This window comes from Poecilia formosa, unplaced genomic scaffold (assembly GCF_000485575.1).
Source record: "Poecilia formosa unplaced genomic scaffold, Poecilia_formosa-5.1.2 Scaffold42, whole genome shotgun sequence".
Taxonomy (NCBI): Eukaryota; Metazoa; Chordata; class Actinopteri; order Cyprinodontiformes; family Poeciliidae; genus Poecilia; species Poecilia formosa.
In genome coordinates this window covers 1,618,988-1,691,076 of record NW_006799981.1, presented here as the reverse complement: position 1 = coordinate 1,691,076, position 72,089 = coordinate 1,618,988, and the positions used below count along the sequence as shown (strand labels likewise).

Below are 72,089 nucleotides of genomic sequence, written 5' to 3'. Positions count from 1 at the left end.
TGATTTTTAAGGGTCATCTTGCTGCGATCAGTTTTTAAATGTAACCCTGTATAATAACTTCTGTTTTTTTCATTGTGGCCACTTTTAAATGGTGATATGTCTTTGCAAATAGAAATCACTCTGCTCAGTACTGGTTTTTTGAACTCAAAGAGAAATTTCCATATTAAAGAGGTAGATGCTGTTAATCCTAAAATGGTATACCGCGCTTCTTTGGCAATAATTTAATGTTCTATGGTCTCTGGAATATCAGCCGTTTCAAGAACCCCCTTGTTAAGTCACAATCAATGGGCGCTGAGCCGTCACCTAGCAACCCAACCGGAGCTCCAATATGATTGGTCAACTGTTTTTGTCACAGTATGTAGACTGTACAATGGCTGCTGGAAAAGACAAGTGTTTTGTTGCTGACTTACTGTACAGAAACCACTTGCTACATTCTTATTGGTTGTGCAGGAGATTTTACAAATGTTTTTCGAAGATGTAGAGTTGTATAATTGTGCATTTGTTTGTGGCTATTTTAAGTGTAAACGGTGACTTGAGCAGGGTGTGGCTAGTAGCAACTTATTTGGATTTAAAATGACAAGAGGCGCCAAAACATCTCATTCTGAAAGGAGCTCAAAACAGGCAGAACTGGCCAGACATTTCATTGTCTAAGATGACTGTGCAAAAATTGTGAACATATTTTGTGTAGCCCATAGATCTTTAAGGACTAGATGCAAATAAGATTTCTTTCACACTACACACTCATCCCACTGGATTGACTCCAAGTCAGTGATTCAACGTAGCCAGCTGGGTTTCCTTAGATATCAAACTTCTGTAGTGATTTGAACAATAAACTGAACATTACTGCGCTGTTTGATTGGATCTTTATGTTTGTCAGAAAACCTCAAATGCTGCTTCTTACTACAAATAATAGTAAAAATCATCAGTATTTAGTTTCTCAATCTTACTCCACTTCTGTTTCATCACAGGGCATTTTAAAAAGAAAATCACTGAATGTGGCAATGCTGTTTGTAAAATTCAACTTCACTATCCAAATGCCGTGTTTGGGAAGTGGACAGCACATCCCAAGAGGGAACGGGGCGGAAATGGCTCTTCTCTTCAGCGAGGGCGTGCATGCAAGACATCAAAAGGAATAAACATTGGTGTTGTAGCAGAGCAGTGATTAGAAAAAGCCGACCACTGCCAAAAATTGACTTTGACTGATTGGAGCCATTGTGACTCAGCTGGGGCTCTAAATGGACCTCATAATGTCATACATCCCAGCGGAACAAAATCACCTGGCAACATGTTGATTGATGGCAGCAGGCCACACTCCAGCGCATCAGCTCAGGCAGATTTATCCATCATTGGAATTTGGATTTGATAACCCGTGATATGAAAAAATACCATCAGAGTGGCAAGGGATGCACCTGGGTGGGCTGACAGAGGGGATGTGCAAATGAGAGATGACATGAAATGCTGAATAGGTTTATTAAGGGTGGCTGATATGGACAAATATCAAGTAGCAGAAAGACAAATACATGGGAATACAATGGAAGGGGCATTGTGTCTGTGGAGGCTTATGATGTATTGTCCACAATGTGCAGTCCATTCAGGAGATTTTCCCTTTGTCATACTTCTACAAACTCTGTCATATTCACCGGCTCTGCTGCAGCAGACGAGGACGAAGGAATCCTCACAGTGCAGAAATCTGCTGAGGTTTGCCTGCCTTCCAGGCTGTTTGCTGTGGAGGGTGACAACTTAAATGGCTGATATAAAACCTGACACAACTAATCTATCATACGTCCCCTGCCTGTCTGTTTGAAATTCCTCCATTTAAAGGATGGTTTATTGTAGAGCCATAAGTCACTGTGTACAATGTGCCAGGCTGTGGCCTTGTGTGATCGCAAGATTGTACGTGTCTTCTGGATTTAGAGCATGGATGTCTTTGATGCTTTTTTTATTTGGATTACCCAGCAGGAGATATAATAACCTTGGTGCATGTATTTATATATCGTTTCATAATGAAAATACCAAAGAAAATTGTGAAGGAAGACATGCTATTTTATTATTTAGCTCGTTTGACTTTTGGGACAAGCATTTATTATCAACAAATCCTTTAATTAGCAACAGAAATGACTGTGATACAGATCATACCTTTGTTTCTATTAAAGGAAAAAAAAACGTCGAACTTCTTAGCCAGAAAACAATTGAAGCTGTGTAGAAAATCAGTGCAGTTATTTAGAAGCTAAATTCTATTTGAGCAAAAAAAGCTTCTACACTAATCTGTATTTTGTGTAGTAAGATTCAAAAGCAATGCTACAACTGAAAGGAAATACTTTTTGTATATATCTCCCTTTGATTTAAGAAAACACAGTGCCTTAGGGGAATAACATTGTAGCATTACCCTGCTACACATTTACTTCAGTAGTTTACACAATTTTATGACCAGTCAGGCTGCCATGTTGGAAAATCTTTGCCATTTGATTATAGAGTGCTTTAGACATGTGCATTATTACTACACTATAATCTGACTCAGATATCACAGCAGTTAACCTTATTGCATAATACACAGATTTTCACTCATGTCGGCATGCTGAATGCTTGAAACTGAAAGTGAAACTGATGACATGACCTACCTTTTTGATTAATAATAATAATCACTTGGGGCCCTCTTAAAGGGCATTAAAATTATTTTTCTAGATATTAATTTTATTCCTAGATTGAATGAAAAATAAAAACGGATGGTATAATCACAGGACTGATACAGCAGAACAGTGAGAATTTCACACCCCTGATTCGAATTAATCATCGACCAGTAACCGGTTTAAAGGTAACTCATGATTATAAGAAGTAAAAGTTTCAAAACCATCTAAATCATTTATCATAACACTCTGATATTTTTCTGGAGACTAGAGTTAATTTTAGTGTTTGTCATAAAAAAAAATCATTGTTCTGAGAAATACAAAAATATTTCTCAACTCCTCTTTACATGTGTGATAAAAATCATTTAATGCAACAAACGGATTTTTGATTATGAACCAGATTTTGAGACCATTTAGTTCAAACCTTTGAAATAACTTGACATAGCTAATCTAAGCTCAAACAGCTTAGAATTCACTTTTCTAACAATATATCAATTAATCATGATAATTGTCACTCTAACTCTTTTAGAGATTTATTAAAGTATAAGTCACTGTCCATCACTGCAGCCCTTTTAGAGCAGCAGGCCCGACTTCAGGAAGTAACAGGAAATGAGGGCAATGCTCATTTAAAATGATTCTGGGTCATGTTCAAGCTGGGTATATTAAAAGCAACTTACTGATGGAGTTTCATAAAAGTAATTACTAAATCTTCGTGATCCATTTATTGACACTTATTTCATTGTATACTGCTGTTTTGATGTCATAGACGTAATTAATGGTTTGTTCATCAATGCAGTGTGATTCTCAGAGGAAATTATATCCAACAGGATCAACCTATACAACCAGATCTTCATAAAAATTTCACAAATTTTCATCACATTTCACATTTATGTATTTTAGATGCATTCACCCCAGTTGAGATTAAAAGTGCACATAAATGAAACACAAGGATGACTAACATATTAATTGCAGACTCTTATTTATGCATTTGAACCAGTCAAGAGTGAAATGAATGATAAAACTTACAACTCCAACTATTCTTAAAAAAGAACAAGCGTTTTAGAGAATTATAAATATAGACTCAAATATATACATACAGCTCCTATTCATTTTTGACTAATTATCTCTTGAGCTAGCATTTTACTACCCAGTAATAAGCGTCTGACTAAATTTGATGTGGATGTTTCACCACTGTTCTTGGCAGCATTGGTTGAGTCAATTTGAATTGGTCGATTTTCTGGCACAAACTCAGCCTTACAAAATAGTCCATAAATTTTTAACAAGACAAATATCTCAGTTTTGGAGAATATTTTCCACAAGCTTGATGGCAATCTGCTTTGTTCGTTATTTTTGTGTGTGTTTGAGATCATTGTCCTGTTTGAACATCCAACTGTGTTCCTGTTTCAACCATTGAAACAAAATTGTCCACTTGACATAAAAGGAAAAGTTATATTGTTGAGGGACAATCCAGGAATAACTAAGTCTTAAACGCAATACAAACTGGTAATCTGTTGAACACTGGTGTCACTGTTGTAAGTTTTACATTATTTATATTTGCAGCTGCCTACATTATGAGGTTACATTTCACATGGATATAGGTTTCATTGTCAGATAAGACAGAGATTGAGCTATTTGGTCACAGTGATGAAAAGAAAAGGCTTTCACACATTCAGGTCAGCCTACAAAACCCAAGAACATCATACCCAGTGTCAAGCATGTTGGTAACATCATCATGTTATGGGCTGTTTCACCAGCACTTGCAGTGCTGTACAACTAAAGTGGGAAATGTGATAAACACTAAAACCTCCCTACAAATGAACAAACTAACAGGTAGGTACCTGAAACTTGGGCAGGATTATTTGTTTCAAAAGGGCAATGATCCTAAACACACATTGGAAGATAAATAGCAGGCTAATGTTAAGATTCTGGAATGACCCCAACTTTCAACACAAATTCGAAATTTATAAACTAAGCTAGAAATCGATGCCCAGAGCCCAACACATTCAATAAATTCCTGAATTTCTGCCAAGAGCAAAATGCATCCAGCCACAATCATGCTACACGTTTGAATAAACCACTATATACAGTTTGTTGGATTTCCTCAGACAGAAAACGTTTTAACTATTTGCATAAGACACTGAATTTGACTGCATTGATTGATCAATTGGAATTGCTGCCATGAGATGATGTGTTGTGAACTGGCGCTATAAAAAAAAACTGAATCCAATTGGAGATGAACACATATGTATAACTTTGACCTTGTGTGAATTAAAAAAATAAATAAATAAATGCACCTTATTATTGTTTTGAACAACTGAAAAGTTTGTCGTTCAACCATTACAGAAAACCCCCCAAACAGTTCTTTAAAAGCACCAAATCAATGATATTCCAATGACACTTCTGTAAACTTCTGAGCTTATATGAAGCAAATATACAACTACAGTATTTACAAATCAGTGCTTCAAAATTCATCAAAGTAGACTTCAGGAAAGTCAATCCCGTCACTCCCCTCAATACCTCTGCTGCAATAATTTTAGTCTTTCATATACATAATGCCTCACCCACCTTCCTGTCAAGAACAAGTAACCTTGTCATGAAGTGTGTATTACCATGGCTACTGTGGTTTAATGTTGCTTGTGTACCTTCCGTCCTCATTTGAAAGGAAAAGCTCCTCTCTGGAAATAGTGATTAACATTTGAGATGTTCTTCTGATGCCTGGTAATGAGTTCATCATCACAGTCTGCAGGGCAAAGAGGATTGTTTTGGGCTTTGTGTTTTAGACCCCCAACATGTCATCATATCAGTTCCCTCTTTTTTCAATTTAACTACATGATGCAGTCTGAAATGGAAGAAGAAATAAAGACTTGCACATACATTTCCTGTTGCCAAAGCATATAGAAAGGTTTTAATCAGTCCTCCCCATTACACATTAAATAAAAGTGAACTTTCCAGAGTGAAGACTAATGATGTTTCCACAGCTACAGCGAACACAACACCATTCTTACAAAAGCATTTACCCCATTTACCATTCTTCCTATTTTGTTGCCTGACAACTTGGAACTGCACTGGATTTTTGCAGGGCTGTAACATTTGATTAATTGAAACCACACATCATTTTTTATTACTTTGAAGGTGCAAAAAATGTTTTATACACACACTTCTGTATTTCTATACTCATTAGAGTGTTGTATCGCCTGCCTCACGTATTTAAAAACTAGCTTTACAGATCACAATATATAACTGAATTTAACTCTTGATATCATTTTCTGTGGACATCGATGTGAGTTATCAAACTAATAATGTAGCAGTGTGAGACATATGTCTTTTGTACCCGAGCTTGAGGCTTGATACTTCAAAAAACAAGCTTTGGAGATGATTCACAAGCCTGGTTAAAGAATTTAGAGGTGGATTAATACCAAAAACAATCTCTGGTTTGATGTTTTTAGAAAACATTAGGAGCTTAGCACACATGTTGTGATTAAATGTTGCTGGCTTTTGTAATTATTCCGTGTAATAAATGCATTGAATTTCCACAACAGAATGACCCTAGAAGTACAGTTTAAGGTTTCCAAATCAATTTTTCTTGTAATTTGGTGGAAAATTAAATCCAATAATATAAATTAACTTGTTATATTATTATTATTATTATTATTATTATTATTATTATTATTATTATTACCAACAAAAATCTGATAGCAGATATTTTAAAAAATACATGAGTTGTCTTTTTTGCAAGACCACAAGATGCTACAAGTGGCTGTAAATGAAGTTATTTGTCTCAACCGAGGGTAAAAAATGGCCCTTTACATTATAAACGTTGCCTATTCCTGGATATAGACTGTTACGACTGGCTCAAGGTCATAACAAAAACGGGAGACCATGCAGGGGTTAAAGTGTAGAAAAATGAATATTTATTAACAAAAACAGCAATGGATTGTGGATATCAGTATCAGTGGTGTAATGCAAATGCTTGGATGTGTTGTATGAGTGCATATGGAAGTGTTGAGGTGCCAAAACAAAGACAAACTCAAAAGTGCAACAAGAAGGGAGCTGGGGCCTGGCAACAAAACACCACAAGCAGCAGAGTAGATGCTGAGAGTGACCCAGAAGACGGAGACATCCAGGTTCAAGTACTCTGCGCTCCCAATCAATGGATCAGAGACACCTGCAAAGGGGAGGAGCACAAAGACAGACAAAAGCAGCACCTGCAGCCCAGCCTACAAGGCCCAGGGCCGTAACATAGACCTTCTAGTTCAGATTCTCCAGTACAATTTGGAAATTTTCCAGGGACTAGGCTGTTTAAACTCATCTCCCAGATGTGTTAAATGTGTAACCTGATCTCAAATACACAGAAAAGCAGTGGATAGATGGCAGATAAATCTGTTGTGTCTAACAGCGTCTTTCGATTGGAGCTGCATGTGTTTTAAATGCACATGATGTGGTCCATAAACTTTGGGCTACACATGGTAAACCGCTAAATGTTCTGAAAGTCATACTTTCTGAAGTATTTCAGAAGTATTTACTGTTGGTGAACAAGCCAAATTTGAGCAGTAAAGAAAAAAGCTTAGCTAGGTGTATGAAGTACAGGTAGAAAAAGCAAGCATTACCATAGCAACATGATGGCTTAAAGGAAAGAATAATGTCAGAAAAACATTATGATTTAAAAAGAAAAAATACATTTATTGAAGGTGTTTATTTTATTTTATTAGACTACAAACAGCATTAACCTTTACTACAAACAGTACACCTTGTGTTTCATTTTCAATTAATCTGTTTGTGTGATTGAAATGCTGAACTGCAGAGTCTAAATCACATCTCATCCCATATGAACACGCAGCGAAGCGACGGGTAAAGAAAGTAATTATTGCAATGTTTGAACTGGTGAGTCTTACTCAAAATATATAATCATCTGCTGAAACAACCTTTAAAAAAATAACAGTAATTTTCATCGTCATGCCATCCACCTGTTGCCTTGTCCCAGTTTTATTTTTGAATGTGTTTCTGGCCCAAAATGAGGCCTCATCTAACAACATGACACATACTTTGTGTCTGAAATGAGATGAATAACAATTAAATGTAGGAAAAGTTTCATTGTTAATCATTTTAATCTTTGATTGTCTTCCTATGTACTTGGTTATGTAATATATTTTCCATAATTTCCAAACATATTTAGATTGTTGTCCTAGATAAAATTGAAATGATAAAAGAAAAAAGCAATAGCATAATACCTTTATTTATAAAGATGGGTTTTATCTCAGAATATGTAACAGTATATTGTTTTTCTCTAAGCGTATCGCGTTCGTCATTCTTTTTTTTTTTTTAAAGCATCAGTTTTGGCAGCTGGTGAAACACACAAGAGTACCAGCCTGTGATTTCTGCCTCACTCGGGTCGAATACATCTTATAGTTTCTCCTGCTATCTCCATCCTCCATATTTCTCAGAATCCCACATCTCTTCCATTTCTCCTGGTGACTGTTTCCTGGTACTTTTTCAATGTAGCTATTATGTTTTCTCGTCCTCGCAGGCTGTCAATCAAAGCAGGAGCCTTTGTGGCAAATGGAACCATTTCTATAGATACACAATTTTTTTTTTTTTCCATCTAGGTTTGTTTTGAGCCGGACGAAAATGCATGACTAAAATCTAAAAGTATTGTTTACAGTCAAGATAATAAAAAAAGCAAAGAGGACACAAAGTCACACACAGTTAGAATAAAGCAAGTAGGAAAGAAAAATTATACAGTTGTAGTCTAATTAACTAATACACGTTTGATTTTGGTTTGGTTTTCTCTTACTGGTGGATCAGCGGAGGACCCAAACACAGGACAGATGGATGTGAAGTGGATGAAAAAGAATAGTTTACTAATTCAAATAGAAATGTAAAGACAAAGTTCAAAATTCAGGCAAGGAGCAAGAACATAAATAAATCTAAAAACACACCATCAAACCTGAGCAGAGCAGAATTTAGTAGATAAATTATCAGTGAAAAAAGAACCAAAGGGCAGTACATAAAAAAAAGAGAACATTTCAGTGGAGCAAGAACCAGAAGAGACTATTATCAGAGTGAGAAACCAGAAAACAGAGATGGAGGGGATCAAATAGAACAAATGACAAAACAGAAGCAAAACACAGAGACATCAAAAAGTTAAGAACACAAGAATAGATTCAAAATCAACAGGAAGCAATAAGAAAACAAGAAGTTAAGAAAACACAGAACAGAAAAGGTGAGATAAGCAAAAAAACAAAAAAAGTCGGAAAGTTTTCTTCCTAAGAAAGTTTCCAAGTTTCTAAGGAACTTAGAAACTGAAGCAAAGGTGAAGGTGAGTGTAGAAGCATACAATATCGAAACAAAGTCCCAACAAAGACAGGAAAGTTTGCCTGTAAGTGCTTCTCTGCTGCCTGTTCACAAATTCATCAGTCATCAAGGCCGCCTGGAGAAAAGACATTGTTCAGGCCTTTTCTGCCAGTGTCCAAAGTTTATCTGTTAAAACAAGGAGGATGGATTTTTACTAAATGCCAATGAAGCACTGTTAAATAATGTCAAGGTTGACTCCAGATTGTTTCAGTTGCTGCATAATCTAAAGTAGATAATCTTTTCTGTTTATTTTTAATTATTTTTTTTATTCTTAACCACCTTTTTGCACATTGCAAACATCTTTTCCATGCTGTGAATAAAATGACTTTTCCATACTGAGGCGTTTTCTGCTCATCTAATAATTTAATGCCACATTTTGCCTTAATTCTTATGTTTCTATGTAATAATCAAGATGGTTCAACACATAAAAATACAACTTTTTGCACATTGTTTGGATAGATGGATGTCTTTTCTGTGCTTTCCGTACTAGATGACATAGGCGGTACTACTCATAAATTGTTAATAAATAAGATACCAATCACAGATGTGAAAGAATCTTGTGTGCAAATCTTGCACATATCTGCATTTCATGACTTTAGTTTTTACAGTGATCCTAGAACTGACATTTTAATTTAAGAATACACAAAATGTCTTTTATGAAAACGTCATCTTTCTTTTACAGTGTATCCTTCTTTTCATGTGGTCTACACTGTTGCAGCTGTCTCTCTGTGGGGGATCATAACATGGACAAAACTCCATGGGAGGCAGGTGTGGACCTGTTTTCCTCAGTGCCTTCACAGGAGAGTTTCTGCTTTGAACCAAAGGAGAATAACATTCAGCTCCCAAATCTGAAAAACACAGATTTTTTCAAACACTGATCTTTAACAGCAGGCTGACATTTTGAGGAATGACTCACTTTGTAAAGTTTCTTTAAAGAAGCAATAAATAGTGCATCGTAACATCAAACTAATAATAAAAAGGACCAGAAATGAGTAAAAATTACAGGGGTAACTCTGAATTTTTATAGCGTGCGATTGTATATTGCAAAACCTCAATATAATGCACTGACATAATGGTTTTTACTTGCTGGGTTTCACCTCAGTAATGTTACATGCTGGCACAACAGTCATACAAATAACATACAGATTCAGTGTGGCATTCATTAAGCACTCTTCAGAGATCACAAGCAAGGTGATGGACAGTTTTGTGATTCTTGCATAATTCAATTTTTTACTATGTTTTAAATTTAATTAATAACTCCTTTAGTTCATGTGTCATGTGTGGGCATGATGGGGTTAAACTGGACATATCATAAATCAGTCTAGTTGGTTATTATCCAAAAAGATAATGTTTGAAAAATACATCTGGTTCATGTCCACCTTCGTCCTCTTATGAATAAATATAAGAAACTAATCTGTGAAGGAGAAATGTTTTTAAAAAATTAATAATTAGTGTCTAGGAGTCTGCACACTAATAATTAATACTTTGCTGAAGCACCTTTGATTGTGTTTTCATAGTGATGGTAGAAAATAACAATCAGTTTTGATCCAAAATCTTCTGTTGAATGCCAGATAGCTAAAGATGGATTTTGTTTTTCAACATTAACGTGTTTTTCAAAGCGGTCATCAAAATCTCCAGAAGAATTGCTTCATAAGATGAAAGTAGTTTTTAACAAAGACTTAGCCAATGTTTAGATTTGCATCCTGGCTTCGTAAGGCAGCAGGTGTAACTCTACATCACAGATTTGAAAACATGGTAATCAAAGAATAGTTTTTTTTTTTTTATCTATATACAACATTTAATTGTTTAAAGACTGTCTGACAGTCAATAAATTTCTGAAAATTACAAACCTCTCATAAAATACCCTTACCATAGTTTTGCATAAAGCTGAAATTGTAAAACATGTAACAGTGTGGAGACGTTGTAGTTTTGTTCATTCAAAGTTGCCATTTACCGTTTACTACTGATGTATAAATCTGAAACTGTTTAATGCAAATCACCTAATTAAATCCCTGCCCACACGGCTTTAGCTCGTGCATATTTTTACACTACATTACCCTATCAAGTCATTAAAAAAGTTTTTCTAAAGTTTTTCTGGCCTAGAAGCAAATTTTGGGCACTTTAACTAAAATGACTAACCACTGCGCTACAGTTTGGCCTTAAGCATTTAGTAAGAATTAAGTGTGGGACATGTGAATGTAACATCTATGAAGATGGCTGAGGAAAGCTAATATTCTTTTCCATCCTAAAGATAGGCCAGTTTACTGTGTAACTAGTACAATTTAATAAGCTGTCCAGACATGATGTTGCACGTTGACTCCATTGCACTAAGATGTAATAAACCTGGAATGATCTGCAATCCACTTCTTCTTCAGCTATATCAACATTTCAGTAACCTATTTCATTTGCACTTTTTTATCACCGCAACTCGCAGCGATTTGTAGCCTCGGACACAAAAGAAAAGACAGGAACCTCCGAGGACATGCCCGGTTTTGTCGGAGACGGGTTGGGTTGTGCAGAGAGGAAGGCATGCAGGGAAGTGTGGGGTGGATTGCAGGGAGGTGGGGAGCAAAGCAACAGAAAGCCAAGCTAAATCTCCACCCTACTTTGTATGCATGTCTGCGCTCTCGGGCTACGCGTGGTGCAGGAGGAGGCAGAATTTGTCACCCAGCTGAAGATTTTCCATCAGAATTAGTCAAACATGTTAGATATATTTGGTTGTACGAGTCATTTACATTACGTACCTATATACAGGAAACAAAAAGACTGATATCAATTAAAAGAATGACACTTTCTTTTAAGACAGTGCTAAAGATCTGTGGCACAATCCCTGCTTATCATTACAATGTTATTTACTGTAGATTGATTCATTATTGTCTGTAAATGATCCAGGTACTTGATGTGCATTAAAATTGTACAATAGTAAATTACATAAATGCAATCCTATCAATAATGTGCAGCTACTGGTAATGAATATTTATAATAATATGTCTGCAAGCTGGTAATTGTAAATCTCCCCATAAATAAATAAATGAAAATGAACTAAGGAGCTAGTCAATACAGAGATGGTCAAAGGGATAACACAAGTGACGGGTTGTTAAAACACAAACTGGGTTTCATCCAAAGTTATATTATCTCTTTGTTTAATAAAGCATGTAGAGGCAAACTGCTTTTATTAAGTCCAGGTAAAAACATGTAGCACTTTACACAATTCAGCTACCATTTTATATAAATACGTGGTTCAGTTTGTAGTCTGACATTTTTTCAAGATTACCATGTATTTGTATACAACCCCATTTTACTTTGATACTCTACAAAAAAATAAAATAAAATAAAATCTGTTCAGTCCATCATCTGTAGACCCCTTAGTTGTGGACTCCACAAATCAGGTCATTGTGTAAAACTGACCAGAATTAAGTAGTTGGGAAAAGAAAACCACAAGAAGTCAAACATGTGAGAACACTCCGGTCAGATGAGATCAAAATGTAACTTTAGCACAATTTTGCAGATATTAATCACAGTGCATTACTCTAAACTCACCATTCCCACAATGAAACATGGTGGTGGCAGCATCATGCTGTGGAAATAAGTTTTCAGCAGGAACATGGAGGTTAGTCTAAAATCCTGGAAGAAAACCTGTTGGAGGCTGTGGTGGAGTTTCACCGAAGCAAAACCACAGACATAAAAATACAGCTAGAGCCACAATATAATGATTGAGATCAATTCATATTCATGTGTTATGATGACCTATTCAAAGTCCAAACTGACAACGAACAAATCTCAGAATCTGTGAAAAGACAAGTCTTGAAAATATATCTTTACTGATTATCTCCATTTGAACTGTTTCTAAGCTGCCAAACGTTTTAGTCAGTGGATGTGCAAAGCTGATGGAGGCTTACCTCAAAACACTTGCAGCTGTAAGTTTTCACTCACAATATCTTGATAAATATGAACACCATATTTGCTAGACTTGTAATTATAAATATAATGCTGTAAATTGTGTTTCTCAGGAACATAAAATCATATTACAACATAAACTGTAGTTGCAAAGTGATAAAAATGTGAAGAAGGCACTGTATTTTTTGTTGAATGCGTATGATTAATGTAAAAATGATCTAGTCTACTGGATATGCACTTCTGTAAGGAACTACTCTGCCCTCTATTCTTGCAAGATAAAAAACGCATTAATTTGAAGAGTGCAGACTGTTTTCCTCTAGTAATTTGCATGGTGGCTGGCAAACAACTGAACAGATGTGTCTTTAAAGATGTGTCTTTTTGTAACCTCGCCACCTATCGACTTGTCGAAATGCTTTCATGTTTTTTTGTTGTTGTTTTTTTTAGGAACAGCTCTTTCAACCCATTAATATTTGGAGGACGGGTTCTTCAGAACTCGAAAGATCGTTCAATCCCCACGGACAATGCAGACAAGAAAAGACAAAGCAATCAAAGAGGACTTTTTGCAGCAATTGGACAGATAATGGACAGCCAAGGCCGGCACCCGGGGAGAAAAAGCGCACACTTTGTTGTCTGTGAAGAGGTTATCTTAGGTTAGATTGATTCTGAGTGAAATAATCTGGAATATAATTTTTGTTCATTATCTTAGGCTCTTTTCTTCCCACTCTCATTAACACCTGTGGATGACAGAGGAGTGAGGATCCCCTCAGTTTGGTAAAGCTTTGTGCAGTTTGTGTTTGACAGAGGATTTTATCATTACAGTCTCTCTCACCGACATGCACATGCTTAGATATTACTCTGCTAAGTTGTCATCCAGTAGGGTATAAATGGTCACTAGAAGGAAGAGAGCAGTTAACTTAAACACTCCCTGATATACTGCTGTCTTAAAACCATATTTTAGTTCCACATTTTCACATTTCACTCTTTAAAGATATTCTAAAGCAACCAGTTTCTCACCAGATTAGAATAAAATTGAAAAATGTAACTTCAAGTAAAAGAACAAACAATTAATTGTGCAACAAAAATTAAGCAGAAATGCAGAAGGAGGTTCTGTGATTTTGGTGGTTTCGGGGATTTCAGCAGTGTGATAACAGCAACAGCCTCAGAGAAAAATGTGATGCTTTCAATCAGACTATGATTGATGTCAAGTCTGTCATTCTGCGGGGAGAATTATTTATAAGTGAAAACCACCCAGGACTGCTGTCGATCTTCCCTGTAGTAGAGGACACAACCGGTGCACCCTGCTTTTAGACCATGCAATGCTCAGAGAAACTGATAAAAATCCAAGAGATGTATCTTAGCCTCTCCAGGCCTCGGTGAGTATGTTGAAATATTAATGCCAAAGGCAGTACTACTAGAAAAATACTTAGGAATCTTTACTTTTTGAAAAATTGCCAACAGAAGAACATGACAGGAAGACTTAGAAAATTACATCTGAACAATGTCTTTTTTTGCTAAAGGGAAACACAAATTAGTGCTTAATTATGATGGAGAAGGAGCTACTATAGGCATCTGAAGAAATGCACCACTCTCGGTCAAAAACGACCAATCAGAGCCAGGAGGAGGGTCTTGGCGCTGTCAATCATCCTCATGTACTTGTTGCCGAATGCGCTAGTGTTGGGGAAACAGCTTATTGGTGATCATGCTAACTAGCCTTAGCGTTCGTGGCAGGATCCAGGGTGAGGGTGTGAGTAGCATGTACGCAAGTCTGATTGACAGCGCTAAGACCCACCTCCTGGCTTTGATTGTTTCTGACAGAGCAGTGTATTTCTGTAGATGACAGCAGAAACATAGAAGAAAACAGCGGGGCTCCATTTTTCCACAGATTATCTGTCTTATAGTTTTAAAAACAATGTAAAATACTTTTTTTTAAAAATAAAATTTACATACTGCAGCTTTAGGACTATAGTCTGGGTAATTAACCAGCTAATATCAGCTTGCTGTGTTGCTCTGCAAAGAGCAAAATGGAAAATAAATAGATGCCATTGATCCCCATTAGCCTTAGTGTAAGTTTTATGTTTTCCACTGCACTTCACTTTCTACCTCCTGTTCAGCATTTGGCTCAAACCACAAACCATGACAACAATAGCATCATGTACAATACGTTTATTGATCTAAAACTTCTACTAAATGGAGCAGGCGTTTACGTCGTATTTTACTTTAATCGTCCAGTGGAGCTCTGCTACAGTTGTATCTTGCTACGTTTACAGTTGCACCACATGGTTTCTTTTGTTTTGTTTTTTTGGTTTATGGACTGAACAAAGCTTGACGAGATGAGCAAAGCTTGAGAAGTTTGAAGTTTTATGACTTAACCCTGCTTTAATCTTCTTTGAAGCTTTATCCCTGACCCGTCTGCAGTGTTTCTTGGTTTTAATGATGTCGTTTGTTCACTAATGTTCTTTAAAAAAAAAACTCTGAGGCCTTCAGAAGGATTTATATTGAAATTATTCTGAGCACTGGGCTTTATTTACTAATTAGGGGACTTCTGAAAAAGACTTTCACTTCTTTACTCTGAAAAAAGAGCTTAAAAACCATGCATCTTTTTGTTTTTTCAGTTCACCTTCGTGTACCACTGTGTCGGTGCAATGTTTCACGAAGGGAAACATTGCACACGAAGGGAAGGGAAACATTGCAGTTTCCCTTCGTGAGCAGGGCAGACATCCATCCGTCCCAAACTGTAAAGCTTATTTGAATGACATCCTGCTGAAGGTTCTAACGGTTCACATGTATTCCCAATAAAATGCATCAGCGTTTAAGCTTTTAACTTATATGTGGAAAAGTTTAAGAGGTATGAATACTTTTGCAAGGATCTGTATAATACCATGGTGAAATATTCTTTTTCCCCAAGAAAAATAGAGAAATAAGGAGATTAATTTTACATTGAACAGTTTCCTCTTGTTTGTTTCGTTCATCAAACAAGAGAAATTATTTATCTTCATCTTCAGGCCCTATGTGAGGAGGATTTCTCGGATACATGTAGCTGCAGACAGGAAGTAGAAAACAGAGATCTGTTTCTAGTTAAGTTCCCGATTAGTTAATTTCCTTCAGCAAACAACAGATTGGAGTTTTATTCCTCTTTAGTCTTTAAGCTCAGTTCAACATTTCTGTCACATGTTCTTGTACAGTTGTACTATGTGTTGATAGAAACCATCTAGATAAACTACATTTCATGTTTTTGGACTATGCTAAATCAAATATCTAAATTTAAATTTGTGGCTCCATGCAATCTTCATTCTGAGGATCCCTTCGGCTGCATCACTTTGAGAAACTGTTTCCATGCTTTGTGGAGACAAACATCATTATAAGGCAAAGCATGAAAAGCTAAATAAATACTTGTGTCTTGCTTTTGTGTGTTTGGCACACCGCAACATGAATTTCCATTTTGCTGTTGCTTTCCAAAAAACAAGCCCAACGATATCTCATGCATTTTCTTAATGCTCGGTTTGGCTCCAAAGCCTCAGCTGTAATTATAGACAAAGCACTGACAAATGTGCAACTCTGCTCAGCTGAACTGACCAGTGTTTACTTTGGTCTGACTCCTAAAATATTTACAGCCAATGAATATGAAAGCAGGCAGACAGGTCCATTTTTTCTGCTCTGCCCCCGTGTTGAGAAGACTTGCAGTAGCGTAAAACCTTATCAGTGACAGGGAAAAAACACAGCGAGGTTATGGTCAAATGTAAAGTGGTGCAGGGTGCTTAATGTTGGGACATCGGTCTATGTCACAGCTCTCGCAAGAGAGGAATTGTGTGCATGGCTGTGCTATCTGGAGAGGATCCAGCGATGTCAGCAGGGTGAGAAGAGGTTCATTTACCTCAAGTCAGCGGCTGCCTGATTTCACAAGGCCTCACTTAAAGCTCTGCAAAAGCGTCACTCTGTTGGGTCTGACAGCCGACCAATTAGTAGGCAGGAGTTAGAATCGTGGATGTATCGAAGGATGGATGAACAGTAAATAAAAAATTTACAAAGCACTGCAGGAAAATAACTTCTTTATTTATTTATTTATTTGGTTGATTTAAATTCAACTTGAGTTCACCAGCAAAAATTTGCCTTTGTTGCATCACGCGCTCAAGACAGATAATACATGTTCTCAGATTTGAGAATTTATCCTCTTCACTCATGATGTTTTATTCATGTTGTGGCTGTCACTTGTCTGCCAAAGCTCACCCTCTTTCAAACAAATCTTTGCAACAGTGCTGGCGTCTCGCTCGAAGGGATTGCACTATTATCACGCAGAAATATGTCCTGTTGTCATGCAGATGTCATGATTTACACCCACTGCAAGGAGCAAGGTAATGTACGTCTGAGTTCGAGGCCAACTGATGCTGTGGCTTTTCATTTCACTCATAATTTTTCTTCGGCTTTTATTTTAATTTGGCTTTGGAAAGGATTCAGACAGACTTCAAACACGTATTTCATGTCGAAATTCAAAACTTTTCCAAGTTTCTAGAGTTCTCAAGCCTATTTTGAAACCATAAAAAGAAAAATCCCCTAAGAGGCAACATAAATTTGTCAAGTTTTGAGTGCAGAATCGTCATAAATCACTACTGCTGGAGGATGGGTGGACAAATGCATCTTTGAGAAAATCCATCAGAAAATATGAAAATACAAATATATTTGAATGCTGAATTCCAACACTTATTTTATTCAGATATTATAAAAAAATAAAAGAGCTTTGACTCTTCCAGATGATGCAGGAACCAAAAGTAAAATGTTTCTTCATTGTACAAAAAGTAACAGACGGAAAACCTGGAACTGTTTAAAATGCTTGAAATAAAATAGGTACTTTATGAACAAAATCCAATAGACTTTCAACCTTGATGTAAACAGTAATGCATTCATCCCTCGAAACATTTCAAAAGCCTGAATATAAGAAGTTTCCATCCATGCTATGATGGACTGTGAGTGCCTGTGCATTAAAATTTAACAACTCGCTGAACATAATTTTGTCAAATTTTACAGCCCGAGACCTTTCGTCATTGCGTTTGCTATCCAGGCTGCATCCTAATTACAATACGACATAAGCCACTAATTTGTCCGACATATTTTGTAAAATGGAAAAGACAGACTCAGTTATGGAGTCAAACAGAAATCCTTCCGCATTAGTATGTTTGTGCCGTACTCCGGTCCACCATTATTGTCCCGTTTGCTTTGCAGAGATGGCTACATGGAACAATCTATGAATTCTAATTTGCAGCCTAATTGTGTCTGTGCTGTGGGAAAGCTTTTCCCTGAGTAAGTAGTTCAGGAGCGCAGAAATGGGCTGGTCAATTATTACAATTCCTGTGTGATTATGGCAAGTTTGGTTTTAAGTGGCTGTAATCATAGTCTCTTTGTGGCTGGCAGTTTTATCTTCACCACCTCTTTGTGTTTATAGGATTTTCAAGTAAATAAAGCATTATATTGTTGCATATTACCAGAATTGTGCTTGTCTAAACAAAGTTACAGCCTGCTATTGAATGCTCTTGTTTTTTGTGTGGGCAACTAAATTAAGCATGACAGAGCTCCTGGGAAATTTCCCTTCCCTGTTTCCATTGGAACCATTTGGATGCAAGATAGACTTTTTTGTGAACCACAGACTCAAATGCAGTGAGCATCTGCATTTTAATAGTGCATTATTGCTCCTTACTGAACCGGGGAAGGGTTAAAGGCACCGGTGTATCACAAAGCGGCCATTCAGTGTTGACTCACTCAATTATAAATGATAAAATTACAAAAAAAAATATTTGTATCTGGTCTGGAACCATTTTTCTTCAGGCTTTTCTGAAGGTTTGCTCATTTTCTGTCCGGTTGCTTGCCTTTTTATTGTTTTATCTGTATTGACAATGTTCCTGCCTCAAAAGGATTAGGAAAAGCAATTTGCAGTAAGGGTGGTCTAGCCTAAATTTTTCACTCCATGTCTTCGAGTTTCATTAAAATTCGCATTTGTCGGGTTGTTATTGTGACATTTGCAATAGTTACACACATCAGTGTTCTATGTGTAATTTCATCACTTTTCAGCAGCTTTCATCTGACACATGCTCACTTTCTTTCTTTTATATATTTAGCATAAAAGAAAGAGACTTGTGTCTCCATTCATTCGGTTGCTGCTGCTTCACTTTACATCCATGTCCTCCAGCTAAGCGGTGATAGTCGTATCGAACTAAAAGACAGATGGAAACTTTCAGTTTCTGTGTCTCCTGGAAGCCTGAAGTAAGAAGAAACTGACTTCTTTTTATCAGAAATCACATCTTGTCATGATCCGTGTTTCTGTGTATTTATTTTTAGGGTTTTCTGTGTTCAGTTTCCTTCCTGTGAGTCTCTTTCTCTTCCCCGTTGATTGCTTCCCAGGTGTGTCTCATTCCTTGATTACCCTCCTTGTGTATTTAAGTCCACCTGTTGTCTTTGTCTCTTGTCAGATTGTTGTCGTCGCTCCCCAGTTTCACCGTTTAAAGTCCTGGTTAGCCTTAGCTCCTGTTTTCAGTCTCCTTATTAGTTGCTACTGGTTATTGGCTGTGTGCTATTGTTGCTGCCATGCTGCCTGACTGGACTGTTTTTGGGCTACACTCCTCATTAAATTCATCATCTTCATCTTCATTTGGGTCTCCTGCATTCATCCTCACCACCTCTCAACCACCACACGACACATCTTTTTGTTAAAACACCTGGTTAATGAACAATACATTCCATTTTTAACTGTGTTACTGTTACAAATGGAGCGGCAAACTTTGTCATAGTTCGTGTTCTTGATGAATTATTAAAGAACATGCCACATCATCGTCCTCCTATCGTCTTCGTTTTTCTGCCAGTAGTAACGTGTTGTTATTGATCACGACTCACGTGAGAAGAGTTTCCTTAGCGGGTTTGCAAAAAAATACTAATTTTGATGCAGCCGAAAAACCACCTAGTGCAAAAACAAATGTTTGATAGAGATTTCTTTCTATCAAACAAATTTATTTTTGTAATTCTAATTTGTGCATTTTTATGGTGAATGGCATGAAATTGAAGATTAGATTTGGATTTCCATTCAAAATTAAGTTAAAATGTAGATTTTAATCAAATTTTAGTGTTAAGTTTTAAATTAAGCAAAACATTAAGTTTTTTTTTTTTTCTTGGTCTGTAGCAGTTTGGATTGTGTCGTATGTGCTGCTGTAAAAAATAAACTTGCTAAAAAAAAAACTTTCTCAAGTTGAAGCGCCATATTCTCTGTAATTAAAATACGCTAAAAATCTGAACACATTAAATATGCTCTTTAGTGTTTGAATGCATTTCATGAACTTCAACAGCTTCAAACAGACAAACTTTTCTCTGTTATGAAGCTTTTCCATGAGTTTGGTTTTTGCTTTCTTTTTTAACGAGAAATTGGGGATTCCATATTTTGTACTGCTGTTTTAAAATATTCTACTTAATCATTCATGTTGTCAATTATGTGCAAAGCTACAGTCCATCCTCTTAATTCCAAGCAGGATTTTTTTTCCTCTCTTAAACAGGCAACTGATTTCTGCATAGCAGCTATAAAACCTAGAGCCTGAGCATAAATAAATAACAGACACAGTAAACGAGTGGCTGCTGGCTTAAAGGAGAGATGCATTTATCCCAGGAGCTGTTGGGGGGTGAACGGCTAACATGTCAGTAAATATTGACCTCATAAATTTTTTATGCTACAAAAATATATATCTTTATTTAGCATCTGAGTATCTACTTCTGTACAATAAGGGTTGGACTGTAGAGTGGTGCATTGAATAAAAAAAATGTTGGTAAAATGAAATGCATATTTATAGACAAACATGCAGGAAATTTCTGTTGTAATATGGCATCATTATTGATCCAATATTATAGCATCTGAGAAAAAAAAAAACGCAGTTTCAGAGTCAGGGGCAAAACGTGTTCTTGTGGTGCAGCGCTTGCTTGATACGTGATCCACTGACATGATCACAGGCGCAGCGTCTCAGCAGTTTTTCCAAAGGTCACTGTGCCGTCCTTGTGACTGGCACAGACTTTACTAAAGCTTATTGCTCTTAGGTTCTTGGGTATAGGCATGTTTGATCCCCTTTGGAACAAAAAGGCTCTTGGATTTTGTCCAGGTGGTTTTGTTTTAAATTATTCTTTTTTTTCCAGGCATGAAAACACAGCTACATTGCACATTCACTCAGTAATTGAATCTTTGCTGCTTCAGAGGATAACAACAGTAATGTTTGCAGTTAGAAGCTGCTACCTAATTGTCTTTTCCAGATTTAGAATCACTTCTCAAAATTTATGCACCGTCTCTGTGTATTTGAGTGTGTTATACCTTTGCATGTATAATTGCTCTGCCCACTTGTTCCTCTGAGACTGTGCTAATGCCATGTGTGGCTACGATGCAGTGATCTTTAAGGAGTGGATACCGACAAATCAAGTGAAACTTAAGTGCCCCTAAAGACAATAAAGAGAACAAGCAGAGAGCCATCTCAGAATCTCAACATGATTTGCAGAATAACTGTAACTCAATCTCCATCCCATCTAAATAAATCTATAACTGACCATTCATGAAAATAGGAAGCCTCTGTTACGGCCATTTGACAAAGTGGATGCTTGCCTGAATTCATTAATCCCAGAGGCTTTTCTTTAAGAATACAGATGAACTCTGACTCGACGTTTAGGCCTGGGAGTGTCCAAAGAAACTCACAGAAAGTTTTCATTTTTAGGATGATTAGCATTTAACTCCAACACTGCACTGAATGTTGAGTACAAAAAACTGTTTCTTTGTATGAGTTTTGTTCATAAATCAAATGCACCGCAACATCTTACAGTCTGAAAACCTAAATGGGTGAAACATGAAAACAATTAAACATAATCAGCATTAACATTTTCCCCCAAACCATACATGTAGTTTAAATAGTTTCTACAGATACGCTTCCCTAAATATCCTTATTACAAGGTAACAGTGTTCCCAACTGTGCCACTGTGCAACAAGTTTCTTATGTTCTTATTCAAAACATTACTCAATAAACCTTCACAAAAATAGAAGTTATATTTTTTTTTACAAAAGAGGCAGAATTTCTTTTTGGTAAGACCAAGATTTGTGACAATAAACCTGCTAGAAATAAAAACAAATTGTCATTTGAAAGACTAAATTTGTTATGGTGTGTTATTAAAACAAATGCTCTCTTTTATGAAAAGAAAAACGCAATACGAACTGAAGAAATACAGCGCGTAGCAAGACAACACTTACTGAGGGGGAAGAAAAACTCCAACACACCAGACAAAATGAAGGAAATAACCCTGCCAACCTGGACAATGTTACATTTCCCCAAACTCCAAATCAAATTAATAAATCTGTAAAATAGCTTTTCATAACACAGCAAACAACTGCAACCAATGACACTTGGATCATTTAGCCGTTTCAGTCTTGACTTAAAGAGATGGGCCAACCCAGTGCTGAAGTAAAAGGATACCTGTCAGTTCATGCTAACCTAATATTGCCAAAATAACTTATTAGTTATTCAGCAGTTTGAACATCAAGGCTGCAAATACATCATGGCAGTGAACATAAAGTTGAAAAAAAAAGTTTTATTTCACTGTGGGTTTTCCTCTTTGTGCCATCTGGAAGAACAAAATGTCTGCTGTTATGCAAACATATTTTTATTACCTTCCTTTAACTTGTTGCCTATAATAATTACCAACAGCAGTAGCTTATTTTTTTTAAATAGTTTTAGTATTTTAATGCATCTGTAACTAGATTAGTATTTGACTTCCCTCCCATCCACCATATTTGTAGCTTTAGCTTGAAGCAACTTTATAGAGCCAAATAACATGCTGTAGTGATAAAAACCAAAACATGATTATTATTATCCTTCATGTTTTGATTTTGTTGTGGGCCCAAATTCAGGGAGGGGACTGGAAGGAGCATGACGAAACAAGATTTACATTTTTAAAAAGAGTATTGACCTAGAAGAAAGGAATACAACCAAGGAACAAACAGCTGAACATCTGATAACTGAGTGGCTGAACAAAGGAGTTTGATTACTGAACAAACTCCTTTTTGCTAATAAACAGATGACAAACATCCAAGATGAGCACAAAATGCTAAACGGGAACCCTAAAATATGAATGTACTAAAAACAGAGAACAGAATGACAAATTTTAACTGAAAGTCCAACTGATTATGACATCATTAAAGAAGTGAGACTTACAGACAGGTCTCACTACAGAGGGCTTTTAAATCTGTAAGCAGGTTGCTGGTCTGTTAGGGGTTCAGCTCCCTCCGTGTCAACATTTCACCTTGCTGAACGCATCACCGCAAAAACCTTCACCTCAAGTTGGAGCTGAAGACTTTGCTTTGATTACATTGGTGTTTTCTTTTTTGTTTTTTTTAACACCACAGATGTTGTCTGTATGCAACATCTGCAGCTCTTCTGCTTTGCTTTTAGATATGTTTCTTGTTTTCTGACATGGAAATAAAAATGGCTGCAGAGAGCTACAAGCCTAAACATAATTGAAGAACAGTTGTAAAAGTGATCCATACCCTGTCGGCCCTTTGAAACAATCTCAACGTCCTTGTCACATGCAGAGACGCAAAAGATGTTCAAAATGGCACTGGTGTTATATTTAAAGCTAACTGTGTTGGTTTTAAGCACAGCTTGTGTGTCAGGGCTTTGGGCAAGCTAATTGCTTCCAAAACAAGTTTTACAGCTCTTTGAGAGCTGTCAGAAGTGTCTGTGGTCTTCACAGCCTGTTTCCTCGCCTGGTGCTCATGCTACTCCCTCCACAGGGCACTGAATTAATCTGTTGGTAGTGAATCACTGGGTTACCCACTTCCTGGCACAGGTTCACTCTAATATCTAGTTCAACATAGGTTGCCTGACGGCAAGAGATATGCTAATTCAACACCCTCTTTTTACACATCGTAAATAAGAGTACCCTCCAAACCTGGATTTATAGGATCATCACTGCCGGTCTGCAGGACGATTCCTGCAATTTTCCAAACATCCAGCATAGATATTGCTCCAACATTTCAACATAGGTCTGAAGGACTTTGTGTGACACGTTGCATGCATGAACTCATATGTGACTAACAAAGCAAAATCCCAACATCATCTGGAAGGAACAAACCATACTCTCCATGTCTTCCTTGATGTATCGCCGATTTCAGCTCATCTACTTAATAAATGAAAGCATAAGAAAGAGAGTTGCGGAGGATGATTATTTTTGGGGCTCCTTTATAGCTCTGCCCCTTCTGACTGCCTGCGCGGTGTGATTTGTAGAGAGATTGAAATGAGGCTGGCTGGTCGAGCAGAGACCGGCTCTTGATTTACACACACTGTTAAATCACACAGACAGCCGGCTGCCGACACTGCCCACCTCCCCGCCTCGGATGCACATCTATCTCCATGCAAGAGCTCCTCTCGATTCCCAGCCTTATGGCACGGATAACATACAACCCAGAGTCCCAGACGCAGACTGCTGTTGACAGTGTGGGAGGCTGAGGGGAACATCTGGCGGTAAACGATTCGCGTTCAACCCGAGGTTTCTCAAGAGGACGCCGCTGCAAACGTCAAAGACAAAATGTGTGGCGGAAAACCAGAGAAGTTAAAACGAAGCATTCTGCCTGTGGCGAAAGAGATGAATCCAAGAGTGGTTGTTTTTTTTAATATTGGAAAACTTTTTAATTTTTTTGTTTTGAAGCATAGAAATAAAAAGGTAATGAGAATAAAATTGAATGTAACTGATATTAAATATTGGACTATTTTTTCTTTGCTTATTGCGATTGAACTTAACTAAAGTATTAGGAAATAATATCACTATAGTAAATGAATGTAAAATTTAGCTAATTTGAAATCAGTATTGTCTCATTCTTTATTTTTTACACCCAGTTTTACATTAACTAAGATTTTTGTTTAAAAATGACTATAAAACACCTTTATATTTTTTCTAATAAAACAAAGATAGAAGTTACATTTGATGAGTAGATACTAAATATAACGTGCCCTATACATCATCCACAACAACAAATTACACCTGGGCAGGAATGTGGCTGAATTGAAGCAGCTTGGGAAATAATTTTTAAATTTCTGTCACCTTTCATGGGAAAAGATATACAAATGTACCATGCTATAATTTTAGCAGAAACCAGAGCAGATGACACACGGCGCTGCAGACATTCAATAAATTCACACAAAATGCTCCTAAATGATGATTTCTGTGCTTTTATTATGAAGGAAAAGTGGAAAAACCAACTTGTAATATTTCCTGTTCTTTTCTCTTCGATGTAATCATGTTTCGCAGCATCACCAACAGACATTTGACAATTAGTCTGCCACTAGAGAAAAAACATCAGAATAAAAAAAAATAAACAGAAAAATAAATATTTCCAGTTCTTCCACATAATGCATGTCTGCGAGATGAGGTGTGCTTCATCATTTCAGCACTTTTTTTTTTTTTTTGTGAATTATGTATGCACACTTTGGCTTGCACACATTTGCACATGAAAAAAACAGAGTAGCCCCTTGGTGAATCATTCTGAAACAGGTACACAGACAGACTTTCTGATTGCTCAGTAAACATTTTTGCTTCTGAATAAAGAATCAGTAGACTGCTGCAGATAATAACTGAGTCGTGAACAGCCACATGAATGCAATAATGGCTTGTACACACAAAACAGTAAGGATGACTCAACTTGTTAACTGCAGTTTGGCATTGACACACGACTTATTAAACTGTACTGTGCAAACAACGAAGGAGCACAAGACCAGCTCTTCAATTATTTCTGTGCTATTCAGTTTGGGAAACAAACAACAGCTCATCTTGTCAAGAAGCAACAAAGAGGAGGAAGACTGTTTGCTGGGCCAAATTTTAGACCGGATTATTATAACTATACATGCATTGTGAAGTTTGTATGGAAATGAAAAGGAGAAAAAACAAAACTTGCTCAGAACTATCAAGAATTACCAGGATTTCAGCACAAAACAGTAAAGCTGCAGAATAACATTGCATTTATATCTACTTAACAAATTAAATAGAATAATTTAAATTAAGTATTCTCTTTAACTCTGTTTTTAACATCTAAAATTGAAATGTAAAGAAATATAGGTCAAAATGGGTGGTGAATAAAATTAACACTTTTCTTATTCATTTGCTTGAGCTCACTGTATTCAGCTTTGTGCTACAAATGCTCTCTTAGTTTTGTCTGACTCAGTTTTGGGTGCATTTTCCAGACGCCTGAAGGTGGAACGTGTGTCAGTTCAAATTGTTAGTGGTGTGAAAAAGTGCTTGGCTTTCTATTTGTTTGCATGTTCGTCACACTTCATTGTTTGGGAAAGTCAAACCAATTCAAATATTTTTTCAAAAGAAATACAAGTAAACACAAAATGCAGTTTTTAAATTAAGATGTAAGAAAATATGTAAACCTACATGATCCTGTGTGGAAAAGTGATCGTTAAAAGATAACTGTGGTTTATCATGAGTTCACTGTCCGTAGCCATACGCAGGTCTGATTACTGCCAATCAATACATCACTTAAACTGAACCTGCCTGAGAAAGTCAAGAACACCAGAAGATCCTCAATAGCTAGACATCCAAAGAAATTAAGAAACAAATGAGAAATGAATCGAGATCTATCAGATGGGTTCTGTGTCCCAGAGATTTAGCTCCTTTGGTGCAAATGTAAGAATAATCCCAACAATAAAAGACAAAAATCTTGTGAAGAAGGCATAGCTTCAAAAATACAACAAATGGAAAAGTTTTTATATGCACTCGGGAGACAATGATCTTAATTTTTGTCCTCTGGCCTGAATAAATTAGAATTGAAGCCTTCAGTTAATATGACAATTTTTATTTTTTAAAGAAAACGAGGTAAAGTTGGACACTTAGGAACACCATGGTGAGATAAGGTCATTTATTTGTCTCCTATAGGAGAACTTTGTCTTAGAAGAGAGGATAAAACAATGCATCAAACACTCAGTAACAGTGAATACATAAAACTAGCACAAATACTTAAACATGCATCAAATTTTGTGGATAAAAGCACACTGGTAGGAAAAATTAATGTGCAAAATAAAACACAGGCTTCAGACAGGCTTTACATCCACTCAAACATACAATACCCACTCACAAACAATTCATTCCTGTCATATAATTCATAATTACTCCAATTACTCCTATTACTTTGTCCATTAATCAGACTGATGGAGAGTTGGGAAAACAAGTGTTTAAGACAGTTGTATTTACACATGCGAACCTGAACCTCCTCCCTGAGCTCATAAGAACATATTCTGATGGAAACACGTGTGATGAATCAAACCGAATGCTCTCAGCCTGACTGATGGTCGCCTGCTCAAATAAATGTTGTGGAGAGAGAAGGTCCAGGATGTTGATGATTTTACTTGCCGTCTCCACCAGACTCTGAATTTGGGTTTTTGATATATTGGTGAGGCTTCCAAGCCACTTTCTCAAAATGGACTCAATGGTTGCAACGTAAAATAATTTACATTATTGCTTTAGAAATGCCAAACAATTGGTGTCGCCTACAAAAATGAACACTATCCATGTGCACACCTATGTTTAAAGAATGTGATGGAACAGCTGCATTTTGCTACAGGACTTTGGTCACAGATTGATTTAGAGTCCACTGTGCAGACCTTAAAATGAAATGTTACTATTATTATGCATGGCTTATNATAAAATTTACATACTGCAGCTTTAGGACTATAGTCTGGGTAATTAACCAGCTAATATCAGCTTGCTGTGTTGCTCTGCAAAGAGCAAAATGGAAAATAAATAGATGCCATTGATCCCCATTAGCCTTAGTGTAAGTTTTATGTTTTCCACTGCACTTCACTTTCTACCTCCTGTTCAGCATTTGGCTCAAACCACAAACCATGACAACAATAGCATCATGTACAATACGTTTATTGATCTAAAACTTCTACTAAATGGAGCAGGCGTTTACGTCGTATTTTACTTTAATCGTCCAGTGGAGCTCTGCTACAGTTGTATCTTGCTACGTTTACAGTTGCACCACATGGTTTCTTTTGTTTTGTTTTTTTGGTTTATGGACTGAACAAAGCTTGACGAGATGAGCAAAGCTTGAGAAGTTTGAAGTTTTATGACTTAACCCTGCTTTAATCTTCTTTGAAGCTTTATCCCTGACCCGTCTGCAGTGTTTCTTGGTTTTAATGAAGTCGTTTGTTCACTAATGTTCTTTAAAAAAAAAACTCTGAGGCCTTCAGAAGGATTTATATTGAAATTATTCTGAGCACTGGGCTTTATTTACTAATTAGGGGACTTCTGAAAAAGACTTTCACTTCTTTACTCTGAAAAAAGAGCTTAAAAACCATGCATCTTTTTGTTTTTTCAGTTCACCTTCGTGTACCACTGTGTCGGTGCAATGTTTCACGAAGGGAAACATTGCACACGAAGGGAAGGGAAACATTGCAGTTTCCCTTCGTGAGCAGGGCAGACATCCATCCGTCCCAAACTGTAAAGCTTATTTGAATGACATCCTGCTGAAGGTTCTAACGGTTCACATGTATTCCCAATAAAATGCATCAGCGTTTAAGCTTTTAACTTATATGTGGAAAAGTTTAAGAGGTATGAATACTTTTGCAAGGATCTGTATAATACCATGGTGAAATATTCTTTTTCCCCAAGAAAAATAGAGAAATAAGGAGATTAATTTTACATTGAAGAGTTTCCTCTTGTTTGTTTTGTTCATCAAACAAGAGAAATTATTTATCTTCATCTTCAGGCCCTATGTGAGGAGGATTTCTCGGATACATGTAGCTGCAGACAGGAAGTAGAAAACAGAGATCTGTTTCTAGTTAAGTTCCCGATTAGTTAATTTCCTTCAGCAAACAACCGATTGGAGTTTTATTCCTCTTTAGTCTTTAAGCTCAGTTCAACATTTCTGTCACATGTTCTTGTGCAGTTGTACTATGTGTTGATAGAAACCATCTAGATAAACTACATTTCATGTTTTTGGACTATGCTAAATCAAATATCTAAATTTAAATGTGTGGCTCCGTGCAATTTTCATTCTGAGGATCCCTTCGGCTGCATCACTTTGAGAAACTGTTTCCATGCTTTGTGGAGACAAACATCATTATAAGGCAAAGCATGAAAAGCTAAATAAATACTTGTGTCTTGCTTTTGTGTGTTTGGCACACCGCAACATGAATTTCCATTTTGCTGTTGCTTTCCAAAAAACAAGCCCAACGATATCTCATGCATTTTCTTAATGCTCGGTTTGGCTCCAAAGCCTCAGCTGTAATTATAGACAAAGCACTGACAAATGTGCAACTCTGCTCAGCTGAACTGACCAGTGTTTACTTTGGTCTGACTCCTAAAATATTTACAGCCAATGAATATGAAAGCAGGCAGACAGGTCCATTTTTTCTGCTCTGCCCCCGTGTTGAGAAGACTTGCAGTAGCGTAAAACCTTATCAGTGACAGGGAAAAAACACAGCGAGGTTATGGTCAAATGTAAAGTGGTGCAGGGTGCTTAATGTTGGGACATCGGTCTATGTCACAGCTCTCGCAAGAGAGGAATTGTGTGCATGGCTGTGCTATCTGGAGAGGATCCAGCGATGTCAGCAGGGTGAGAAGAGGTTCATTTACCTCAAGTCAGCGGCTGCCTGATTTCACAAGGCCTCACTTAAAGCTCTGCAAAAGCGTCACTCTGTTGGGTCTGACAGCCGACCAATTAGTAGGCAGGAGTTAGAATCGTGGATGTATCGAAGGATGGATGAACAGTAAATAAAAAATTTACAAAGCACTGCAGGAAAATAACTTCTTTATTTATTTATTTATTTGGTTGATTTAAATTCAACTTGAGTTCACCAGCAAAAATTTGCCTTTGTTGCATCACGCGCTCAAGACAGATAATACATGTTCTCAGATTTGAGAATTTATCCTCTTCACTCATGATGTTTTATTCATGTTGTGGCTGTCACTTGTCTGCCAAAGCTCACCCTCTTTCAAACAAATCTTTGCAACAGTGCTGGCGTCTCGCTCGAAGGGATTGCACTATTATCACGCAGAAATATGTCCTGTTGTCATGCAGATGTCATGATTTACACCCACTGCAAGGAGCAAGGTAATGTACGTCTGAGTTCGAGGCCAACTGATGCTGTGGCTTTTCATTTCACTCATAATTTTTCTTCGGCTTTTATTTTAATTTGGCTTTGGAAAGGATTCAGACAGACTTCAAACACGTATTTCATGTCGAAATTCAAAACTTTTCCAAGTTTCTAGAGTTCTCAAGCCTATTTTGAAACCATAAAAAGAAAAATCCCCTAAGAGGCAACATAAATTTGTCAAGTTTTGAGTGCAGAATCGTCATAAATCACTACTGCTGGAGGATGGGTGGACAAATGCATCTTTGAGAAAATCCATCAGAAAATATGAAAATACAAATATATTTGAATGCTGAATTCCAACACTTATTTTATTCAGATATTATAAAAAAATAAAAGAGCTTTGACTCTTCCAGATGATGCAGGAACCAAAAGTAAAATGTTTCTTCATTGTACAAAAAGTAACAGACGGAAAACCTGGAACTGTTTAAAATGCTTGAAATAAAATAGGTACTTTATGAACAAAATCCAATAGACTTTCAACCTTGATGTAAACAGTAATGCATTCATCCCTCGAAACATTTCAAAAGCCTGAATATAAGAAGTTTCCATCCATGCTATGATGGACTGTGAGTGCCTGTGCATTAAAATTTAACAACTCGCTGAACATAATTTTGTCAAATTTTACAGCCCGAGACCTTTCGTCATTGCGTTTGCTATCCAGGCTGCATCCTAATTACAATACGACATAAGCCACTAATTTGTCCGACATATTTTGTAAAATGGAAAAGACAGACTCAGTTATGGAGTCAAACAGAAATCCTTCCGCATTAGTATGTTTGTGCCGTACTCCGGTCCACCATTATTGTCCCGTTTGCTTTGCAGAGATGGCTACATGGAACAATCTATGAATTCTAATTTGCAGCCTAATTGTGTCTGTGCTGTGGGAAAGCTTTTCCCTGAGTAAGTAGTTCAGGAGCGCAGAAATGGGCTGGTCAATTATTACAATTCCTGTGTGATTATGGCAAGTTTGGTTTTAAGTGGCTGTAATCATAGTCTCTTTGTGGCTGGCAGTTTTATCTTCACCACCTCTTTGTGTTTATAGGATTTTCAAGTAAATAAAGCATTATATTGTTGCATATTACCAGAATTGTGCTTGTCTAAACAAAGTTACAGCCTGCTATTGAATGCTCTTGTTTTTTGTGTGGGCAACTAAATTAAGCATGACAGAGCTCCTGGGAAATTTCCCTTCCCTGTTTCCATTGGAACCATTTGGATGCAAGATAGACTTTTTTGTGAACCACAGACTCAAATGCAGTGAGCATCTGCATTTTAATAGTGCATTATTGCTCCTTACTGAACCGGGGAAGGGTTAAAGGCACCGGTGTATCACAAAGCGGCCATTCAGTGTTGACTCACTCAATTATAAATGATAAAATTACAAAAAAAAATATTTGTATCTGGTCTGGAACCATTTTTCTTCAGGCTTTTCTGAAGGTTTGCTCATTTTCTGTCCGGTTGCTTGCCTTTTTATTGTTTTATCTGTATTGACAATGTTCCTGCCTCAAAAGGATTAGGAAAAGCAATTTGCAGTAAGGGTGGTCTAGCCTAAATTTTTCACTCCATGTCTTCGAGTTTCATTAAAATTCGCATTTGTCGGGTTGTTATTGTGACATTTGCAATAGTTACACACATCAGTGTTCTATGTGTAATTTCATCACTTTTCAGCAGCTTTCATCTGACACATGCTCACTTTCTTTCTTTTATATATTTAGCATAAAAGAAAGAGACTTGTGTCTCCATTCATTCGGTTGCTGCTGCTTCACTTTACATCCATGTCCTCCAGCTAAGCGGTGATAGTCGTATCGAACTAAAAGACAGATGGAAACTTTCAGTTTCTGTGTCTCCTGGAAGCCTGAAGTAAGAAGAAACTGACTTCTTTTTATCAGAAATCACATCTTGTCATGATCCGTGTTTCTGTGTATTTATTTTTAGGGTTTTCTGTGTTCAGTTTCCTTCCTGTGAGTCTCTTTCTCTTCCCCGTTGATTGCTTCCCAGGTGTGTCTCATTCCTTGATTACCCTCCTTGTGTATTTAAGTCCACCTGTTGTCTTTGTCTCTTGTCAGATTGTTGTCGTCGCTCCCCAGTTTCACCGTTTAAAGTCCTGGTTAGCCTTAGCTCCTGTTTTCAGTCTCCTTATTAGTTGCTACTGGTTATTGGCTGTGTGCTATTGTTGCTGCCATGCTGCCTGACTGGACTGTTTTTGGGCTACACTCCTCATTAAATTCATCATCTTCATCTTCATTTGGGTCTCCTGCATTCATCCTCACCACCTCTCAACCACCACACGACACATCTTTTTGTTAAAACACCTGGTTAATGAACAATACATTCCATTTTTAACTGTGTTACTGTTACAAATGGAGCGGCAAACTTTGTCATAGTTCGTGTTCTTGATGAATTATTAAAGAACATGCCACATCATCGTCCTCCTATCGTCTTCGTTTTTCTGCCAGTAGTAACGTGTTGTTATTGATCACGACTCACGTGAGAAGAGTTTCCTTAGCGGGTTTGCAAAAAAATACTAATTTTGATGCAGCCGAAAAACCACCTAGTGCAAAAACAAATGTTTGATAGAGATTTCTTTCTATCAAACAAATTTATTTTTGTAATTCTAATTTGTGCATTTTTATGGTGAATGGCATGAAATTGAAGATTAGATTTGGATTTCCATTCAAAATTAAGTTAAAATGTAGATTTTAATCAAATTTTAGTGTTAAGTTTTAAATTAAGCAAAACATTAAGTTTTTTTTTTTTTCTTGGTCTGTAGCAGTTTGGATTGTGTCGTATGTGCTGCTGTAAAAAATAAACTTGCTAAAAAAAAAACTTTCTCAAGTTGAAGCGCCATATTCTCTGTAATTAAAATACGCTAAAAATCTGAACACATTAAATATGCTCTTTAGTGTTTGAATGCATTTCATGAACTTCAACAGCTTCAAACAGACAAACTTTTCTCTGTTATGAAGCTTTTCCATGAGTTTGGTTTTTGCTTTCTTTTTTAACGAGAAATTGGGGATTCCATATTTTGTACTGCTGTTTTAAAATATTCTACTTAATCATTCATGTTGTCAATTATGTGCAAAGCTACAGTCCATCCTCTTAATTCCAAGCAGGATTTTTTTTCCTCTCTTAAACAGGCAACTGATTTCTGCATAGCAGCTATAAAACCTAGAGCCTGAGCATAAATAAATAACAGACACAGTAAACGAGTGGCTGCTGGCTTAAAGGAGAGATGCATTTATCCCAGGAGCTGTTGGGGGGTGAACGGCTAACATGTCAGTAAATATTGACCTCATAAATTTTTTATGCTACAAAAATATATATCTTTATTTAGCATCTGAGTATCTACTTCTGTACAATAAGGGTTGGACTGTAGAGTGGTGCATTGAATAAAAAAAATGTTGGTAAAATGAAATGCATATTTATAGACAAACATGCAGGAAATTTCTGTTGTAATATGGCATCATTATTGATCCAATATTATAGCATCTGAGAAAAAAAAAAACGCAGTTTCAGAGTCAGGGGCAAAACGTGTTCTTGTGGTGCAGCGCTTGCTTGATACGTGATCCACTGACATGATCACAGGCGCAGCGTCTCAGCAGTTTTTCCAAAGGTCACTGTGCCGTCCTTGTGACTGGCACAGACTTTACTAAAGCTTATTGCTCTTAGGTTCTTGGGTATAGGCATGTTTGATCCCCTTTGGAACAAAAAGGCTCTTGGATTTTGTCCAGGTGGTTTTGTTTTAAATTATTCTTTTTTTTCCAGGCATGAAAACACAGCTACATTGCACATTCACTCAGTAATTGAATCTTTGCTGCTTCAGAGGATAACAACAGTAATGTTTGCAGTTAGAAGCTGCTACCTAATTGTCTTTTCCAGATTTAGAATCACTTCTCAAAATTTATGCACCGTCTCTGTGTATTTGAGTGTGTTATACCTTTGCATGTATAATTGCTCTGCCCACTTGTTCCTCTGAGACTGTGCTAATGCCATGTGTGGCTACGATGCAGTGATCTTTAAGGAGTGGATACCGACAAATCAAGTGAAACTTAAGTGCCCCTAAAGACAATAAAGAGAACAAGCAGAGAGCCATCTCAGAATCTCAACATGATTTGCAGAATAACTGTAACTCAATCTCCATCCCATCTAAATAAATCTATAACTGACCATTCATGAAAATAGGAAGCCTCTGTTACGGCCATTTGACAAAGTGGATGCTTGCCTGAATTCATTAATCCCAGAGGCTTTTCTTTAAGAATACAGATGAACTCTGACTCGACGTTTAGGCCTGGGAGTGTCCAAAGAAACTCACAGAAAGTTTTCATTTTTAGGATGATTAGCATTTAACTCCAACACTGCACTGAATGTTGAGTACAAAAAACTGTTTCTTTGTATGAGTTTTGTTCATAAATCAAATGCACCGCAACATCTTACAGTCTGAAAACCTAAATGGGTGAAACATGAAAACAATTAAACATAATCAGCATTAACATTTTCCCCCAAACCATACATGTAGTTTAAATAGTTTCTACAGATACGCTTCCCTAAATATCCTTATTACAAGGTAACAGTGTTCCCAACTGTGCCACTGTGCAACAAGTTTCTTATGTTCTTATTCAAAACATTACTCAATAAACCTTCACAAAAATAGAAGTTATATTTTTTTTTACAAAAGAGGCAGAATTTCTTTTTGGTAAGACCAAGATTTGTGACAATAAACCTGCTAGAAATAAAAACAAATTGTCATTTGAAAGACTAAATTTGTTATGGTGTGTTATTAAAACAAATGCTCTCTTTTATGAAAAGAAAAACGCAATACGAACTGAAGAAATACAGCGCGTAGCAAGACAACACTTACTGAGGGGGAAGAAAAACTCCAACACACCAGACAAAATGAAGGAAATAACCCTGCCAACCTGGACAATGTTACATTTCCCCAAACTCCAAATCAAATTAATAAATCTGTAAAATAGCTTTTCATAACACAGCAAACAACTGCAACCAATGACACTTGGATCATTTAGCCGTTTCAGTCTTGACTTAAAGAGATGGGCCAACCCAGTGCTGAAGTAAAAGGATACCTGTCAGTTCATGCTAACCTAATATTGCCAAAATAACTTATTAGTTATTCAGCAGTTTGAACATCAAGGCTGCAAATACATCATGGCAGTGAACATAAAGTTGAAAAAAAAAGTTTTATTTCACTGTGGGTTTTCCTCTTTGTGCCATCTGGAAGAACAAAATGTCTGCTGTTATGCAAACATATTTTTATTACCTTCCTTTAACTTGTTGCCTATAATAATTACCAACAGCAGTAGCTTATTTTTTTTAAATAGTTTTAGTATTTTAATGCATCTGTAACTAGATTAGTATTTGACTTCCCTCCCATCCACCATATTTGTAGCTTTAGCTTGAAGCAACTTTATAGAGCCAAATAACATGCTGTAGTGATAAAAACCAAAACATGATTATTATTATCCTTCATGTTTTGATTTTGTTGTGGGCCCAAATTCAGGGAGGGGACTGGAAGGAGCATGACGAAACAAGATTTACATTTTTAAAAAGAGTATTGACCTAGAAGAAAGGAATACAACCAAGGAACAAACAGCTGAACATCTGATAACTGAGTGGCTGAACAAAGGAGTTTGATTACTGAACAAACTCCTTTTTGCTAATAAACAGATGACAAACATCCAAGATGAGCACAAAATGCTAAACGGGAACCCTAAAATATGAATGTACTAAAAACAGAGAACAGAATGACAAATTTTAACTGAAAGTCCAACTGATTATGACATCATTAAAGAAGTGAGACTTACAGACAGGTCTCACTACAGAGGGCTTTTAAATCTGTAAGCAGGTTGCTGGTCTGTTAGGGGTTCAGCTCCCTCCGTGTCAACATTTCACCTTGCTGAACGCATCACCGCAAAAACCTTCACCTCAAGTTGGAGCTGAAGACTTTGCTTTGATTACATTGGTGTTTTCTTTTTTGTTTTTTTTAACACCACAGATGTTGTCTGTATGCAACATCTGCAGCTCTTCTGCTTTGCTTTTAGATATGTTTCTTGTTTTCTGACATGGAAATAAAAATGGCTGCAGAGAGCTACAAGCCTAAACATAATTGAAGAACAGTTGTAAAAGTGATCCATACCCTGTCGGCCCTTTGAAACAATCTCAACGTCCTTGTCACATGCAGAGACGCAAAAGATGTTCAAAATGGCACTGGTGTTATATTTAAAGCTAACTGTGTTGGTTTTAAGCACAGCTTGTGTGTCAGGGCTTTGGGCAAGCTAATTGCTTCCAAAACAAGTTTTACAGCTCTTTGAGAGCTGTCAGAAGTGTCTGTGGTCTTCACAGCCTGTTTCCTCGCCTGGTGCTCATGCTACTCCCTCCACAGGGCACTGAATTAATCTGTTGGTAGTGAATCACTGGGTTACCCACTTCCTGGCACAGGTTCACTCTAATATCTAGTTCAACATAGGTTGCCTGACGGCAAGAGATATGCTAATTCAACACCCTCTTTTTACACATCGTAAATAAGAGTACCCTCCAAACCTGGATTTATAGGATCATCACTGCCGGTCTGCAGGACGATTCCTGCAATTTTCCAAACATCCAGCATAGATATTGCTCCAACATTTCAACATAGGTCTGAAGGACTTTGTGTGACACGTTGCATGCATGAACTCATATGTGACTAACAAAGCAAAATCCCAACATCATCTGGAAGGAACAAACCATACTCTCCATGTCTTCCTTGATGTATCGCCGATTTCAGCTCATCTACTTAATAAATGAAAGCATAAGAAAGAGAGTTGCGGAGGATGATTATTTTTGGGGCTCCTTTATAGCTCTGCCCCTTCTGACTGCCTGCGCGGTGTGATTTGTAGAGAGATTGAAATGAGGCTGGCTGGTCGAGCAGAGACCGGCTCTTGATTTACACACACTGTTAAATCACACAGACAGCCGGCTGCCGACACTGCCCACCTCCCCGCCTCGGATGCACATCTATCTCCATGCAAGAGCTCCTCTCGATTCCCAGCCTTATGGCACGGATAACATACAACCCAGAGTCCCAGACGCAGACTGCTGTTGACAGTGTGGGAGGCTGAGGGGAACATCTGGCGGTAAACGATTCGCGTTCAACCCGAGGTTTCTCAAGAGGACGCCGCTGCAAACGTCAAAGACAAAATGTGTGGCGGAAAACCAGAGAAGTTAAAACGAAGCATTCTGCCTGTGGCGAAAGAGATGAATCCAAGAGTGGTTGTTTTTTTTAATATTGGAAAACTTTTTAATTTTTTTGTTTTGAAGCATAGAAATAAAAAGGTAATGAGAATAAAATTGAATGTAACTGATATTAAATATTGGACTATTTTTTCTTTGCTTATTGCGATTGAACTTAACTAAAGTATTAGGAAATAATATCACTATAGTAAATGAATGTAAAATTTAGCTAATTTGAAATCAGTATTGTCTCATTCTTTATTTTTTACACCCAGTTTTACATTAACTAAGATTTTTGTTTAAAAATGACTATAAAACACCTTTATATTTTTTCTAATAAAACAAAGATAGAAGTTACATTTGATGAGTAGATACTAAATATAACGTGCCCTATACATCATCCACAACAACAAATTACACCTGGGCAGGAATGTGGCTGAATTGAAGCAGCTTGGGAAATAATTTTTAAATTTCTGTCACCTTTCATGGGAAAAGATATACAAATGTACCATGCTATAATTTTAGCAGAAACCAGAGCAGATGACACACGGCGCTGCAGACATTCAATAAATTCACACAAAATGCTCCTAAATGATGATTTCTGTGCTTTTATTATGAAGGAAAAGTGGAAAAACCAACTTGTAATATTTCCTGTTCTTTTCTCTTCGATGTAATCATGTTTCGCAGCATCACCAACAGACATTTGACAATTAGTCTGCCACTAGAGAAAAAACATCAGAATAAAAAAAAATAAACAGAAAAATAAATATTTCCAGTTCTTCCACATAATGCATGTCTGCGAGATGAGGTGTGCTTCATCATTTCAGCACTTTTTTTTTTTTTTTGTGAATTATGTATGCACACTTTGGCTTGCACACATTTGCACATGAAAAAAACAGAGTAGCCCCTTGGTGAATCATTCTGAAACAGGTACACAGACAGACTTTCTGATTGCTCAGTAAACATTTTTGCTTCTGAATAAAGAATCAGTAGACTGCTGCAGATAATAACTGAGTCGTGAACAGCCACATGAATGCAATAATGGCTTGTACACACAAAACAGTAAGGATGACTCAACTTGTTAACTGCAGTTTGGCATTGACACACGACTTATTAAACTGTACTGTGCAAACAACGAAGGAGCACAAGACCAGCTCTTCAATTATTTCTGTGCTATTCAGTTTGGGAAACAAACAACAGCTCATCTTGTCAAGAAGCAACAAAGAGGAGGAAGACTGTTTGCTGGGCCAAATTTTAGACCAGATTATTATAACTATACATGCATTGTGAAGTTTGTATGGAAATGAAAAGGAGAAAAAACAAAACTTGCTCAGAACTATCAAGAATTACCAGGATTTCAGCACAAAACAGTAAAGCTGCAGAATAACATTGCATTTATATCTACTTAACAAATTAAATAGAATCATTTAAATTAAGTATTCTCTTTAACTCTGTTTTTAACATCTAAAATTGAAATGTAAAGAAATATAGGTCAAAATGGGTGGTGAATAAAATTAACACTTTTCTTATTCATTTGCCTGAGCTCACTGTATTCAGCTTTGTGCTACAAATGCTCTCTTAGTTTTGTCTGACTCAGTTTTGGGTGCATTTTCCAGACGCCTGAAGGTGGAACGTGTGTCAGTTCAAATTGTTAGTGGTGTGAAAAAGTGCTTGGCTTTCTATTTGTTTGCATGTTCGTCACACTTCATTGTTTGGGAAAGTCAAACCAATTCAAATATTTTTTCAAAGAGAATACAAGTAAACACAAAATGCAGTTTTTAAATTAAGATGTAAGAAAATATGTAAACCTACATGATCCTGTGTGGAAAAGTGATCGTTAAAAGATAACTGTGGTTTATCATGAGTTCACTGTCCGTAGCCATACGCAGGTCTGATTACTGCCAATCAATACATCACTTAAACTGAACCTGCCTGAGAAAGTCAAGAACACCAGAAGATCCTCAATAGCTAGACATCCAAAGAAATTAAGAAACAAATGAGAAATGAATCGAGATCTATCAGATGGGTTCTGTGTCCCAGAGATTTAGCTCCTTTGGTGCAAATGTAAGAATAATCCCAACAATAAAAGACAAAAATCTTGTGAAGAAGGCATAGCTTCAAAAATACAACAAATGGAAAAGTTTTTATATGCACTCGGGAGACAATGATCTTAATTTTTGTCCTCTGGCCTGAATAAATTAGAATTGAAGCCTTCAGTTAATATGACGATTTTTATTTTTTAAAGAAAACGAGGTAAAGTTGGACACTTAGGAACACCATGGTGAGATAAGGTCATTTATTTGTCTCCTATAGGAGAACTTTGTCTTAGAAGAGAGGATAAAACAATGCATCAAACACTCAGTAACAGTGAATACATAAAACTAGCACAAATACTTAAACATGCATCAAATTTTGTGGATAAAAGCACACTGGTAGGAAAAATTAATGTGCAAAATAAAACACAGGCTTCAGACAGGCTTTACATCCACTCAAACATACAATACCCACTCACAAACAATTCATTCCTGTCATATAATTCATAATTACTCCAATTACTCCTATTACTTTGTCCATTAATCAGACTGATGGAGAGTCGGGAAAACAAGTGTTTAAGACAGTTGTATTTACACATGCGAACCTGAACCTCCTCCCTGAGCTCATAAGAACATATTCTGATGGAAACACGTGTGATGAATCAAACCGAATGCTCTCAGCCTGACTGATGGTCGCCTGCTCAAATAAATGTTGTGGAGAGAGAAGGTCCAGGATGTTAATGATTTTACTTGCCGTCTCCACCAGACTCTGAATTTGGGTTTTTGATATATTGGTGAGGCTTCCAAGCCACTTTCTCAAAATGGACTCAATGGTTGCAACGTAAAATAATTTACATTATTGCTTTAGAAATGCCAAACAATTGGTGTCGCCTACAAAAATGAACACTAACCATGTGCACACCTATGTTTAAAGAATGTGATGGAACAGCTGCATTTTGCTACAGGACTTTGGTCACAGATTGATTTAGAGTCCACTGTGCAGACCTTAAAATGAAATGTTACTATTATTATGCATGGCTTATTTTAATCCTAGAGGGAGGATGGGAAAAAGCGCCATAGTGATTTTCTGTGGGCTTTCCATGCCATCATTTTGAATTTATTTAGCAAGGTTTGTAAACTTCAGCCTGTATTTGTTGAGTATTGCTAACAGGTCTGTTGTTTAATGAGTCAGTGGTTTAAAAGTTTGGTAATCACTGCCCTGTTCAGTCATCTATAATGAGCAACAGAAAAACAGCTCAACCTCGATTTGAAATTCCCAGCTGTGACACCACTTTGTTTTCTTGCCAGTGTTTGCTTCTCTTTGTCACATCTGAAGCAACAAATCCTCCCTCTTGCATCACAAAGCTGTGAAAATGACCTCATTTAGCTGAAGCCATATGCTAGATTAAAAGTTTGGAGTATGTTTGCCTTTGATATAGAGGTATATTCTATAAAGGTTTCAGTCTGAGATGTGATCTGGTATGTTGAGGCAATTTCTTTACAAAATGTTGGAGCCATGCTCCTTTTTTAACTGCAGGCTTAGTGTCGTTGTAGCTTATTACCTTGTACCATGGCTGGCAAGAAGTACTTACTGGCAGATGAACTGAGGCTGCTACTGGAGATTTTTCTCTCCATAATCGTATTATTGCCCAAAAAATGAATAAATAAAATACGATTTTCTTCAGGCAGATATATGTTTCCTAAATAATTGTGTCAACCTTGGGTGTCAGTGTAATATTAAATAGATTTTTCTTATAGTGACAGGTAACTGTGTTAAAAAAAAAAAAGCAAGCTACTCTCTCTGGGAATTTATGTTTACTCAAACCTCAGGGTAAATGCCAAGTGCAGGTTCAGTAAAGGTACATTTTTTTACTGATTTACTTTGGTAGGTTATTAAATGGTGGATAAAAGTTTTCAGAAATTTGGTTAGAAGCTGTCTGGCAGAGACACGTGAGAGATGATATCTTTGCTTTACAAATTGCCTCTGAAGAGCCTCAAAGAAATTAAATCTTCTGTTGTAGGGACATAAATTCACACAGAAAAAAAGTATCCTTTACTAAGTCAATCTGCTTTGAGTGTTGTTCATCGGCTTTTCCATCTGTACATGTTACTCAAAAATATTTCCTCTCTTTATTTTTATTTATTTATTTATTTATTTTGGGGAAAATTTTCTCCAAACTACACAGGTGGTTGTGGGTGAAAACCTGATAAGATCATCAGTTTCTGAAATATCCAGGCCAACAGCCAGGCCATGTTCACATTCTGATGCTTTAATTTTTTTAACCAGTTAAATAAAATAATCAGAAAACAAGCATAATTCCCCAACTCTGCCTCTAAAGTGAGGTGAGTAAACTTTAATCTGTGCAGACAGTCTCTGAATAGCATATCACAAGATTACATCATGTTACTATGAGGTTATTGACGTGACATTTGAGAAGAACGTACATAATTGTCTTGGCAGCGTCGCCGCTGTACGACGTATAGTCCTGCAAAGCTGGAAATCAAACCGTTTACTCCAGAGTGTCCAGTTGTTTGCATGTGTTGCTTCTTTAAAACCATATTTTTGCACACCAAAGTAGTCAGGATATAAAAATTCCTGAATCTTTGAATATTTTTCAGTGTAAACTGTTATGAATTAATTGATGAAAAAGTTAAGCAATATTTAATTAGTAACGAATGAGTTCCTAGTTCTCTGTGGTAGAAAAATGATCATTTTGCCCTTAACCAAACTTAAAAGTGGCAAAGACAAGAGAAAATGCTTGTTAAATAAGACAGATGTGTGTTGATTGTCATGCATCTACAATTAAAATATTGACTAAAATGTTTAAGTTAGATAAAACAGAATATATAAGCCTAGATGAGGACCCATATATTGTTATCACATACAGTGGAGCCAGATGGCAAAATAGATCTCAAAGAGTTTTCTGCCAAAGGACAACTGCAATTAGTGTGACATTGTACTTATTAAAAAAGATTGGTTTATTTTAAGAGTTTTTACACATCCTTATTCGGGTTGCTGTTAATAGCAGCTGGAGTTGTAAACATAAAATAGTCAAATTAGTAAAGTAAGAGGCAGCTCTGTAGCAATGAAACTAAATTAATCAACATATTTCACCCAAGTAATTTGTGCAGAGAGCAAAGATTAGAAATAACACGTTGGCGTATTTCTTAGCTCAAAAAATAGGTATGTTCATTTAGGCGCTGTTGGTTACTTGGCAACTGCTTGATATGCTAATACTCAAGCACATGAAGAGTTTTACACTTTGTTTTATGTATCAGGTAAATAATATATAATTTGTTAATTAGTGAGACTTAGTGGTGCTGGTGGGTGGATGTGGTCACACAGCAAGGCTTTTTTTGTTCCTTTTGTTCTGACTTTTTTCTTTGGAAAGTTGAGGTAAGTTGATGACGACTGAAGCCTTTTATTTAGAGAATAGATGTAGGAAAGAAAATGTCCCTATTCATAAAACCTCTGGCAGAAGACAAATAGCGTTGACCATGCACAAGGTGAGTTTGAGAGTTAAAGCCTGTGAAATACTTTTTTACTTGACAAATAAACTCAAATTAAATAGAACCTATTAACAAACTTTTAAATTCACCTGCGCCTGCCAGCTCTGACGTCCTTACCGTGTTTCTGTCGCATTGGGTGCTTCTCCCCCCAGCCTCATCCTTCATCTTGTTACCTTTCCGTCTCTAATTAAAGTCCATGTGTCAAATTGTGGAGGAGTTTTCAAACAGAGCGATTAAAACCCTACAAGGTTATCTGGGTGTCAGTGCTTAAAAGTGGCTGCGTTTCTGAAGAAACCTCTCTTACGTGTTTGATGTAAAGACCTCACCTACACAGCCTTCTGTGATTTGGAAAATATACGGCTCATCAAGGCATGAGGTGGCTGATTGCCTCCTTTATCTTCACTATTTTATCAGCTCGGCAACTTGGCAGCTTAATAGATTCCTCCTACTCATTGTCTAACACGGTTTCAGAATTTATGGTTTAATAAGCTTATAAATAATCCTGCTTGTGTCCACAGACACAGAGAAGGTGAGAAAATGTCACCACATGGCAGTCGATACCGAGGAAGGCTGTGTGATGGCGGGCAAATGCCCCTGCCCGTCCGGTAGCTTGGCTAAGCATTTTCCCGGAAAGCATTTTTAAAGAGGGGCCATTTAAGTTCAGGGAGCTTGTGATTCATCCTCCCTCTGTTCTCACCTGAGTCAGGCTAAGCTGGCTGCTTATGTGGGGGAAAAAAAGTTATTTGTTGTGGCTTCTGTAAACACCAGAAGCTGCAATTTTCTCCCTTTATATCACACTACACTGCAAACTATCTCTGCGGAGGAGACCTTGGCAGTCTGGAAGTATATATCACCACCATTTAAAACCAGCTGATGCACCTTTGACCTTTTCACCTACCATCAATATAGTTGCTATGGTGATCAGCAGCTTCCCAATACATCTCTATGATGAGGGTCAAACTGAGTATCATCAAACGCTCCCAACTTAGTATAAAATGTAAGGATATTTGTTTATTAATGAATATTTCTCGCTTGTCTTGTGACAATGCTTCTTTGCATTTAAAAATGTGTTTATTTCTTTTTAAAATTTGCCACATTTGTAAGGAAAATCCATCTGTGGGTTTAACAGCAGAGTGCAGTTTATGTGTTGCGCCCATTAAAAACTTGCCCACTCCTTTCTGCTAATATCAAAGAGCTTATTCTGCTATCGATTCTTTTTTGATGTTTATTGGATTGGATAATTTATTCTATTAACAAACAGGGGAATCAGCAGTGTGTGGGAGTTCTGTACACAACCACACCAGCGTGGCACCTCCTATTTTAAAGGCATACAGTGCCAATTTATAGCAAAATCAAGTAACTATGTTGCCTTCAGTTGTTATAAAAATGCAGTACATATCAAACATGATTTGAAAGAAATTTGACTTGCCAAATTGATGCCTTGAAATTAGGCCTCTGTCTCTTTAAGAAGCTCCTATGTCTTAATGCAGGAGCTTGGTTTGTTAGAGCAAACGTTTAAGCACCCTGAAAGACTGTCACAGGAGATTAAATAATTCCACAAACATGCAAAAAAGAATCAAAGCAACACAGGGAATAACATTATAACATGATGTAAAGCTCAAAAAAGTAGATTTTTCATTATACATCCCTTTAAAGAGGTGGAGTTTGATCTATAATTTATATGAGTGCAGCTGGTTGGAGAATCTCACCATCTCATTGGTAGAGAGGGACCATCTAAGGGGAACTAAACAAGTGTAACCTAAATAAAGTTTAATTTGTTATTCATTACTAAATCAGCTGGGACTTTGTTACACTGTAAAAGGTTTTCATTCAGCCTTGAAATGTTTATACATATATATGCAGACATGAACTCTTCACATATGTTTAGGTTTCTGGAGGAACGAACAAAGTTAGAAAAATACTTTCTATAGCTGCAGTGGAAAAGTAGGTCACTCCAATGTGAAATAGAGAAAATCCAACCTCTGCATCTTTATCTCCTACCAACTTTAACATGATGCATTTACTTGGCTCGAAATCGAGAAATCAAAAGTTCATTCTTGCCAAGTTTGCTTTTCTTCAGAGCACATACTCTGTATATATATTTATCTACAGAATAAAGAGACCCGATAATGTTGTGAACCAGACAATGCTGAATTCTCAAGTTGGTCAACTGAGTTAGATGAGATTTTATTTATTTATTCTTTTTACTTTCACATTACAATTTAAATCTTCCAGATAAGGCACGGCTGGAAAGTGTAGAAATATCCAATAAATGCAAGATTGCAAAGTCAATACAGTGTGGCTCAATTGTTCTATGAAAACCCTCATAGGAGAACATTTTAGTCAAAACATGAAGAGGTTTTAAAGTATTGCAAGACTCGCACAACAATTTGTCACACTCATGGTTTTTGTTTGTGTGAATATCATTTAATTTCTCTGTGTTTATTGTTTTTCTTTGCTAGATTTCTTGTGTATTTGCAGTTATTTCCTTCAGATCATCGTCAGGTTCTGTACTTTGATTCAGAATCCTTTACATCCTTTTTAACTCCTGTGTAAATTAGGCCCAAAACACACCGGATCCGTGATTTATGGAGCAATTAGAAATAATTAAAGTCAATGGAGCCTCACCGACTGCTAGCGATTCCCTGGAACTGCTTCTCCAATTGTCCGATCAAAATACATCCCAGGTCTATTTTCTTTGTAAATGTCATGAGTGAGACAGGAAGTACGACGTGGTAGCAAAATAAAACACATCTGCTTTGAGAGAAAATACAAACTAAAATATTGTATTTGCAAAAAAAAAAAAGTAGTGTACTTTTCCATGGTAGGACCTCAGACAAATGAAAAAAAAAAAAAAATTAATAAAACAGTGAAAAAGCGAAACTCTTCAAGCAGCAACTGCAGTTTGTGTTTGCACTGGCAGGATTTCCAGTACATATTCTGCCATGAATGTTTGGTGGTGCATTGAGTTGGAGCCTGGGTGTCAATGAAATATCAGATTGTGAAAAGTCTGATGTATGTTTTGGACCTTATGCTGCATTCCAGTTGTGCTCGGAATCGGGACGCCCTCCTAAAACAGATTTTCCACTGGGAAACGGATTGACTCTGACTACCCCCAGTTACGACTTGCAAAGCACACTTTACGTTTCAATATGGTTGCTTCTCACATCAACAGTAGTAAGCTGTGGTGTAACCATATTTATTTTACAAAATACAAAGTACATCTAAAATCAATTTTACATGTTGAGCCTCCAACTGCTTACAGAAAGTGAGCTTAACATGTTGTTTGTAAGAGGTACTGCAAACAATGTCTATGGGCATCGCCGTGTTGAAATGCCAACTTTTAACTAGAATGCTGTTACTTCAAACGTCAAAACGTCAAACGTTCCCTCGGAGTTATGACTTCCGAGGGAACGTGAACTCAGCATAAGTTCCCGCTCTTCCCGCTTTGCTTTCTTTGCCACAGCTGTACCGCATTTCCCCTGATTAGTTCCTCCTGTCACTTCGCTTCCCAGTTAGTTAAGTATTTCTTTTTTTTGTTGTTGTTTTACAATGACTGTTATGTTCTCTATTCCGTGTTAGAACACAGTTTTTATGTCAACTTTCCAGACTTTTTCCTGACTTAAATTTTGAATAATTTTCAATTTTCTCCCAATTTACAAACTATAAATGCAAAAGTTGGAAGCAGGATGGATGGTAGATATAATTTCATACATTCTTTCAGTCTTTCTTTTTAAGCTGTGTTTTAAATTGGTCGACAGTGAAGACTGATGTTTATGAAATAATTTTTATTAGCGTTGATTAACTCTAGTAACTCTGTTAACATCTAGTTATACTTTTAACATTTCTGAATGCATCATTCTTCATAACTCCTGTTTTTATTTGTATAAAGAATTTCAATCTAGTTTTGTGCTTGTTACCTTGACATAAAAACTTGATTTGCACAGAAGGAAAGTTGCTCCTTCTCACAGCTCACCATGTTGTATGTCTCTCCATTCAGTTGTTGGCAACCTGCCACTTAGCAGCTAGTTTTAAAATATTTCCACCGGTTTTCAGGGAGAATCTGCTTATAAAATAAAGGTCAAGAGACTCATTCTCTTCTGAACTTTTTAATATCCTAAACAAATGTTTTCTCTGTTCACATTTGGCTTTTTATATGTAAAAATAAATCAACATGGTGATCAGGCAGCAGAAGTCACTACTCTTGCATAGACATGGATATGTATTTATGGGATTACTTCAGAGGGATTATTAAAGACTGATTGTGTCCTCATGCAGAGGGATTTTTTTTTTTTTTAAAGGAGTAGCTGGTTCAGGACTATTGTGCAGTCCTTGAGAAATCTCAAAGGGTGGCTGTTGTAGTGTGCTATGTAGAAATAGTGGAATAAGCAGGCATCACACGTAGCTCAGCTTCAGTACTCTCTTTACTTTCTTCCTTCTTCTTCTTTCCGCATATCTTATCTTGTACATAGTCAGAGCTCCCCCTGCTGTCCTTTACATGCAATAACAAGACATAACAGTGGCTTACTCTGCAGAAATAAGCTGCTCCAGTGTGAGATTTAAATCAGCAGCAATATGCTTTGCTGTTTTTATTCGGCTTTGCATTTCCTCCCAATGTTTACATGAAGGATAATGATTGACAAGTGAGAAAATAGATTTTTTTTTTTAACTGTAAACCTGTTGGGCCTATAAGTTATAAATACTATGCATCTCTTTTTAATCGCTGGAACATTTCTGTCAGCACAATAATTTTGTTTTTGTGCAGCCAACACTGTTTCTTTTTGGGGAGGGCAAAGAACCCTATTCTGGAGTTAGAGAATATTAGAGAAGAGTATAAAAATTTAATGCAGGTCTTCAGGGACTATCATGTTTTATCCAACGTATTGCCAGAGAGATGGCTCCATTGTTACCATAATATAAAATATTTTTTGTTGTCACTGGTTTTGACTTCTGTCCTACTTCAGCTTTATTTTTCATTGAAGGCTCTTGTGATTACTTGAGTTCTTTTAATTTCCAGATCTGTTTTTCTCTGTTTCTCTGCAACAGTTTAATTCTTTTTCATGGGTTTTCTGTCTTCCCTGATTCATTTTTTCCTATTTATTTATTAAAGACTCTTGGAGATTAAAACATCTTTTTCAGGAGAGACATTAGCAAGAAGGCGTTGACATGTACAACAAACCTCACAACAAAAGAAATGCAACTGATATTTAGCACTAACAAGCAAACATTAAAACCCTGAGCAAAACAAAGAAACAGGAGCGTCAAAAACGGCTACCAAAATGGTAACTGTTTTGTTGTTCCTCTAAACTTCCCCAGAGACATTTTGAAGTCTTTTAAATTATTCAATTAGGGATGTTTAAAGACCTACTACTGTCCCTTAGCTGTTCCTTATCCAGTAATTACTTCCACCTGCTTCACATTACAGCCTCCACAGCATTGTTTACGCTGTCATTCTTTTGTCATATCGTCCTGTTGTTGTTTTTTTCTTCCAGTTGTTTCAGCAGTTTGCCTTCCTTCCTGTTTTCCATTGATCTGGTAAGTTCTGTTTTTGCTTCCTGTCGATTTTACCCCCTTACTGCCTTTATTTTCAATTACTTAGTTTTATGGTTATCAAACATGTAAACTAAGTAAAGATTTTTAATTTATAGTGTTAGTATGGCACATGACCACCTTCCTAAAGTAACATCCTGAGTTTGTTTTTTTGTTTTTTTGTCAAAAGTGACTTTGAAAGAGGTGATGGTACATTTTGTTTTTTATCCAAAATTAGTTGTGGCAAAAAATAACATGATCACTTGCATAGTAACACCAAGATTATGAAAAAGGGCTTCCAATATGATCTTTAGTATCTGCTGAATATGCCTCAACAGGCAGTTTGTGGAAATAGTGCAGTTACACTCTGAGGCATTCATGCATTCATTCATTCATTTATGAATTACTTTAAAAACCAAAGGCAACCAAATGGCTGTACAGGTCAATAAGAAAATACAAATTTCACAAACAAAAAATAACTAATAAAAGGTATAAAAGAAGCCAGGACTGAGATGGCTACCTCCAATTATTGTTTTACAATCACTGCATGTCTCACTAATATTCAGCTGATCAAAAACTACATCTATTGGGATGCTGCCAGAATTGTATTATTAAAGTCCTTTTTTTATTATTATTATTTTATTTTAAATCACAATCATTTGTAGGTAAACTAGAGTGGTTGCATTCTGCACTGATGGAGTCAAATGCAAGTTTGAAGTGTTAAAAGTGTAGAGCTTTCAAATAAAATCAAGCAAATCTCTAAAAAATTCCTTAAGTTTTTTTTTTTTTCTACCTCTGGACTTCTTGTAAAATATCTCCATCATCATTGACCTCCCTTAATTAGTTGTACATTTTAGTGGATATTGGCAACAACATTTTTAGATCCTGTCTCTCAAGTCATGTTAAGGGATTTCTTTTTCCTAAAAAAAACAACTGTTTATTGATAAAAGTTAGTGAGGTCTTCATTTTTTATCAGCCTGAATACATCAAAAACATGCCTCCTTTTTACATATATATAGTCTCTCTACACCAGGGTGCTCAACTCTCTGAGAGCTACCAACCTGCAACTTTTAGATGTATTTCTTCTCTTGTACACCTGGACCAAATAAGTAGCTTGTTAGCAGGTCTCTGAAGAGCTGCGTTACTGCTAGATTATTGTGAAGCAGAAAAAAAAACAACTAATTCCAGAAACGGATATGCTCAGCTCAAAAACACCAATTTTAGGTTACAAATTTAAAGAAGTCAAAAGAACACGAGGCAATGCTCCAATTGAAGTTTTCAGCGTGTTTACTTGGCTTTGTTACTTTTTGTAAGCAGTGGTGCAACTGCACATTATTCAGGTGGATGCAAAAACATAAATCGCCCCCCCCCCTCCCCCCACTCCCGAGGGAAGGAACGTCAGGGTGAAGGAGCGACGCTCACCCCCCCGAGGCGACGATACGTGAAGTGTAAAAATCGCTACATTTACCTCATTATGTGCAACAGGTGAAGGAGCGTGTAGCGCGCTGAAGTGTATGGAAAAACATAACCGGAGCGTTGCCCACTCCAGATGGGGTTTTGGCGCCACCTCTGGTGCTGCGCCCCTATGCGTTGCATACGCTGCATACCCACTTTTTGCGCCTCTGTTTGTAAGTATGTGGTTTTTATCTCCTCAAGCTGATTGACTACAGATTTCTTACCATGTAGCTAAACCCCAGACTGAAAGAGCTTAAAGAGTTTCCACATTTATTTAGTTATCAGAAAAATGTCATGAAGTTTTAATCCTCACTGAAATTTTCAGTCAGGGCAGCATGACAGGGAAAGTATTAGTATGCAGACCTTTCTCTAGATTTACCTCAACTTTTTAAATAAAATATGGATTAAAGATTTCTCTGGAGAAGGACATTGAGGTGGAAGCTCTAGCCTGATGGAAACTTTAGCCTCTTCAACCTTCACTGACTCTGTTAAGTTCAATATTAACTTAACAGAGAAAATAATAAAAGCTTTTTTTTTCTCTGTTGACTTTATTATGAAACAATTATTATAAAGCCTTGAAAAATGGTTTTCTACACCAATTATTTGGTTTCTTGATCCTGAATTTGTTTAGCAGGGGTTGTTAAGTATTGTTTTTAAAGACATTTTAGCCGACTTCATGTTGTCAGACGGGTTCTACTTAAACGCTTTGTTGGCTCAAAATGTCTGGAAGTAATTCAGATGAAATTTGACTTCTAAATGTGATTAATCAAAGTTTATTTTTTGTTTTAATGAAGGAGAAATTGCGTTTTGGAAAGATGTATTTCCCTTAACTGTAAGCATTACTGCTTTTTGGATTTACTCAGTTTATCTTATATAAAGATTTCTTTCCTATGAAGTAATTGAGTGTGATAAAAACTTACCACAAACACAACGGTCAAGAAGCAAATGCTTTTTTTCCCTACCACACCACAAGGCATAGAGCACAAACACAACAGCTAATATAACGGCTGTGGTCAAAATTGTTTGGGAAAAAAGCAGCACTTCATTAACAAAAAAATCCAAATCCACATAAAATCCAAGTATTTTCTGATGCAGGTATAATATGAAACGGCATGGTGTTTCTCCTCTACTCTTAACTAAGGCACAGCATGCTTTTTTGTGTGATTTTGTGCCAAACTTCCAACAGGCCACTTTATGAATTTGTATTTATCTCTGACATTGTGTTTTCTGCTGTGCACAGCTGCATTATTTTGGGCCACTCTGTTCACATTAAGCACAGCCACATTCATTTTCTCTTTTCCTGCAGAGATGAGAAAAATATCAATTGTCTTAAGGGGATTAAAAAAAGGGTAGTTTATGTTTAAAAATGCCTCATTCTTATATCCGTCTGCTATGAGTGTTCATGGGTTTTTCTTCTCATCAGCATAACGACTTTCCTTTTTATATCAGTTGTGCTTGATTTATAATACAGAAGGTTTCTGATTAGTATTTCTGTGAGCGTGCTGCTGAGTCACTCTTTTATTTGGGATCCCATGGGATCTCTGATGGCCGGTGGTTCGTCGTGGTCTACGGACATCACAGCTATTCATTATTCTGCTCTCCTGCAGTACCATTTGTGGTGGATTTTTAAAAACTTGATTAATAATTACCAAAATGCTTTTCTTTGACGGCCTCTGCCTCACCAGATGGAAGAGGGAAGGAGATTTTCTGGATTCCTCAGCATGCCAGCAGCACCCTGTGTGCTTCCTAATGGCCTTTTCTGTTTATATAAGTAATAACATCTGCTCTGGTGACAGCAAGCATTTTCTTTCCTACATACTGAGAACCAATAATGTGTACCAAGGCCTCGCCCCACGCCCTACAGCCGCGTAATAAACAGCACCCATTGCTCTTTGGATCTGGTCTTCCCCCTACATCTCTCTCTTCTCTGCCCCAGAAATCTGTCAGTGGTGCACTTTGATGTCCTTCCTCTTGTGTCTTTCCCTGCTGTGGATCTGTTTTTCAGGCTCAAGCTTTTATTTTTTCTTTTATTGTTGAGCTGTTAATCTGCCCCCATAGAGAGAGAAGCCTTTTTTTCTTTCCTGGAGTTGTGCCTGATACCTAGGAAAACATCTTAAAGCGCACAGAAGTGTTTTAAATGCACTTAAGCTTGTAACTTTGCCTGATCTCTGAGCAAATTTGTACATGGTGGTGGTGTCAAATGGAGGAGTCATTCTCACATATGGTCATTTGGTATTTAACAATTATTGGCCGTTTAAACTCTACTGTGGTAAATTCCCATCAAATTACATTTTGCTGTCAAAGTAATCCCAAACTGTATTTAATTTATCAAACTAAAAACACAAATCTGCATCTACTGCCTGTGCTACATTCAAAGTAGTAATATCTACTTAAATCATCTAGCAGACAACTCCAACCACTTTTTTTTCATGTTTATTAGGTAAATGTAAATAAAAATTCAGGTAGTATGGGGTTATCTTTTGAGTTTAACTTAATTTCATATTTACCAGTCTTTTGCAGACTAGATTTATAACCTCATCCCAAGAATTTCAACTAACATTTCTGAAAAAGTAGGACAAACTTCAATAATAGTTGCTGCTGTTTCTTCTTATTCTTCTAAGTCACTAGTGTGTGCAAACTGGACAAATGCACCAAACTCTTACTTTGTGAAGCCAAAAAGAGATGGGTCGTTTGACTCCACTGTTTCCAGCACTGGGATCTACAATCACAAACTGTTGTTTGGTGAGGCACTTTTATCTCAAAATTAGCTTGTTTTAGTATCATTATTGTGTTTTAAAATAAAGTTGCAAGAAGAGACATAACAGGAAACTTTAATTCCTGTGACATGTTGAAACTTTCAGCAGATGGGTTTGGCCTTTTAGAAATAAGTGGGTGTTATAAAAGTTCAATTTACAGACAGGTTTTTCTTCTTTGGCCTTTTACAGTTATCTTTCATGCATAATATTGTATGCATTGCACATCTTCCCTCTTAAAATTTGCTCAATTTGACAAAAAAAGTGACTCATGTTTTTTTTTTTTCTTCTTTTCCAGCAAGGTCAGATCAGTCTGCTTAATGTAAGAGTTTGCTAAATTTGAAAAACACACACATCTGGGATAATGAAAGGTCATATAACCCCTGTTAAGAGCTTAAATCGAGATGTTTATGGGGTTTCATTCAAATGCTGAGGTATTTTGTGGGGGACATTTGATTATTTTACACAATATTTTCCAGATATCCAAATTCAACAACAGCATTGTGTTTTGATAAATGTTTCTCTATACAAATGAAAATATTCAGATATTTCAGGTCAGATTCATGAACAGAGTTTTACTTTACAAATGCTTTGCCATAAAAACAAATAAAATCTGTTCCCTCAGAATCATTCAGTCTGTTTTGTGTTTTAGGTCAGTTAGGACTGAAAATATTTCATTGTGTGAAAAATCCTACAACGATGTCATAACTGTGAAAGCATCCATTAGGTTGAGTCACACCGTTTGAGCTAACCGGAGGCACACCATTACAAAACATAAAACACCTCAAACACTTTTTCCTGTTACTTTGTGAAAAAAAAAAGAAAGAAATCAGTCTAGATACATTAGTGAATGTGGACTTTAACAATCTAGATGGAAATTAATGTGCAGGCCCCAATTATTTGCACATACAAGCAGCCATCAATGCCATCATACTGTTTTAAAATTAAATGTGTTCTCTGTCCCAGAGATTAACATATTTTAGTAAGAAATAAGATGGAAACTTTGTAAAAGTGCTTGGTAAAGCTAATAACACAGTGTCATTATCCATTTATGATGAATAAATGACTCCTGAGCATCCTGTTGTAGTATAGGAACACAGTGACTTAAGGTTGTTTGGTCATCACCAAGCCTTGCACTCAGTCCCATAGAAAATTTTCAGTTTGAATGGTCGGAAAATTGCTCAGTTTTTACTTTAGGATTTAAAAAAGGACCTTCACTTGCAGTTACTTTAGTCAGCTATTCCAGCAATGTTGTTTTTTCTTTTTTTATAGGAGGAGGGAAAAGAATAAAAAGACTTTTAAAGGACCACTGACCTATTTGTTTGGCTGTTAAAAATCAGCAGCCTGTCATATGAATGAGTTACTCGACCTTTTAGAAGGAGCGATAATAATAATATAACATTTGGCGCACTGTGAGTTGGGTTCAAATTACTTTAATATTCGCAGAACAAGGCCACCCTGCTCTTTCTAAATCTCTTTCTTATTCATTTAGAGCACATTTCTTCTTTACTTGTATGTTGCTTTAAAAAAAGTTAAATGGCTCCACAGTTTTAAAATGAGGACAGGTCTTTTCATAGTTCACAAAGTTCAATGGAAATTAAGGCCACAGTGAAATTCCAATATTCACTGACCTTTTTACTTCTGATTTGGTTTTCACTGATTATATCAGGAACATTTTTACAGTCTCTTGAATGGTGGACTATTTCTACTGGTCTCCAGTTGGTTTCAGATGTTGTTTGAGACAAATAGCTTTTTGTATAAAGCATATTTTTGGGACCAGTTTGGTTCAAAAGGCCAAAACTCATTAAAAATGAAATCCATTTTATGACTGTGAAAATCTCCATCGGGCATCGTTTGCAGGCATTTCCATGTTAGACATCTGGATAATCACAGCTGCAGCCTCATTATGAGGTACTCTGTAAATGGCAAGTTTTCTGTATTACTACTTAACAGTCATAATCATTTATGTGTAAAGGTTTTGCATTAAATAATCTGTGAAAATCACTCTCTCTGCTGAGGAACCCCACTGAACGTTTTCACATTATAACCACAAACTTTTTAGTATTTAATTTTAATATTTTTGTTTGCACCTTTTTATTTCTTCTTTTTGTGGGAGGAGCTGCTGAGATCAATAACTCAGGTGGGAAAATGCCGAGTAAGGGCTGCATAAAGAAAGCTGTTGCTGAAAGTAGGAATGTTTGCAATTTGCCGCAAGCCGTGTAAAGCAGTGGGTCATCAATCCTTACTGACGAGACAAAGTCAAGAAAATATATATATATTTTTTTTTTATTAATTTACTTGAAAATAACCTTAAACACAAATTTTAGAGCCTCAAACTGTGAAGTTATGGTAGGAAAAAAAAGTCATGCTCAGTCTCAAAGCTTTAATTTCACCTGAATCAGAGCTGAGAAGCCACACTCACTTAGATGTGTTTCAGTGGAAGGACAATCGCTCATCACAGTGCCTCTGAATTTGTCATCACGACATAGCCCCTCTAGCTGAATCTGTTCCTTTATAGCATGGTGATTTCTGCGTTCACTCCAAAAGTGACACACATCCAGTTATCATCCCATTGTTTCTCAGGAAAACGATACTCAATTAGCAGAACTTTTGTATCCTCGTCTATGTTGTAAAATGATGAGTTTATGCAGATTTGATCATCCAAATGGCGTGCAAGTAAACACTTGTTCTGATCATGTTCTGATTGTGGCAAATTGACCTCAATGCGCAGCAAGTCAACGACCCAAAACATGCAGCCAGAGCAACAGTGAATGACTAAACAGGTTTTTAGAACTACACTGGGCCATTTTACCACACAAATATGCTTTATTTCAAATATTTGCAGTTACTGACCTTGAGGTGAAGAAGAATGAACATAAACCCTAGTCTGCATTTGTAAAACTGGTAGAAACGGATGTTTAAAAGCAAAAATGGATTCTTTATCAGTAGTCAGAACACTGGTTCAGTTTTTATGCCTGACTGATTCACAGATCAGAATTAACTTTAGAAAGACTAATGTGAAGCACTTCTCAAGAACTACAGGATGTTTTGTTCTTTCCTGTAGAAGGCTTCACTGTTCTTTCTTCAGTCCAGACTTATTTATAGTCCTTCCTCACATCCATTTCTTCTCCAGTGAGGAGACTGGTCTAAATGATGGTGTGTTACTATGTATATGATGGCATCCTTGACTTCAGCTGCACAGTGATTAAAATGTTTCAGATGATCCTGAAATTTGATTGTTTGCTCACATTCCTATGTTTGAGTTTTATAACTATAGCTATTGTCTGTAACTCTATTTAGTCATGGAGATCTTTATCCCCTTTTAGGACATCCTATATTTGTGAAATTATGAATAGGACTATATAACTCAACCAATAGACTAAATTCTACTGTAAATTTGATTCTACTTGATTTTAAATGGGTATCAAAAAATGCTTAAAAAACTTAGTAATTTTTGGTCTCTTTTATTGAAACCATTTTACATTGATTGCATTTAGAAATTTGGTTTTACTTCTGAATTTCTGTACACAAGTCAAAAAAATGTTCATACTGTATTTTTCATTCTTCTAGACAAGAGGAGTGACCTTGCTGTTAAAATTGCTCTGACTTTGTGAAAGCTGCAGTTTTGGTAATAATCTTTACATAAAGACAGCTTAAATAAACATCATTCTGTTTTGGAAATACTTTTCTTTTCATGGATTTTTTTTTTGACTCCTGCCTTACTAATGCTTGTAGCTTTGACCTTTGAGACCTTTTGATTTCTTTTGTGTTTTTATTTACAGTAAAGCTGTTGAATGAATCATGTCATTAAAATATATTTAAAGCAAACTGCCAAGTTACAGATCGGCGAAAATATTTATATATATATATACATGTACAAAGGATGAAAATGAATTTTTATATTTGTTTTGTAACTTACGATTGTGTACAACTGCTTGGTTTCCTCAAGGTTGGCATTTGGGTGTCATGCTATTTTTCTTTCTGCTGTCTAAAGTAATAGGAATGTATTGAGTGACGTTCATGAGCTTGGAAAAGAATGTATTAAAAGAGAAGTATTGAATATAAAAATATTTTTTAAGCATGACTCATCAGAAGTGGTGAATCCAGTTTGGGGTAAAAAATAAAAACGGCTCAGTAGTTTTTGTTGGAGCCACAGATGTTTGGAGCAACTAATAACTTTATTGCAAATTCCTTCTACATTGACTTTACTTGTGACAACAGGTAGTTGCCTCCATTTTCTTTCATATTCATGCCATTACAAACATAATGGCAATATATTTTCATCTCCTAAGCAAAATCTAATTTTTCACAATTGAATTTGAACAAAATCACCTATGGCACAGTTGTTGGTAGCCCCAATGGTTCATTTTTAAAATAACTTCAACTAAAGTTATTCAGACTTGAACACAATAATTAACTAGACACAAAATCTAACGTTAGTAGCCATTTCCATCCCTAGACTAATTATGCAGAAAATCTGTTGGATATGATGAATGGATGATTCAAATAGATAAAAGCTGAAGGGCCAACATTGTAATGGTTTACAGAAAACAAACAGCTGTCCTATCAATTTTATAAACTATGAAGATCACAGATCCAAATAATTTTGCGCTTGACGGTTTTGTTAAACACATTTTTTATTTATTTTTTTTCATTTGGAATATTGTCCCACTGAAAATGTCTCTTAAAAGTAAATGCTTTGGGGAATAGTGTAAGATTATAGTTTCAGATGCTTTCAAATGACAGCATGAGTTATTCAATGATTAATAAACTCGCTTTTAGTGTTTGTTCTTCCTTCTCGGCTGCAGCAGTGGCTCAGATGTTTGACGTGGAGTAAGCTCCTTTCCAAATAGTTATTTTGGATGCTGATAAATACCTTTTTCATGATGGTGTAATTGATTTTACTGTCTGTTCTCCATTGTAAGGCATTACTCAATGTACAGTAATTCTCCTCTGAGGAGGGATGATGAAAATTATGCAATCAATATTCATCTGTTATAAGAGAAGCAGGTTTCAAAACCAACCCTTTAAAATAAGTATCTGTCAAGGAACAGCACAATATATTGATGAATAAAGTATGTAAAAAGCGAGAAGACAATGATGCAAAGGCATTCATACCCATCAACATTTCCACTTCATATTACAACCACAATTTCTATTGTATTTTAGTCAATTCAATTCAGTTTATTTATGTAACACTTGATCATAACATGTCACAATCCTTCAAAAAGTTGTCTAGAGAAATCTGACAGATTTCATCAAGTCAATGACGAGCAGCGTTCGCTTCTCCTAGAAAAGGATTTATTGACTGTAGACCAGTTATTGACTACAGCTATCCTACATACTGTTCATGCATGACAGTGGAGAGGAAAAACTCCCCCTTAACATGAAGAAACCTCCAGCAGAACCAGAACCAGAACCTGGCTCAGTGCAAACGGCCATCTGCCACAACTCGGAGAGTTTAAGACAAAGCAGATACAAACAAGAAAAAGAAAGCACTCCTACATTTGTTCTTCTGTGTTAAAGAAAAGTAAAAACTTAATGGTAGGAGAGGGAGACTGTTAAGTGATTTGCAGCATTACCTCAGCTGATTCCCTTCTTCAGGAAAGTATTGTAGCAAAACAGAACACCAGACCGACCAGATGTAGCTTCTGTGGGGAGAGAAAACTAAAAGAAAACAAAGTTAACAGTTGAAACAACAGCAAATTGGAGAGTAGAAGAAAAGTAGCAGCAAGAGGAAAAGAGGTCAGTTTCTCCTCCAGCAGCCTAAGCCTAAAGCAGCATAACTAAAGGGATGGCTCAAGATTTATTTAAGTTTAGTTGATAGGGACAGACAAAATCACATTGACGAACTGAGTGAAACAGCAGTCCCACATCTGTATTATGGTGCTTATAGCATAATAACATAGGCATGTTTTTAGACTGTCTTTTATAAACAATAACTAAGAATTAAAAAGTGACACAAAAGAAAGAATGGGATGTAAAGTGAAAAATAACAAATTGCTTCACACATTTATTTCCCAACAAAACAGCGAACTGTGGTGTGTTTTCACAGCTTTTAATTCTCCACCCACCTGGAAGAGACACGTTAAAAATGAAGGAAGGTGTTCTGGTCAGATGAGTCCACATCTGAACTTTATTTTTAATTGTGAAAAATGTTTGCAACCACATATTATTTTCCCTCCACTTCACATTTAGGCAATACTTTGTTTTGCTATGTGGTATGAAATCACAATGGCTTCACATTGGATTAAACAGTCAAGATAACAGTTCTTAAAATAGGGCTTTTGCACATCAATACATTAAAAATATCTTTTTTGGGGGGTGGCATTTAGGTCAAGCTGTGAAGTCCCTGAAGCTACCAACTGCATTTATCTGGGTGTAGCGACCATCATTCTAGCTGCTTGCTGTGGGGAAGATATTATCTGTGAGTTGCCTCATTAAGCTGAAAAACAACAAAGCTACCTTGTTCCTTCAACAACTCCTGATTCTTGAGCCACATCCGCTGAAAATCCCAGGGCATTTTGGGCTGAAATCCATTTGCTGTGGGCTTTATAGTAGCCAGATGGCAAAAGTCAAAGTAAGATTAAATGGTCAAGGTGAAGCATTCTTTTCAAACTGTCCTCCCTCACCGTCTCTTTCATTACTACCTGCGGTGGGGTTTTTTTTGTTGCACCTCTCATCCTGAGGCTCAGCGCTGGTTCAGAGCAGGCAGTCTTTCAGAATGAGTGACAGAGAGAAGTTGACCAAGTGAAAGGGGCAGAAATTACAATATGCTTCCTGTTGCAAAGTGGAGTCCATTTAGAGGCAGGAAATAAAACATCTCTAGTATTTTTATATGCTGCATATTCTCCTTTAAGTTAAAGTTTAAATGTATTTCCAGTATAAAATGGATAGGGCAGTGAAATGGTTTGCTTCTTTTTTCTTCACTAAAATATTTCAGATCAATGAAAAAACTTTTATATCACTTAATGATAACCTGAAGAAAAAAATAATAACCTAAAGTAGGGGGTTCATTCATGAAGAGAAAAAGGCTTTTTAATCCAACCTGGTCATTTATGAAAGAAGCGATTGCTCCCTTAACCGAATAACAGGTTGGGAAACTTTTGGTAGCATTAACTTTACATCACTGTAGATGAATTGAGCTTTGCAGAACTATTTTAATTAATCCACAATGTCTGTTGTTTACAGACCTACTTCCAGTCAGACCGGACATTGACTAGGCCAATTCAAAACCTTCATTTTGTTTGTCTTTTCTAAGACATTCAGAATGGTCTTGCCATTGCGCTTCAGTACGTCGACCTGCTGCACAATTCAAGTGAGCTTCAGGTCGAAACATGCATGGCCTCATGTTCTCCTGGGAGATTTACAGCAACAATGAGAAGCAGTCTCTGACCATCACATTAAGACCACTACATTTGACTGGCAAAATGTTTTTTTTTTGTCTGACATGGTTTATGCATCCCAGATGCATCAGGATGCACATTTTCAAAAGATTCCACTGTTGGATATTTTCAAGAAAGTCTTGTGAATCATCCTGATGAAAGTGAAGTCTGCTGTGCTTAAATGCTTTTCTGGATCCTTTTGTGAACTCATGGATGATCGGTTTATTTGTTCATGGAGTAATTTTCGTAGAAATTGTACTTTGTTTGCCATTAATAGCCAGTAGCTCATAGTTTCCTGGAGATCTAAAGTTTTAGAAATTGCTTTGCAATCCTTTCCAGATTGATAAAAAAAATTGTGGTGCTTAAATTTCTTTAGTTTTTTTTATTTTTTTTTTTAGATTTTTTAGCCTACTTCAAATTGTCAGAAGTGTTTCTTTGGTGATTTCTTGACAAATACCACCAGAGTGTGCCTGGTGTAACTGAAAATGTGGATTATCGCAATTAATACATGATTTATCAAGAAGGGCAATAATGTTTTTACATATTGTCAAGTTTATTTGGATAGGTTCTTTCATTAAAATGAACAGTGTATTATAAAACCACATTTTATATTGACTAAGCTTATATCTCATATTAAACTGTGTTGCATTTACATGTGGCAAAAAGCAGAAGAAATCTGTGCGGAGGAAAATCCTTTTTTCCACAGCTCCATATTTACATACATTTTATTTCCTCCACAGATATTACACTGAGAGAATATTATTTCAGATTTTTAGACCGTTTACATATGAATGGGTTCCTGAGAAAATGCCCTGTAAGCATCACAGCGACTTATAAACCATCTGAATCTTTTATAGGTCAACAAGACCTGAGAGAAAACTTGCAGAATTGCTTGGATTTAAATGATAAATCTCGTTGAACTGCTGGGTTGCTTGAATATTTAAACACCTCTTCATAATTCATATTTTTATACAACACTTAACACCACTCTGAGCAGGCACCTCTCGTTTCTGATGTCCATGGTTTCCCGTTGTGTCGACTAAGAGCTGCTGACCTGATTTTAGGCAGGATCATATTGTAGCTGAGAGTCTCAGGCTTGATCTCCAGTCAGGGTCATACTTCATAGCCGTTGGTAATCCTCACAAACTGTGCATATGCGCGATAGCGAAACCTTCCGTGTCGCAGGGGCATGAAATGAAAACATGCATGGCTGGATGTGTGGGGAAGCTGTTTTATAATTATCCAGGCTGTAATTTGGTGATTAAGAGCGCCAAGATAAAGATTAATTGCAGAAGCATTTTGACTGTAGAACAGATAATTGCTTCTTTTCAGCAAACTGTAAAAGGATGTTGCACGGAGCTGCTGTGTGTTTGGAGTGTATGCATGCAAACAAATTTAGAATGAATTAGATGAACTATGCCAAGAAACATCACTTTTATTTGCTTCACTCCTGTGCAGGGGCATCTCAGTTTAAGGATAAGGAATCTAAAACTTTGTGAAGTGCCATGCAGAGTCCCAACTCAAGCTGGATTGTAGGATACTCCAGTAAAGATGAGCTTTAGGCACACACATCTCAGCAGCATCAAAGACCTCCTGCTGCTCCGTCAAAAAAGTACGGTGTTTTCTTTTACAGAAGATGGTTGTTTCAAATCTTATCAGTTTTCCTCCAGACAGGATAATCAATACTTGATGAGGATTCATTTTCTCTGCCGGTTTGTTCTCGTCACCTTCTAACATGCCTTCCCTGAAAAATACATTTGTTACTCGACTCTGTTGCCATTTAAGACTGCTGAAGGTCAAGCTGTGAATTTACAGACACTGTTTGTCTTGCTGGCTTGTCCCAGGCAGCTTTGTCGGTGTTTATATCGTAGGTGTGGATAGGCAGCCTTTCCAATTTATTACATTTGAGAGGGGGAGGGATGACTCAAGAACATGTTGGGAAGTCATTGTAAAAAAGCACAGAAAAGTTTGAGCTACTTCTGAAGTTATTTGAAGCATTTATTTTTGTCCTGTTGAAATGTATTTTAATGGAAAAAATACTATATTAAGGGAAAAGTTGACTGGCAAAGATGAGCTGTGCCTTGCTAAATTATTCATTTCATCTTGAACTTTCCCATGTTTTATCTCATTTTCATTCACAGTCATTCATTTTACTGGAATGATGCAACAGACCAACATAAATCATTACATAAGGGTGAAAGGAAACGATGCACAGTTTTGTTTCTTTTTAACCGATATGTAATCAGCCCACTTTGTAGAAACACTTTTAATGGGGCAAGTCTTCAGGAATTTTCAAGTTTTTCCTCAGATTCTTAATTGAATAACTAGACTTTAACTAGGCCATTATCTAAACTACTTGATTGAAGATGAACCTCAAAGTCTCATGTCTTTCTTTGGCAGCCTCTCACAGATTCTCATCCAGGCTTGCTCTGTATTAAACTCTATCAGCTATGACCTGTAAAAAAAAAGAAGAGTAAACCCACAGTATGATGCTGCCACAACCATGTTGTACTGCTAAATTGGTGATTTTGGAGTAAAATGCAGTATTGTATTTCATAAGTACAACATTTTACATATAAGCAAAACATATAAAGTTTTGATCTCATATAACCAGAGATCCTCCAGGCTTAATGTGTCCCTTAGATTAAATTTATATTCTGATAATTTTATATTTTGTCTGTTTGATCTCATTTTAAAATATTTAATCAGATTTTATGATCACTTACTCAGTGCTTCAGTAGTCTTTTTATGAAATAGATTTTTTTTATTCTAGAGTAATTTCTTGGAAAGCTACTTTTTACTTTTACTTAGAAAAATTTGTTAAAATAGTGCTACTCTTATTTGACTGCCTACATTATATTCCTCACCAATTATTTAATATGAGGAATAAACCTAATCTTCTTTCCTTTCTATGTAGAAGTAGTGCTTACTATTGTTTTTATTTTATTTTTTTTTACATATTTAAAGAAAATCTTTGTCACAATGAGCAATAAATATTCTTATACTGAGAAGTATAACCAGTTTTGCTAGACTATAAATTTAAAGCTAACTGGAAATTAAAACCAGTATGAGTGTAGTATGAGTTTTAAATAGATAGATGGAAAAAAATGGAAATCTGCATGCAGCAGGATCCAAACATTGCAGTCTTACATTTTTATATTGTGCTTTTCTAAACGATGTCAATGTGAACGATTTTACTCTCAGTTCTTTTGTTTTGCTGTTTGATCAAACTGAGTTATTCCAGCAACTCTATTTCTTTCAGTTCCACTTTCCAGCTCTGTCAGTTCTCAATCCAATCATCAGTTTTGACAACACTGCTTTTCTCCACTCGTTTTTCCCTGAACCAATCAAAATTCAGTCTTTTTATCCCTCAGTGAGTTATCCAAAGCATCTCTATCTTTTCTCAAGCGGTAGGACGGGCATTCGTTTTTCTGTCTTCAGGATTTATATGCATCTACTGCTAATCTATTGATGAGTCTTATGTGTCACCATCACACCAGACTAAGCCCGGAGTATGACATCTAAAGTTAGCCACAACATGGATGATTCCTGCTTATAGAAGTATTTGCAGATGCATGATGAACCCAGTACTTAAGGGCATTATGTAGATTTAAGCAGGACCGTTAACGTTGGCAACGAAGTTAAAAAATCTCAACAAAAGGTTGAAATGAACAAATTTTGTCACAAACAAATGTGGTGTCCATATGAGACCCTATGGCTATATACTGGGGTTCCTCTGGAAATTGGCTCACAGCTGGAGAAAAGCGCGCATCCCTCCAAATTGCACCTCCAGGCTGTTTAATAAGACAGAAGGAAGCCGTGAGTTTTTCAAGCTTTAGTTAAAATGTAAAATATGTTTTTTCTATCAAAGAGATGCCCAGGCAAAAGGATGGAGGATGGGGAAAAAGGACTCGCAGGCAACAAAAAATATTAGATTATATTTAAAAAATCAAATATCAAAGCAATCATGATAAACTAGTGTAATGTTTTATTAAACAATCAAAGCTGTGTGATTTTAGTTAGAAACGTTATTTTAGATCTGGAAAGACCTTTCAGTAAAAGAAATGTAGTTTTGTTTCTGTCAACAAGGACAGTATATGAGTCACTGAGAAAGCTGTATGTATTTACCCAAGTTTTATAACTGGCAAGTTTGCTTTTGAGTAAATGTCACAAGATATTTATGATTCTACTTTATAAGATTGAAGCAGAAAAATAGTTAATAAAAGAGAAACACTTTTAACATTTTCAGTTGTAGGCGGATTTGAATCTGTCAATAAAAATTTCACCCCAGCATTGTTTTTATGTGTCTGTCTGAATCAACTGCATGTGCAGGTGAGCAAAACGTGCTGTAATTGTAATTGACGCCTGGGCTGCACTTTGGACCTCCGTGCATTAAATTTTCTTAATTAGTGTAAGATTTCCTCATGTAATGAATATAAAATAATATACCAAACACATCAGTTTCTGCTCCATAAAGTTGAGCTTTCGCAGTTAGTTTTTTTAAATGCATCTCTTTATCTTAAATCTTTTTTTCTGTGAAATTTGTACAAATGGACTTCAGGAAAATTATTTCATGTTTACATTAATTTCAGTTACATTTGTGTAGCACATCTGTTTCTGTCAAGTTGTAAAAACACTAAAACATTACGTTTTTAAGTCCTTACACTTTTTAAATGTGCAGGGTTGATGCATTCAGCAGAACATATCACATTGTTTTAATATACCATTATTTTAAAAGAAGAATGTTTTCCTTTCATTGCAGCAGTTCTGTATAAACAATATTATCCAATAGTGCAATATAGTGTCTAAATTGCTGATGTTGTTTTTTTACAAGCCAACAACACCGACAAGTAGTGCTGACTACAGCAGTCTTAATGTGAAATCCTGGTTTGTGCCACTTAATGTTGCCACCTTCCCGTAGCTGAGCCTTGCACAGATGGAAATGTTAGATCATCTCCTGCACTCTCAGGGTTTAAAATTACACACACACACACACACACACACACACAGCCACAGGTGAGAGAAATTAATCCAGGTCCACATCTGAACCATCCGGGGAAAATAGAACTGTCGATGACCAGAACTCTGCTTCTTTTGTGTGCAGTTTTGCTAGAGTAATAAAAATTCCCTTTGAGGGAAATGTATTCAGAGAAGGCAAACAAACAGTCAAAAACTTTAGCTCTGACTCAACTGGTGGTGTGGGTGGGAAAAGAGCTTGTGAAAGAGCAAGATTTGTCATATCAAGACAAGACGTGTGCTTGGCTGTTTTTGTGGATTCACATCACTGCACCAAAGTATCTATTTTGTCCTTTTGTGTGAGGAACAGAATGACAGTGCTTACAACCGCTGTTGCCACTAAGCACAAGCTCAGATAGTCGCTGTGTGCCTGAGGTGGATTTTAAACAGGCTTTCTTATTTAGGATTCATTTACCCTCCTGCAGCTTTGTTTCTTGGCAATGCATTTAATCTCAAAGAAATAGCAATATGGTCATTATTTGCATTGATCAAACTGTTCATAGCATACACAGAGTTGAACCTAAATGTTTCCATCATCAGAAATAACCCTGCAAAATATGATAAAACTCAAAAACAATTTATATTTGTGAAAGAAAACTTTACGCATTGCAATTCTTTTTCAGAGTGAAGTAATTAAACAAAACATACTTTCGAAAGTTTAAATCTGCTTTGTTTTTTTCATATGTTAAATTTCACCTGCTAATGTTTAAATGTCCATTGGAAAGTTGCAACTTGACCACTGACTTCTTGAAGTGATGAACAGACTTCTTGCTTTAATTTGTCTGGATATCAAACCAATTCAACTCATCTCGATTGGTTAGGTGTTGACTAATTAAAATGTTTTGATGAGACAGTCTTTTTGTTGTTCAGACTGGTGTCTGAACAACAAGTGGCACAGAAGTGACCTGAAAATGCAGAGCATCACACTCTGTTTGCTGTGTTAACACTTATGGTCATAAATGCTGTTTTGGCTCAAGGTTTATTTTGAAGGAGATCAACGCTGCTAACAGGAAGCTGCATGTCAATGTGACTAGCTTGATGCACGTATGCATGACCTTGTTTTTCACAAAGGGTGAATAAAGAAGCACAAACTCTTAAAAATAACAATAATACAGTGAACCACTGGTATGTATTGGGGTTAAGGAGCATAGTCACATGTGAATACCTAAGACCCATGAATACTTCTGGCCCTCTCAAAAAATGCTTATAGCTGCCCATCTTAATAGTTCAGACACCAAAAGTACCTTAATATGAATCTTAACACTATCGAGAAGCTAATCTCTACAGTCTTCCATATTTGGCGCTTCCTTAATGGTACTCCTGGATTGGCTAGTTTGCAATTGCCAGCCAACAGTGTGTCAAGTAACATTACATCTAGGTATTTCAGTCCTTGCCTTGGTCAGACAGTGTGTTCCAACAGGATCATACACACATAAAAAGATTGTTTCGGAAAGGTGCTTCTCAAAATCCAGACCTCAGCTTTTTTTAACATTCTTAACTATGTTTGTAAGAGTTATCCACACTGAGAAACAAACCAGTTAAAATTAACATTATCAATTATTCCCAAAGCAGAAGTCAAACGTTCAGACAAATTTTTTCCGTAAGTGTGTTGGTGGCAAAAACCCGTCTCTGTTTAATATACAGTTTGCTAATGGAAATCTGTCCAAATATTAGCAGGGGACATGTGTATGTGTCAGTTATTATGTAGACTCTGTAAATTAGAAAATATTTATGTTAAACTCAAATATGTGTAACCAGTTCTATTTTTTTTATGGTAGTTAGTTGCTCAATCATCTCACACTGGAAAAAAAAAACAAATTCAAATTTATGATTAAAAGCCCATAATTTAAATTTAAGTCTGTCATGAATGGATGTAAGCTTCCCACCTGTACTGAACTGATTATCTAATTTATTTTCTCCTAACACTGGTCACAAAGTTGGCATTTACTAAATAATTTCTTAAAAAAATAAATATACTCATTGGACCAATAACTTTAAAATGATTTTATGACGAAACCTTACAGCCAGTGAGAAAGCAGGAAAGCCTTTATCTTTTACACAGTATTTGATCAAAGAGCCACATATAAAAACGCACTTCTTTTAAGAGACAGGGCTTTCACCGCTGTTTTTTTTACCCTCATTACTTTGATTTTCTCATTGGGTCTCGTCTCACTTTGACAAGGTAAAGCCCTCGACTACTAAGAAACAACTGAGAAACAGAAATACACGCCACAGCACACAGACCCTTTAGGTTTTCGATTGGAATGCAACACACAATTCAAAAATATACTCTATTTTTTTTTTTTTTGCAGTAGATTTTTGTTTTCTTTGTACATATAGAAAAAATACACAGGTAATTAAATTCACCATGGGAAATGCTTTGAGTCATCGGTAATGCCGCTGTGACAGCACTGCTCTGTCTGCACTACGTGTCTGCAGTGTCCTGTGTGCCATTAAGCATCAGGGATCATCATCTCCCGTGTGTTCACATGAGTGTTCACACGACCTAAAAGGTGTGGAACACTGCTCCCTGCCAGCATCCTGAGAGTCCCATTTACTCATATTGACATTTCGTAGGGTTCACCCCCGACATTATGTCATGTGTGTTCACAGGTTGTCACTTCGGGTAGAGGCGTCTGGTCCTGCATGACCACTTGAGGTGGAGTGGGCGCAGGACGAGCTTGTGCAACTGAGTTTTTCTGCAGCTCCACTCCAAAGGCAGGAGGAGCGTTCTGCAACTGTCTTCTGTACTGCACAAAGCTGCAGGTCTTTAGGATGATGGCCAGTATGTTCTTTCCGATTAGGATGCCAGATACTCTTGCGTCCCTGTACAGAAACATGTTTCCTCCACGGATGAAGAGCGTGATGATGTTAATGGTCACCAGGCTGAGGATGGGGTACAGTAGCATCTTGTGGGGGACAATGTTTATGCCCTGCATGCTGATTTCGCTCAAAGACACACAGGGCAGCACAAGGAGCAAGATGTAGCAGTAGAAGAACATGAGGCCTTCTGCCCACAGAGGAAGCCCTTTCTTCTGAGGCTCCCACAGGTTAGCTTGAATGTCCAGTATGTCCAGCAAGTCGACCACTACCCAGAAGAGGCGATTGCGAATCTCTTCCCGTTTCTTGAAAGCCCTGACGTACTCCATGTGGTCGATGGCCACCAGCACAATGAACAGCACTGGAATGCAAATGGACAGCAGCAATGTCAAGGCTTTCCTCGCGAGAGCGTCCAAGCTCTTCCTGTCTGCTTTGTAGTTCTGATACACAAAGTAGACTTTGATCTCGAGCACAAAGATATAGAGGAACCAGAGGATCATGGCATAGCCTCGTTTGGCAGTCCGCACCTCAGCGCCCACCCACACTGCCACGTATCGGAGCACGATCAAAAAACAGATGTCCCCCACCATCACCATGATGCAGATGCCAATCTTGCGGGGTCCGTGGTTCTGCTCCACCAGGTAGGCATCAATTAGTGCCATGCTGCTCATGATAAGAATGGTGGAAAGGCAAACGTGGGGCTTGTTGGTGGGGGGTGGGGGTACCATCCTTGCCTGGGTTGAAGGTGGTGGGAAAGGAGGAGGAGGAGAGTTGCTGACTGGGGAGTGCAGAGGTTTCTCAGTTTAAACTAGATGGTGGTTTTCCCCTCCATTTCTTCTGTCTCGGAAAGAATCCAGGATACATTAATTGGATTCCCAGAGATCACTTCAATCAATCTCTGTTTGTGCCCAAGCCACCTGCTGGGTAGACAGCACCCCTCATTTAGTAAATGATGCTCATTGGCAAATGGTGTGTAAACATCCAGGACAACTTGTCAAATGAATTAATAGATGTCAAGGTGTGCATACCTTTTACACCTTAATCATCATTTGTTAAACATAACTGTTCAATCAGTGGGTTTCAATTTGTGTTATTAGATTAGACAAAAGCTGCATCATTGTGCTTTCACTAGAGCCATCCATTATTTGGACTCGAGCTTAAGATTTAGAGGGAAGAAAATCTAGCCCAATACTCACTTGTCCCTTTTCATACTTTCTCTTAATAACTGGCAGCAAGCAATCATCCATGAGAGAAAACCCATAGGTAATCCACAGGAGACGAGAAAATGCCTGAGATCTTCTCCTTCTCTCAGACATAAATCCAGCAGACGTAGATGGATTTTTTTTTCTTTATGGTGCAAAGAAGAAATCGCAAAATACTGCCGTCATAATCCACTTTCTACTCTGAATCAGGAGGAGGCATCTCAACGGTCCCCAAGACAACTCTCCATTTCTGTAACTAAGAAGAAATCTGTGATGTGCTCAAACGGTTTACAGGCCCAACTCCAAAAAAAAAAAAAAAAAAAAGTAGCAAAGTTTGGAAAAAAAATCTTATTTTAGAAGACAAATTTCTCTCCAGAAGTTAATATCCATCATCCACGGGCAACAACATGAGACATTTCTTGGTTAAGTCAGAAGAAACTGAAGGGTTGTAGTGGATTTTTAAATGCAGTGGCTGTCTCGCTGTCCTTTTTCCACTCTGGTTTTTGTGAGAGTATCTCTCTGTGTGCGTTTCTGCTGTCGCCACGCTTCGTTTTCCGAAGTAAAATGCTGCCCCCTTGGCGAGCTCCTGTCTGCTTTTCCGCTTCTCTGTCTCCTTCTGGAAGCTTTTTGCCAGAGCCACCAGGATCAACAGTGTCAGTGGATTCCCCTGTCCCCAGTCGGCACCACCGGCACAGCGTTACTCCAACGCAGCCGCCTCTTCCCGGTCTCTGTGCGCTTCTTAGCCCCTCTGTATGAAGTGTAGAGAGAAGCACTCCTCTGCCGCGTGCAGACGCACTCCTGAGGTTTCTTTTGCTCTGGAGCTCGCAGCCACCTTCCTCTTCTTTCTCCCTCTTCTGCTGAAGTAAAGGCACTTGCTGTGTGGAGGTGACGCTCAGCAGAGCACAGCTGCAGAGAGACGGAGAGAAAAGAGGTAGAGAGAGGGAGAGACTTTTCTAGGGGGTGGAGAGAGGCAGGCTGAGGAGGGGGGTTAGCTGAATGCACAACTTCTCCCTCTCTCACCTCGTTTCCTCCTCTTCTTTTTTGTCACATTATGCTTAGCGCTGATATCCTATTTTCTCCGGCAATCTCATTTTTTAGTTCCCAGATGAAGTGGTGCTTTCCTCACTCTTTAAGAAGCTCGTTACCTCAACATGCATTTTTTTCTCTCTCTCTCTCTCTCGACTTGGAAGGTGCAGAGATTTAGAGTGAGCTACTGGACAGAGGAAATCCTCTTCAGGGGGACGGGATGTAGAAATCCAGCTTCCCAGAATGCTGTGAATGTTGGTGGGGAGAGTTAGTGAGGTGAAGGGGGAGGCAGCGGCTCCTCCTGACAGAGAGCCTTTCTATTGATCCACCAACAGAGCAGTGAATCAGGACACTGAGATGTGGCCAGAGACCACAGATGAGGGGTAAGACAGGGAGGTACAGGTGTGGAGAGAGCAAATGAGCAAAAGAAGTAAATGCAAAAACATCCGAGATAAGACCGAATAAAGAATGCATGGGTTGGGACTAGATGTCAAGGCAACATTTGAGTCAGACAGAATAGATTGAAAGATGATACAGTGCCTTTCAAAAGTATGTTTCTCCTAAAATGTTGCCTTTTCTTTAGGAAATTGCTCATGCTCAGATTGAATAGAGTGTCTGTGAGCAGCAATTTCCAAATATTCCCAAAGGTTCATTGTTGGATTTAATTTTTAACTTTAACACATTACTTTGTACTAAGCCATATGCTTTTAAATTTCTAGAGTTGCTGTTCTGCAGAAACTCTCAGGTGGTTAGCTCTGTCAGCCTTCCCAATAACTGAGTGGCTTCCCTTTCATCTGGTTAGAAATGTCTCTGTAGCATGATGATGCCAACATCTTGTCTCACTGTGGGAGTGGAGTGTTTAGGATTGTGTGCAGTCTCAGAATCGATTCACATATGAAACTGTGGGCTTAGCAAATCACTGTAAAACCCATTACTGTGTATGCTAAGGGTCTGCAACTCCAGTCCCCAAGTGCCACTGTCCTGCAACTTCTGGATCCATCTCTGCTCCAACACACCTAAATCAGGCTTTTGCAAAACCTGCTGACACGCCATGGAGGTAATTAAGCCTTTCGATTCAGATGTGTTGGAGCAGAGATACAAGACAGCAGCACTTGATGACTGGAGTTGTAAACTACTAGAGTATGTGTTGAGTGACAGCAGAGCATTAAGCATGTGACTTTGCTCCTTGCATGCAAGTTAAACAATAATTTAACTTGCTGGGAGGAATCTTCTTGATGATTGTGCTGCAGTATGTGGCGTAGTGGGTGGACATTGAGGTGCAGACTGCCAGATGAGTTTACGCCATAATCCTCTGGCTCTTCTTCATCTTTGTGCTTGAGATCAAAGTCTACATTGTGTATCAAAACTACAAAGGAAACCGGAAAAGCTTTGCATGTCAAATAATTTTACCTTGTCATCTGACCGCCTAAAATCTTAGACAACAAGGGTGACGAAGACTTGAACAGAAGAAGCTCGCGGGGCCTCTGTATCCAAACATTAAAGATGTATTGTAATCTAAATAAAAAGCTGCCCATACAATAATACTTCCCTAGAATCAATTTTAGTGTTTAGTATCAGTAAGCTGTACGTGATGGTGAATTATTAAATAACAACCAATGCCCTTCATTAACTTATTTGTGTCCTTCTTGTGACCTGCTCAGCGGTCTTCTCACACTGTTGATTCTAGTGCAGAGCATGCCGCTGCTTACAGCTTCTGTTTTCCTCATTATACGTATCATAATCTCATCTGACGAGAATAATTTCTTCACGGCAGTTTGCCCCACATAGCCTGGGGCAAACTGCCGTGGTGCTTCTTGTGTCTTTGCCTTTGTCATTCCTTCATAAAGGCCAGATCTGTGGAGAGAGGCACGATGACTTAGTTGTTCTGTCAGCAGATTCTTCCACTTGAGTTGATGATCTTTGTAGCTCCTCCAGAGTTACTTTGTGCCTTTTGGGCTCCTCTCTGCTCAGTTAAGAAAGATGAACATGTCTTGGTAGGTTTGCAGTTGTTTGTATTGTCTTTTTTTATGCGTTTCTTGGTCTTCATTGTAATGTTTGTTCACTGTTGTTCCTTAAAAACCTCTGAGATTTTGTTTTAGATGGATTCTGGTTACTAA

The 72,089-nt window shown here is 37.1% G+C and overlaps 1 protein-coding gene and 1 long non-coding RNA gene across 3 annotated transcripts; one reads left to right on the top strand and one right to left on the bottom strand.

The window, feature by feature from the left end:
* Positions 1 to 28,317: 28,317 nt before the first annotated feature.
* Positions 28,318 to 50,300, top strand: LOC107836162 (uncharacterized). 2 transcript variants are annotated; one of them, XR_001662019.1, is made up of 4 exons: positions 28,318 to 28,396; positions 42,338 to 42,341; positions 47,161 to 47,165; positions 50,285 to 50,300. It is a non-coding gene; the product is annotated as an uncharacterized LOC107836162 (long non-coding RNA). The 2 variants fall into 2 exon arrangements; XR_001662020.1 differs by lacking the exons at positions 42,338 to 42,341; positions 47,161 to 47,165 and adding an exon at positions 35,201 to 35,212.
* An 8,035-nt stretch (positions 50,301 to 58,335) lies between these two features.
* Positions 58,336 to 70,239, bottom strand: LOC103137646 (transmembrane protein 121). Its single transcript, XM_016671214.1, has 2 exons — positions 68,941 to 70,239; positions 58,336 to 68,661 (listed from the first exon to the last, which is right to left on the bottom strand). The coding sequence occupies exon 2, from the start codon at positions 68,470 to 68,472 to the stop codon at positions 67,522 to 67,524; it is 951 nt and encodes a 316-aa protein (XP_016526700.1). The 5' UTR covers positions 68,473 to 68,661; positions 68,941 to 70,239; the 3' UTR covers positions 58,336 to 67,521.
* Between the last annotated feature and the right edge of the window lie 1,850 nt (positions 70,240 to 72,089).

What these genes read in the sequence shown, in the direction of transcription:
- LOC103137646 (XM_016671214.1), bottom strand. Translation starts at nt 68,472, where the DNA reads ATGGTACCCCCACCCCCCACCAACAAGCCCCACGTTTGCCTTTCCACC.